The sequence below is a fragment of the Acipenser ruthenus genome, chromosome 9 (genome assembly GCF_902713425.1).
Source record: "Acipenser ruthenus chromosome 9, fAciRut3.2 maternal haplotype, whole genome shotgun sequence".
NCBI lineage: Eukaryota > Metazoa > Chordata > Actinopteri > Acipenseriformes > Acipenseridae > Acipenser > Acipenser ruthenus.
In genome coordinates, this window is record NC_081197.1 from 27,768,949 (window position 1) to 27,841,037 (window position 72,089).

Here is a 72,089-nt window from a genome sequence, read left to right on the forward strand (position 1 = left end):
GTCACATTCCTCAGGGAAGTAAATGGAGTTGATGATATACTGATAGAAGCTTCAAGTATATACATCACCCTTCTCCCATCTATCAATGTCACAGGCAACAGCTTGCACTGCTAAGTGATTCTGCAGTGTCCTTTCAAAGACTGCTTACTCCACCTTGTTATCAGATTAAAAGGCCAAAAAAAGGAAACCATTCACTGTTAAATAAATTGTGCATGTTTTTCTGTCGAATTGTCTTGTTTGTTTCCAAAGTAAAACCTCCCGTGTTAAACAACGCATGGTTTTGAGTTTTTCTTTTTAAAAAAAGAATGTGTTTGTAAAACTCATTCTGGGTGTTTGATGTTACTCTGAGAACATCAGCTCATTAAATAAGAACATTACTGTATTGTTTTTCTAGTACTGCAAGATAGTCTCTGGCAGAAAGAGGCACATGTTTTTTTTTACCTTGGCAGCAGGGTAACTTAATACTTCAAAGGTCTTTCAAGGAGGACAGCAGTCTAAATGACACTTATTTAAAACAGACTGAAGTAAACACTGCTGTAAATATCAGCCTACTTTTAAATAGTTCTGTTAAGTCACAGCTGATAATTGTTGCTGTTGTCACAACTAAATGTTTTTAAACATTCTCAGCTTAGTTGTGAAATAATTGTACTTACAGCACCACTAACATGTTTCAGGGTTTATGTTTCCCCCATAAGAGCTTATTAATTATTTGTAGCAGCTTGACTTCATATTCAGAGGCTGGTGGCCTGGTCAAGGACTATAATTACCGCTTCACTCTTTGTATCGTATTTATCTCCTCAGTTCTTAGTGCAATATTACCCATAGCAGCTCTTCTTTTTCCTGTACACAGGACCAAAAGTGCAGGCACATCATTTATTGATAAGACAAAAAGAATGTAATGAAATTATCAATGTTCTTGAATTAATTATGAACATGATTAAGAAAACTAAAATCTCAGGAGCCAAGTTCTCATTACCCATGCAGTCTTAGGGATTGCTTTCATTCAGTGAGGGGAAAAGGCTTTGAGCAGACCCACTTTTGCATTTCCCTTTCATTGTTTTATTACCTTGTTTAATGTGTTGACTTTTCTTGTTTAACCTCGCACTCATTTAACTATTTTCTTCACTATGCCTACCTAACATTATTTTGGGCACCCTATTCCCACAAAGAACACCCGTGTTAAGAGGCCTGTGGGAGAGGAGACTGTTTTACCCTTTTCCAGTTCAGCAGACGATGGTTGGCTGAATTCTATCATTCAAGGTAAGTGAAAGACTGTAGCAAAAAAAAAGCCTACTTTCTATTTATGTCTGCAGTTATGCTATTGTACCTGCTGTCTTTAGTTAGGCTCACAGAGATAATTGCATCATTACTGCCTGGTCTAAATGTGGAGTCATTTAACTTGGAGCTACCAGACAAGGTCCCCTAATCGCTTGAGACGGAAATGTAAAACTACTTAATTTTTATTTGTCTTTTGTCATCACTGGGAATAGTTTTTATACCTGGGCAGTACTTAAAATAAACTGGAGCGTGATTTAAAACTGTTTTATATTAGTACATATATTTGATAATATATATTTATATTTAATTATATTGTTTTTGTCATTAATTTTTCAAACCATAATGTAAAATGTGACATAATGTTATGGATAGAATTATTTGAGGTTGAGATGGAATTATATAAGATTCTTGCTTAAATACAGTCGGCACAAGTGGTGGCAAGTCTCACATTAGTGTCTGTACAGGCAATTTTGTTGTATTATGGGTTTACTATTGTACTTTTTACTTTGTACTATATATACATATATATTATTTACACCATTCATTGTTATTTGTTGTGGTAAAACATCAATGATTTTGCAGTTTTGTTTTAGTTCTGATCTGTTTTCTACTAGTATAAGAAGTCATAATGTTAATCAATAAAGAACCCTATCCTGAATACCAGACTATAATTGCCTTGAATCATGATCAGGAATTAGAGTTTGCAGTAATTAGTATGGTTTAAAGTAACCCAAGACACTTCAAAACAGATTAAACAAAGTTATACAATATCATAAAAAATAAGTTTGAAAAACACTATCAACATTCAAGTTGTTGTACATCTACAAGTAATATAGTATACAGTTAGTTAGCAATGTGCATTTTTCCTTGACACACACAATACAATGCAATTATTCTCTTATTACAGTTATAGCAACCTTAATGATTCTTATGTTCCCTACATGTTTTATTATAAGATAATCTTCTTAACTATTATTTGTATTACACTGCTGGCTGAATTAGTATTGGCCTCGAATTATATATATATATATATATAGTGATTAAACTAAGATATGTTGTATGCTTTCTGAATTAAATATAGTACCCCTCATTTTTATTGTGTTTGAGAACATAGAATATTGCACCAGAAGTTATGCATTGTAAAAAGATTAAACACTGAACACAATGTCAAATTATTTGGTTTAAATTTTTTAACATTTTGTACTACAATCTACACCCACAGAATATCACATTTCACAAAAATCTATAATTTTAACAATAATAGACACTTTCAATGAGTGACATTCAGCCTGAAGGTACAAGAATCCACTGTGCTTTGTGGTAAACAACATATATATAAATAAAAAATAAATAAATAAACTGTGTAAAATGACCTGTGATTATCCCCTGATAACTGGGCAAGTTATCTTATGCACGGACATTTAAAAATTATTTTCAATGCTCATTTTGCCACCTGAGGAAAGCTCATTAATATGTTTCCCTAGCTGAATGACTGCGGTTTCAAACACTGCAGCTGGGAAGTTTACTACTGTGAAGCTTAAAACCCTTTGGGCTTTGGACTAATGCCACTGTTGTGCTGTAGTGACGACTTACACAGTATGAGAACAAATATTTTCCACTTGCATTATAATAAGATTCTTAGCCAAATTATACACTAGCAATATTTCAGCTCTCATACAGTGCACACACATACAAGTTGAATAATAATAAAAATAAAACAATACTATTACTACTACTACTACTACTACTACTACTAATAATAATAATAATAATAATAATAATAATAATAATAATAATAATAATAATAATAGTTGACAGGCAATACTTGCAAATCTCACACTCATGTCTTCAGAAGCAATGTGTTGGCCCTGTTAGTTCCATTCAATGCTTTTGTATGAAATGAATACTCTGGCTAGTCTGGTTACTGGACTACGGAATAAGTTTGAGTTTATATGAAGAGGAGATGGTCACTGCTGCCAGCTTAGGCCAGAAGGAACATGTTAAATGCTTTTAAAAGCGAGTGTTAAGCAGTTATAAGAGATTCCAATTACTCCATCATCACTGAGCAGAACTATACACTCATGTTGCAGCTGCAAATGCCCTTGAGTCAGAATAGTGAGTGTGGCATGAAACACAGAAGGGGTTTCAGCTACACAATGATTTCCAGATGTATTTGATATGAAAGCTAATTAAGCCATTTCCGAATATGTATTTTCTTACCATTTCTTAGCAGATCCTTATTTGCATTCTAAAAGATGTCTTCTGCTGAGATCGTTATTTGGCATGCACTATAACTCTTCCAGTGCAGATTGCTTCTGAAAAGACTCCCCAAGGCTGATTGCACATTTGTCAATGTAAAATGCTTCACAATGTGCTTAGCCTTAAATAATAATGTGCATTACTATGTGTAAGTTACTTTTGATTCATGACTAACAAGGAAATTAAAGTCTAGCTATCATTTTTGATGAGTGTTATACAGTTAAATTCTACAATATCTGATTAGGCATGTACAATAGTTAAAAAAAATAAAAAAATAAAATAAAAAATAAGATATGTATTGTAAGGGGTTAATGAAAAATTGTGCTTCAGATTGATCCGAGTATTGAATCACACATAAAGCAGCCGTTACTGGATATTACCTCAGCTATCACACTGCTATGATAGCATAGATAAGAACTGCTTACCTCAGAGGATGCTCCTAAAGGAGAGATATGGTTTCCCATTCCTCAGGGATAGAAAAAAAAAACAACACGCTGCTGGCTCAGGATCTTTTACTAGCAGTGAGTAAATTTAAGCCTTATCAAGTTACAAGTCCAAACTGCACATGTACTTTACTTTTCTCATTAGATGCTGCTGCTAGGCAAATTCAGACTGGTAGTAATTAAAGTACGGCTGTTTTCCATAGATAAGAATTCAGATTTTTTTTTTTATGTTAGAATTTTACTTATGCATTTCTTCTGCATTTGCTGGTACAGAAATTAGTTAACTACTCCCAAAAATAAATAATTGAAAAAAAGTTTTTTTTGGTTGTTTAGAATACATTTAGTAACACTTATTAAAGTAGCTGTCCATAATATTCACTTAATACATTTTAAATGCTGAACAACAACTTAATAATATTGTTTATGTTATGTTAGAATATATTCCAAAATGTATCTCATGCATACTGGGCTGGCATAAAGTCACTTGGTTTGGTGTATGCCCACTAATTAATTATGAGCAGCTAAAAACCTGTGTGTTTAAGATTTCGCCTCATTCATTCAGTATTATATCACTCGTGATGTCAACACCATAGGTTTACCATGTCATATGGACTTTAACAGCGCCCCCTATGTGCATTTTTCTTCATTGCACTATTGGTTTCTCCGTGGTTTGTTCTTTACCAGTACAGTACTTTTGACTCAAACTCATTTATGTTATAATATGTCAATTAACCCACCAAACATAATTATCAATGGGAGTTTTTATAAAAATATAAAATACTGTACGATAACACTATTATATTATTAAGCAGCACTCTTACTTGCTTGTCATTAAATGACAGAGTTCTTCACTAGACTGCCCTCATGTAAAAGATCTGCAAGCCCCTGGGACAAGCAGCTTGAAAACTTGAGGCAGTGTACAGTAAGCTGTCAGCTCACACTGCTGTGACTGGTTTAGTAAAGAAGGTAGCAGCTGGGGCAGGCTGCATGCCAGCCATGACAGACCATATGGCCCCTTTAGTAGGGTAATTATTTCAACACAAATCTCTGATACCCCAGCCCACCGGGTATAGTTTCACTGCTTTAAATTGACTCTGTTACTTCGTTAGCAAGTTCCTATGACACAATAAAATCTCAGTGAGAATAGTAGTTATAAGAGAAGACAATCTCTTTGGGAAATACAGTATAACCTGTTAGTGAGAGACAGATGCAATAATAATCCTTTGTGGTTTTACTGCATAAACCGACTGTAGAATCAACTTCTTATAAAATGACCAGCTACTAGAATTCATATCTCTGCAGACAGTGTAAGCCATTTTGGTTGTAGCTGTTGTTAGTAACTGGGGGTCCTTGCAGGAAAAACCTTTGGTTTAGTTTTATCAGGACCTTGACTGTTTGACGTTATGCATGGGTTTTTCAATGTTAAGTGTGGCTATAGTGGCACGTTCTGGGCATTCACTTATTTTTAATTGTAAATAATCTCGCCACACCTAATGTGCAACATTGTGGGTTATTTTCCATACCAGTTAACTACAGAGTTGCTGGGAATCAAGTTCAGTGCCCAAGTAATAGATTCAGCAGTGCCCTGTGTATGTGTTCAAGTGGACTATCTTTTGTAATTTTAAAGTGTGTTTCTGGTATACTGTACTTCTTTAATGGACTGTATCTGCTCAGTTATATTTTACAACCCTGTATACTGTACAGCACTTCTGAGGTTTCAATGTGTCAACCTAGCAAGTCAAGTGTATAATTTCCATCCAGCATATGTTCAATTGATTTTGTATTGATTTCTTCAATAGTACAGTATTGGAGATACATGCATTCAATATAATGTAGATAATAATACAGACATTTTAAGGAAATGCTAACCATTGATTTCCGTGTATACAGTATAGTTTAATCAATTTTCTGGACAGAGCTTTCAAATGTCCCATCTAACTTTCAACACCAAAATTCCCTTCAAAATACTCAAAGTAGAAAATACAAAACAACATTGGGTCTAAAACCAGTTCAGCACAATGACTTAATTCTTCATTTTAAGAAAGGCCACAAAATGCCAAACATTTCCCAATTGTAAATTTCTTGGTTAAAAATATAACTTGCACACTCAAAACATTTCAAAGAAACAGTCTAATCAATGATTAAGATTATAGAACTCTTCTCTAATCTATGTAGTGACTTTGTTCACATATAATTTGATACATTCCGTTTTACTTTAATGGCAGCTGTGCAGAAATTGCTATGCTTTAAGTATGTAAATGAGTAATGAGTCAATAAAACATTGGTCACTGCAACAGCACAGCAATAACGAAGTGAAGTAATAATGCTTTTATTTCCATGCAACATCCCCTGGAGGAATGCTTTTGTCATTGCGTCATCATAGTTAAAGTACTGTTATAATAGCTGCACACGTCAGTCGGAGAGCCGGGAACCATCATCAGCACAAGGGACCTCACTTTATGACTGACCCTGCATTTCCTAAAAGCTAATATCAAGTGTAGGTTTTAACCTTAGTCTTTCTAACCCTTGGGTAGACAAGAAGAAAATCTCTCAATTGCTGATAGTCAAGTATCACAGAATGACAAAGGACTTGCACTTCTTTCATGTGTGTTTCTAAGCAATATTGAGTACCTTTTTGAGAGAAATGTTGATGATGATGATGATGATGATGATTAATGTAGGAATACTGTGCATGCTCCACCTATTTTATTTAGGTTTTGCCTTTTAACAAAATAGTCACGATCATTTATTAACGAACGATCATTTGTCTTAAGAACGTCCATTGTGTGTATCATGGTCTGCATATAGCAATATTCTTTGTGTAACGACCAATGTAGTAATCTGAAGTGCTTAATACTTCAGAAATAAAACAAAAACAAAAGCAAATATGTAGTTTCTTTAAAGTGGTGGTAGCTTACAAAGTAATTCTTTAATTCTTATGTATCACCCCCCCCCCCCCCCCCCCACCCCACTCGCTATATAGGTGATAAATATGCAGTTTATGAAAGAGCCACTTCAGCTACAAACGATTTAAACTATCTCTGTTAGGGTTGCATTTCAGTTTAGCTTAGTGAAGTTGGTTAGGGCTCTATTTTATTAACTGAGCAGTTATTATACTGTACCAACAGCAATTTAACTAATAAATAGAGATTCAAAATACAGTCAGAAATTAATATCTACTGTCAATGCATGAGATCAGAATTTAATGGGCGACTACAAAACTAGCATCCACAGTATTTGATTAAAAGACAAGAAATCTGTGTTATAAAATAGAAAGCTCTCTCTCTCTCTCTCTCTCTCGTTTCCTTTTTCATTCTCTTGAGGCTCTCAGCAATGTTTACTCGACAGTAGCTGGTGGAATTGTGACTGAAATGTGAGAATCACTTGTATGTTTCTCAGAATGAGAGTCAGTCCTGTGGGATGGAAACAGGAGCTTGAGTTTAAAGCACACGCCAGAACCAAGCTTTATCTGAGGATTCCGATTCAAATGTGTCTGGGACCAGTTCACAAGTCAAATTCACAGAATTAAATTACTGAAACATAAGTATACATTTACATATTCATTTATTTATGTATATTTTTAATGGTTATATGTTGTTGCTGGTACTGAATCAATATTTTCACAAGTTTTCTGTGACTTATGGACTGTAGTGTGCATAATATTAATACATTGGTTCATGTACTGTCAACAGTTAAGTCATCAGAAATAGAGAGAGAGCATGTGTTCTATTTGTAGAGTAGTTGCCCGTTTAGTCTTGACACGTTAAAGTCAGCTTTTTGTGCTTTTTCCATTTATTATTGTGAATTGGAAAATACAGCAAAAGTGTGTGTGTGTGTGCTTAATTAAGAAGATGCATGTACATCTAGCTCTGTCACACTCAGCTCTGCCTGCTGGCTGCTGCACCAGCAAGAACTGCTAAACTCTTGATAAGAATGGCACTGAGCAAGGTGCAGGCCCCTCAGTGATAACCTCCTGACTCCAACATTATAGGTCTTTCTGTTGGAATTGAGTTCTACATCTTGCTCAATTGGCTATTGTCACCAATGAGTAATGGATGCTCCCTCTATGTGTCCCTGGGTAAAAGATCCAGTCCATCAGGCCAACGGGAGGCACAGCTGTGGGCCACAGGAACAGGCAGATAAAGGAAAAGCTGTTAAAGGAACAGGTACCACCAGGAACTGGATGGAGAGCCCCCTGCACTTTTAAATGACAACTCTGCCTTAAACCCCTTCCCCTCATTTATATCAGTTAGAATGGCCATTAATCAAACTGGACCCATTGGTAATGTAAAAGGACAGATAAAGCCTGGAATACAAAAGAAAAAAATGTGATAAAATGACACCTTTGCTTCTTAACAATTTATACGTTTCTTTACACGGTATGTGGTACTGTGACAGAAATACAATGAGTTCTGGTGATAAATCTTCCTCCCGACCTGTGAGGGCGCTAAAGAACAGGAGGAGAAGTATCTGGAAGGGCTGGCCTGACAGTTCGTTTCTGGGACCGGGAAGTGGGTCAGCCTGGAAGGAAGCGAGACTCTGTTGTAAGACCGTATTGATTTGACAGGTAAACGAGGGGCAGCTGCAAGTAATAAGGCAGCTGCAACCGTTTACCTAGATATCATGCGGGATTACATATAGGGGCCAGGGTAACGCTGTTCTTTTCCTTCGTTTGGGTTAAGCCAAGGACCGAGAAGGACGAGATAGTAAAGTACTGTGTTACTCTGTAAAGAGTTGTGTGTGTGTGTGTTTGTGTTTGTTTATCGCTGTAAAATAACTGTCTGTGTTTTTGAAACCACCAGACAGCTAAAGCACATCCGGAGCTGTCGCCTTGGGCCAGCACAAGCCGGATCACCACCTCACGAACTGTCACCGAATAAAAAGTGTATTCACTGAACACCAGCACGACTGCACGCACCCGAGACGGGTGAACGTGTTTTTGTTTTCTTTATTCAGGACTGTAACCTGTGTTTTCATCCCCGCGCTCTACACATCGTTGTGTATTGCCGGGGCTTATTATTTACGGTCACTAGACCAGGAATCAAAATAAATAAAAGCATTTTTCACTGGATTACCGTTGTCTGCCTGTCACTCCTGCACTGCATCACCGCTACACCTGTTCCCCTTACTAACCACTTTGCCACAGGTACCTATAGGCAGGAATGCTAGTATTTTCTGATGGGGTCTGCAAATTGTATTTGACAGTGGTTGACTTGCAATTGCTTTTAATCTGAACTGGTCTGGTGTTCATGATGTGCCATAAAGCTCAGAAAACATATTCCTGCAGCCAGCACTGTACTGTCTAGGTATTTTAAATTATGTTTGAGTGTTTTTTACTTCAACAGCTGTGTGCTGTTGCAGCTTGGGAGCTTTCTTGCCCATATCACCGACTTAAATGAGTTATTTTTCTCAATGGTTTTACCTGGGTAAATAAACGCTTTGAATTGAATGACCTGGACCGAACAATACTGTTTAAATTACTTTAAATTTGTATAAGGTTTTACCACCTTCTCCATCTCATATTCATTATTCTAGAGGTGCTTGACAAGGCACCAGGATGCTAGTGTTTTGAAACTAAACAATAGTGTAATGTAATGTACAGTATTATGACTATGCTGCAAGTCCTCCTCTCAGGTCTCGTGGCAGTAAGCATATTCTTCCAGGGGATTTCTTGACAAACTTTTTAATAATTAATGACTAACCCTCTGTCTGGTTTCAAGAGGCAAACAGCCAGTGCTGATGCCCATCAATTAACAGACTACTGGGACACTCAGAAATGTGTTACTTACTGCATACCCAGCCATTGTACAATGTTAAAGCCCAGCATATGTTTTTTGTTTGTTTGTTTGTTTTTTCTTGAGTCTAACCAGTTGAAAACAAGCCAAGGTACCAGCAATACCACCATTAAGCAATGCATTTCAACAGGGGCAAGTGATTAATGGATCCCTTTACCGTTCCTTTTCCCTCCTGGCTCCCCTTCATTGGAATAAACTCCCACTCAATATAAAACATTCCCCTACACTACGCAGTTTTCGCTCCTCCCTTAAAACACATCTTTTCACCCTAGCCCATCCCACTGCGTGCCCTAGCCCCTAACCCCCAGTCAGGACCCTGCTTGCTTGCCGAACCCTGCCCTAGCCTCTGTTCTCACTGTAGCAACACTCTCTACTTCCTCACCCTTGCCCAAAAAACATACCTTCTTCCTTCAGCCATTTTCTCTTGATTGTACCGTTTAGATTAAAAATTGTTAAGCACCTTGGCTAAAGGCGCTATATAAATATAAATAAATAAATAAATAAATAAATAAATAAATAAATAAATGTGTAGGTGTCTGAATGCTCCTCTCTAAATCTGGAGACTTCAATCTTCAGTCCCTACCTCTATATTATGTTAAGAACACTAATGAGCTGTAAGAAAAAGGGTTTTAAAGGTTCTTACTAAGACTGCCAGGAACTTTCATATTTTACAATCAGGAAAAGGTGCTGTATAGAGTATTGTTATGAAATTGAATAAATGCAAATATAAGGTTTTTTGTTTTGTTTTGTTTTTTTCCGGAGGTTTAACAACTTTATTGTACAAACAAATGTCTCATATTTGTACAGGCCATCTTATAGTAAATGCATGGAAGAACAATGGCTGTCCATATTATACCATCCAACAATAATAATAATAATAATTATTATTAATAATTAGTCATTTAGCAGATGCTTTTATCCAAAGCAACATACAAAGACTGGGGGTAAACTATGCATCACAACTGCTTCTGCAGAGTCACTTACAATAGGACCTCGGTTTTACATCTCTTCCGAAGAATGGAGCACAAGAAGGTTAAGTTACTTGCTCAGTGTCACACACAGTGAGTCAGTGGCTGAGCTGGGATTGAACTGGGAACCCTCCTGGTAACAAGCCCCTTTCTTTAACCACTAGATCACCAAGCCAGTGGTTAAATATTACGCTGGATAGTTACAAAACAAAGTTTTGCCTTCTATTTTACAACATAACTATTACAACCTTCAATATACACATTATTTTATACTGTAAGCATTCATAACATAATTGCAGCATTTTAGCATTTTGTTGAATTGAGACCTTGTTGTTTACTATACATATGTTGCAAGAAAGCAGTACTTGAGGATCCATTTAAACTCTTCAGTCCCCTCCCTCTGCATTCCCCAAAGTGTCTCCCATCTGCTTTTGGGATTTCTCATTGCACTATGCAACGATTGCAGGATAAGCACACCATTTCCCTGTCAATACATTCCTATTAGCTTCCTGGATCCATACATCACCGTCTTGCTGGCCTGCAGTTTGCTTATCTTTGTAGCAGAAGCTGCCTTTGATTTATCTAACACCCAGGTTAATGAGACATGGAGCCCAGGGTGGCTCCAAGGGTAATGCACTCCTGTATAAAAATGCTTAGGAAGGATCAAGTGATAATCCATGGTAGACTAAAAGGCCCAGGATTTCAAGAAATGTTGTACTTCTTAATCGCTGAACTAAGACACTAATAGCTTCCCCTCAAGCTACTGCAGCCATTGGGAAGTTATAAATAGTAGCAACACAATGCAGAGAAAAAATAGATATGTCTTTTCATTTGCCAATATGGAAGGTGTAATTGTTTGTCTAATTCACATTGTAATTACATTAATGCTGCCGGGAATGCAAACTTTAATATTTCATTTGCAATAATAGTATTTTAATGGGGCACCGTGAAGTTTACATTTCCCAAACAGAAATAATATAGCCTTTGTGAAATTTGTGAGCCTGCTGATTAGATAAATCCTATTTACATGAGTTGTGGATAAACACAAAAGAGCTCTTGACCTTCATAAACTAGCTATTTTTTGTATTACGATCTTTTACAGTTCTAAAAAGAAAGCACTTAGAACTTCAGACTTATTCACATGACAATCCATAAGACAGCTTCAGAGTGGTCTTTGCAGCTTCCAACAGCTATTATTTTAAGGGGAAGGCTTTTTGCTCCAGCGGTTTCTAAGTGGGGAGAGTGTCAAGAATTATAGTTTTGTACAGGCCCATTAAGCACACTGGTTTCCCTAACTTCAGATGAATTGGAAAGCAGTTTGGTTGTTAATTGCCTGGGAACACAACCTACATAATAAGTCTTTATGGTCACTAACCTTTATTATTAAGACATGTGTATGTTTTAATGACACAGCAAGCTACCAACTGTTATTGAGATGCAGATGCTGATGATGCTTCATTTAACCCTCATGAAAAGTCTTCTTTGGAATGAAAATTGCTTATTGATTGCTTTGACAATTAACTAGACAAACCAAGAGGTTTTTGACTTGTGTTAAAAAGTATACAGCACTTAAAATACAATCCACTTTTTGTTTTATTAATAAAACAAAAGTTAAGGTGCTGGTATTGCCCGATAGAACATTGAATTTGACAGGGGGGTCTTGACAGAACAAGTTTAGTTAGCTGGCATTTAATTTCAATTGTGGAGAGTATTACTGTAATACCATGACAAGACATGATTTAGTATATTTTTTATTTTGCACATGGTTGTGCTTTTGATCATATTCAACTACTTCACCCCAATTCTCACACACAGCTATCTCTTGAATTGCTGTTAGTTCATTCATATATGTCCAAAGGTATCCAGTAGACTAAATCTCTATATTGTACTGTACATGCAACCCTGGGATAAGAGCAGGACACTTTGGCTCGTGCTTCATGCCAGAAATATGATGTTTCGTGCAATCTATAGGCTTTTTCAATAATGTATTTTCTTGCATACCAACCCACTGCTACTTATTAATGTTTTAAAGATAAATCTTCTGCTGGATCAAGCAATAGTAACACCATGAATTTGGAACACATATTGGACAGAGATTCTAATACTGGTACTGACATGGCTTCAAGGTACTGCAACAGATTACCATGGTCTTAATGGTTCTACCAATGATGACAACAGTAGCTTCCCTTGGGCTACCATTACCCCTTAGTGCTAAGCAATTGATTTATACAATGCCACTGCATTACCAATGAACATTATTTGGAGAGGGAACTACAACTAAAGGGTACCTACTTTAATTGCAATAAAAGAGTAAGTGTAAAACATTTTATTTTCCATTATACAAACAAATACTTTATATTGTATTGTTTGCCATCCCTTGTTATAGGTATCAGTAAAGTACAGAAAAGGTCCCAAAGAAATTCTGGAAATAGAAACTGACATATTACCACATCCATTTTAATTTGCATTACTTTGATTTCCATGTCAACTTCGTTCTTGGTATCTGACTTGAATGCTGTCAGTGTCAGAAAGGAGTGGCACAGCATGAAGAGAATCATCTCTGATGATGCTTCATTTTATGCCACAAAACTTTGCAATGCAACCTAGCATAAATGCACGTAATTTATATATATTATCCACTGAATTTCTAGAAGGGTTAATAAGAAGGTGCTACTACAATTTTATTTTTATGTGGTTTTATTTGAATGAATGTAGCTGGTGTGTCTGTGTTTCACAAAAAAAAAAATCCACTAGACTATTATATTATAGCATGCTGCCTACAGTTGTGCTGTGTACCAGTGCAAAAGAAAGGGCATTTTATAACCAAAAAACAAAAAAATGCAAACTAAAAGCCTGAGCTGAATTTAATTCACATGACAAACACATACGAAATCCAAAAGTTATACAAAGAGTGTATAAAAAAAATTCAATACAAAAAACCCCCCAAAAAAACAGGAGTAGCAATGTTAACTTTTGAAACGTATGTAGTTGTAATAAACGACCTTAAATAAGGAAGCAATAGGAATACTAGCTTCATACTATGGTAATGTCACCACATGTCTTCTTCTGATGATATCTTGTTAACCATGCAAGCATAGCAATACAGTGATTACACCCTGGGAGATCGATACAAAACAAAAAGCTTTCCCAAATTAGAAGAACAGTTGGGCGTTCCCTGACAAGTCATTTTGAATTGACAGATTATTGGGACTCAGGATGGATTAGCACTGCACCGTCTGAAAATATCTGTTCTCCCACCCTTGTGGTTGTTATGCCTTTGTAGCTATGTTTACTCAGCATAAGACCTTCGGTGTATTTAAATTAAAATCAGTCAGATGTATTCCTCAAGGTCCAATTTATAAAACACATGCATGGGTTATAAAATAATGTGCCAATGTGCTTTTCTCTTTGCTGGTTCTGAAAGTCCACCTTTGCGAAAGTTATATAAGTCCACAAATACAAAAATAATATAAATTAATAAATTGTATGATAGTCATGAAACCGGTCTAGAGTGACTGTCAACCCTACTGGGAGATACATCCTTCCTTAAAGATGTGGGACATCGAGGTTCTTGAGTTCATAGTTACAATAGCAGTCTAGAATAAACATGTTCTATTAGTTTGGCATAAAGATTGACCTCGATTGAATATATATATTGGATAGTCACGTCTTTTGTTGGTGATTTTAATACATGCATCACTATACTGTACTCGAATTTAAGATGCAGGCTATTTTTGAGAAGCAAAAAATGATTAAAAAAGCACATCTTAAATTTGAAGGAATACGGTGTGTGTGTGTGTGTGTGTTCTAATGTAATATAAAGTGGAGCAGATAAAGTAAATATAAAATATGCAGATAATATAAGGTTAAAGGAAAAACGGTACATATGAAAATTGTGGTCAGTGAAATAATGCAATATAAAGTACTTTTTACTAACATCAGTATTCTGTATTGTACCACTGGTCTATTATGGTAAAAGCAACAAACTTGGTATGTGCTGGCCAAGCAAATGCTGTAGTGATGGATTAATGCAGTTTATTCCAGTTTGGTACCAAATGTATTTTGTGTCCACTACTACTCGATAATAAATGGTACCATTAATTCTAAGAAAGGCTGTACAGACTACAGAATAATTTGCTGAGGTCAACTGTAAGGTTGCTGTTATGTTTATTAGATCTGAGCCATTACAGGCATATACAGTAGAAAAGGTCCTATGATTTGATTATTGCCTTGGAATTTGTATTTTGTTCCAAGCTGTAGGAGAAACAAGATCACTTCTTTTATTTAGACTGCATGAAAATTGAAACTCTGATAACATATGGTTGTGAGCATCACCCATATATCCCAAGGCCTGCTTTCCAGCTGGTTTCTGTGTAAAGCTGAAGAAAAAAGCATGTCGCTTCTCCCCTGTTAGTGCCCCTGGCAGGTGTATTTTAGGTGCTGACTGCTAAGTACCTTGTAATTAGCATGCCTCTGAGCAATCATAGTCATCTTACATCTGTAACTGTGGTAAGGGCATGGATAACGTCTTTCTCTACATTTTAACAATGTGCCAGGCTTGTACCCCAGTGCACAAGCTGCCTCAAGCATCAGCATTTGATGCACAAAATACAGAAACACAGAATCTCATTACCTTAGTTCCAGCAATTCCTGTACTCTGTAGAAATATCATCCACTGCTTTATATTTTTTGATTTAATAACATTCAGAGATAGAATACCATATGTGTTTAAAGGTTTAATAACATTTATTTTTGTGTGTGTTTTATTTTTATTATTATTATTATTATTATTATTATTATTATTTTTATTATTATTATTATTTATTTCTTAGCAGACGCCCTTTTCCAGGGCAACTTACAGTCGTAAACAAAAAATACATTTTTTAATCATACCATTCGCTATCAGAACAGCATTCTTCAAAGTCCATTACTTTTGGTTATCCAATTCTATTTTCTTGCCACCAAACCACTTTAAAAAAAAGGGTGTACAGACCATAGTGGTAAAGAAAAAATGCAGTTCCACCATACATTTGATGAAATCATCTCTTCCCATTTACCTCCTGTGTTACAGATAATAGGACGCCACTGGAACCTTACACAATCTGTACTGCCCCATATTTCTATAATACATCATAAAAGACTACTTTAGGCTGCTTACAAACTAAATGTCTGGATTGTTTATTTCTGGTATGATAATTATTGGATTTCCTTTCAGAGAATTTTTTTTTTTTTTTTTAAATCTCCCCTCTTTCACTCCTTATACTCTTGTTGGCTTGTTGATTTATAAATAAATCCGATTTGCATCTCGTATGTTTTTTTTTTCCAGCACTAGTTAAAAACCTGGCCATGTGCCCATTATATATATATATATATATATATATATATATATATATATATATATATATATATATATATATATTGTAATCGGCCGGCACTCACGGTCGTTCGTTTGCCCCTTTGAAAGCAGACCCAGGACACAAGAAATGGTACCAAATGTATCACATTGATTCATGCGTTCTTCACAAAGACAAATCTGCCCGATTCCAGCCTTGCTGAAGCACCCCCAGATGAGTCCAATTTTCAGCTTTGCCCAACACCTGGTCGTCTAATGGTTAGACGGAGACCTGGAGAGGCCTACAAAGCCACAGTGTCTCGCACCCACTGTGAAATGTGGTGGAGGATCGGTGATGATCTGGGGGTGCTTCAGCAAGGCTGGAATCGGGCAGCTTTGGCATGAAGCAAGCCAAGTACAAGGTTGTCCTGGAAGAAAACTTGCTTCCTTCTGCTCTGACAATGTTCCCCAACTCTGAGGATTGGTTTTTCCAGCAGGACAATGCTCCATGCCACACAGCCAGGTCAATCAAGGTGTGGAGGGAGGACCACCAGATCAAGACCCTGTCATGGCCAGCCCAATCTCCAGACCTGAACCCCATTGAAAACCTCTGAAATGTGATCAAGAGGAAGATGGATGGTCACAAGCCATCAAACAAAGCCGAGCTGCTTGAATTTTTGCGCCAGGAGTGACATAAAGTCACCCAACATCAATGTGAAAGACTGGTGGAGAGCATGCCAAGACGCATGAAAGCTGTGCTTGAAAATCAGGGTTATTCCACCAAATATTGATTTCTGAACTCTTCCTAAGTTAAAACATTAGTATTGTGTTGTTTAAAAATGAATATGAACTTATTTTCTTTGCATTATTCGAGGTCTGACAACACTGCATCTTTTTTATTATTTTGACCAGTTGTCATTTTCTGCAAATAAATGCTCTAAATGACAATATTTTTATTTGGAATTTGGGAGAAATGTTGTCAGTAGTTTATAGAATAAAACAAAAATGTTCATTTTACCCAAACACATACCTATAAATAGTAAAACCAGAGAAACTGATAATTTTGCAGTGGTCTCTTAATTTTTTCCAGAGCGGTATACAGTGCCTTGCGAAAGTATTTGGCCCCCTTGAACTTTGCGACCTTTTGCCACATTTCAGGCTTCAAACATAAAGATATGAAACTGTAATTTTTTGTGAAGAATCAACAACAAGTGGGACACAATCATGAAGTGGAACGAAATTTATTGGATATTTCAAACTTTTTTAACAAATAAAAAACTGAAAAATTGGGCGTGCAAAATTATTCAGCCCCTTTACTTTCAGTGCAGCAAACTCTCTCCAGAAGTTCAGTGAGGATCTCTGAATGATCCAATGTTGACCTAAATGACTAATGATGATAAATAGAATCCACCTGTGTGTAATCAAGTCTCCGTATAAATGCACCTGCACTGTGATAGTCTCAGAGGTCCGTTTAAAGCGCAGAGAGCATCATGAAGAACAAGGAACACACCAGGCAGGTCCGAGATACTGTTGTGGAGAAGTTTAAAGCCGGATTTGGATACAAAAAGATTTCCCAAGCTTTAAAGATCCCAAGGAGCACTGTACAAGCGATAATATTGAAATGGAAGGAGTATCAGACCACTGCAAATCTACCAAGACCTGGCCGTCCCTCTAAACTTTCAGCTCATACAAGGAGAAGACTGATCAGAGATGCAGCCAAGAGGCCCATGATCACTCTGGATGAACTTCAGAGATCTACAGCTGAGGTGGGAGACAATCAGTCGTATACTGCACAAATCTGGCCTTTATGGAAGAGTGGCAAGAAGAAAGCCATTTCTTAAAGATATCCATAAAAAGTGTCGTTTACAGTTTGCCACAAGCCACCTGGGAGACACACCAAACATATGGAAGAAGGTGCTCTGGTCATATGAAACCAAAATCGAACTTTTTGGCAACAATGCAAAACGTTATGTTTGGCGTAAAAGCAACACAGCTCATCACCCTGAACACACCATCCCCACTGTCAAACATGGTGGTGGCAGCATCATGGTTTGGGCCTGCTTTTCTTCAGCAGGGACAGGGAAGATGGTTAAAATTGATGGGAAGATGGATGGAGCCAAATACAGGACCATTCTGGAAGAAAACCTGATGGAGTCTGCAAAAGACCTGAGACTGGGACGGAGATTTGTCTTCCAACAAGACAATGATCCAAAACATAAAGCAAAATCTACAATGGAATGGTTCACAAATAAACATATCCAGGTGTTAGAATGGCCAAGTCAAAGTCCAGACCTGAATCCAATCGAGAATCTGTGGAAAGAACTGAAAACTGCTGTTCACAAATGCTCTCCATCCAACCTCACTGAGCTCGAGCTGTTTTGCAAGGAGGAATGGGCAAAGATTTCAGTCTCTCGATGTGCAAAACTGATAGAGACATACCCCAAGCGACTTACAGCTGTAATCGCAGCAAAAGGAGGCGCTACAAAGTATTAACTTAAGGGGGCTGAATAATTTTGCACGCCCAATTTTTCAGTTTTTTATTTGTTAAAAAAGTTTGAAATATCCAATAAATTTCGTTCAACTTCATGATTGTGTCCCACTTGTTGTTGATTCTTCACAAAAAATTACAGTTTCATATCTTTATGTTTGAAGCCTGAAATGTGGCAAAAGGTCGCAAAGTTCAAGGGGGCCGAATACTTTCGCAAGGCACTGTATATATAGGTACAAATAGATGCTTAACGCCTATGTAATGGCTGCTACGCAACAGGCATATATACATGATTAGTAAAGAGTTGAAGAGAAACCAAAATGTGAACAACTATTAGAAATCATCTTTTAACAACAGTACAGTCTCAACCATGCAAGTATAAGTCCATGCACCTATTTGTGTGATTAAACAGCAGTGTATATTCCCAAATTAAATTGAAATTTAAAAAAGATTTCTGTACATTTTCTGAGAAAATTGTATACAGATAATAATAACAATAGCAATAATAATAATAAGAATCAATTCTGTTCAACCCTTTAGACCCCAGAATAATTCTAGAACCCTTCTGTAGATTCCACTGAATTTTGGCAACAAAATTGAGATTTCGCCTGTTTTATTCAAATAAACATAACTCAAAAACCAAGAAAAATCTGTAATTACATATAATCTATAATTAAGTTATTTTAATTTTAAACAGGTCAAATCATTCTTTTAAATAACACCAAACTTGACAGTTTTTGCAAAGTAAAACAAATGTAACTGGTTATATTAAAATGGAAGACAAAACTGTTCAAAACTATTTACAAAAATACAGCCATATACTATACATGGGTTGTTGTATTCATATTTTGAAATAATACTGTTTTTGAATTAAGCAAATCAACTGAAATATTAAAGTTGATTTTCTGGAAAGATTGTGGTTTTAAAACGACAATAATAACATTGTAAAATGTGTAACTGCAATAGTAACACTGTAAAATTATTTAAGAAAGATTGAAAAGTATAACTGGATGAACATTTAGTAATGTTCATGTGTATTACACCATTCCATGAAATTCCTGAAAGCAAGGTCCCATTTTGTAAAACAAAAAGCAGCTTATTATGCGTCTTTTTTATTATTGAAATTGAATGTACACCAAACAAACAGAAATATACATACAAAACACAGAGCTCACACATAAAAAAACATTTTTCTATAAAACAAAACAACATACCATTCACGGGGCATGAGCTGGGGTGAAGGATAAGGCAGAAGAAGCAGCAAGGAGCAGTTAGTAGGATAGAAAGTGGTCACTGACTGAGGGCGACGATGCCGATACACATACCAGGGGCAGAGGACCCAGCAACTGAAACACGATAGAAAAGAGGTCGCTGACTGAGGGCGACGATGCCGACACATCCCAAAAGCAGAGGACCCAGCATACCTAAAACACATACGAGGTTTATGACTTGGAGAGCCGCCCATCGAGAGGAAGTCGGTCCCAGAGGCCGGGACACGAGAGGAAATGAGAGAGAGAGGTACCCAGCATCTCAGACTTCTGTAAAGGACGCTCGTAAAACCCCTGATTGGCCGAGACGTCACGCTGCCTGGGACCTGAAATAAGGACAAAGCATAGAGGTTAGTATGGGACTCGGCACGAGTGGCTGAAAGAGAGGCAGAATAGAACAGAGCCTTGAGTGAGGTAAGATAAGCGCAGGAGCTGCGACAGGACAGAGTTTGGCCGGGGGTCCGCTCTGACTCACATGGTGAGAACCCCCCTGAAGGTAAGGGAGGCGGGTGCCTAGCCCTGAGGTCGGGGAAGTGAGACTCACTTGCCCCCCAGAGACGACCGATGCAAAGGCATGTATGAAGGTGGAGGAGGGGAGGAGGAGGAAAACGAAACACTAGACAGAAAAGGTGCAGGTGAATCAGGGCTTAAATAGAAAATAGATACTAATTAACAGGAAATTAGAAAATTAGAAGATTAGAAGATTAGAAGCCCCCCCAGCTCACTAACATTAGCAGGCTAACATTAAGGCTAACATTAAAAATATACAACAAAAACACATGCTTATTATATGTACTACAACAAATACAAGCATACCAAGGCTCCAACAAGTCAGTAGAAAACAACTGCACCATACACAATAATGAAAAAAGGTAAAGCTTGCATGTAACACAGCGTTATTTACAACCTACATAACCAGGGCCGGATTAACAAATTCTGGGCCCCTGGGCACGAAGGCATCATGGGCCCCTCCCACCCCTCCTCCTATCAACTCAACCTCAGCTAGCTATATATGTAAAACTATGTTGGTTACAAATTTCAATTGATTGTTCAGTAGGCTACAGCAGCCAATGAAAAATGAACAGCACACCATCTATAAATGTAATTAATCATACATACCAGCAGCGAGCATAATAGCATGTAATAATAAATAAACATGCCTCTTACCTTAGAAGATCGGCCTCTTTCTTGATTTCTTCCTTGAGAATTCAGTCACCACGTTCAGCTCAATAGCCATCAATGAAAGCGCACTAAGGCGTTTCTGACACATACTTGTTCTGAGTTCATTTTTTATTCTTGCCATTTGCGAAAACTATCGTTCACCCTCACAATTAGTTACAGGTAGAGTCAAGAAAAGTCTGAAGGCAACAAACACGTTTGGAAAGGTTGATTGTAGGCCATTTCTCAACACAATCTGCAGCAGTTTTGAGGGTGATTTACCCTGCTCACCTCTTACAAAGAATTTAAATTGAATGAGCTTGTCTGCAAAGCTCTGATCTAAATCAGTTGGGTAAGCAGAGGAAAGTGTATTGGCCCGCTTACAAATATCACTGGTGTCAGACTCCTTGCCATCAAACAGAACTCCAAAGCAATCATTCAGAGGCCTGTATGCATCCAGTCGTTGATTGAGACACCTGAGTAACTGATCAATCATCACGTTGAAAGTCTCAACTTGAAATTTGTGGCTCCCCTCAATTGTGACTTCATGCTCCCTGGTTTCATCTGCAAATGCTTTCCGTTTCCTTATCCGATGAAGGTTGTGCTGATAGGTCTGGCACACACCTCTAACACCCATGGCAGTCTTTTCAAAGTCTGAAAACTGATCCCAAAGTGATGCCACAAATGACAGCAAAGACTCCAGTAGTCGCACAGCAGTCTTTAAATCAATGTCGCTTTTCTGCAACAGCTCACTTGTCATCTTGAACCTGTGTAGGACGGCATCCCAGAAATGGGCCATGAAGGCTGTTTCCAAGCGTTCCATTTTGCCACACAACAAAGCTGCCTCACGTCGTGTATCAAGAGTTTTATGCATGTCACCTGACAAACTCCCCAAAGCATCCCTTATTGAGCTGTAGTTCTTCCAAAGTGCTGATGTTGAGTCAGCGCGACAGCTCCATCGTGTGCTTGATAGGGATTTCAGAGTCATATTTACTTTGATGTCAGCATTGTGAAAAACTTTATTCCACCGGTGAGTTGACGCAGCGCAAAAACTGTACATGGACTGCAGTATCCCAAAAAAATTACTAGCCTCTTGGCAGCTGTTCTCAATGGTATTGACACCAACCAAATTCAAAGAATGTGTAGCGCACGGTATGTAATGAATTAGTGGGTTTTGTTTGTTTAAATGGGCCTGAAGACCATTGTATTGGCCGGACATGTTACTGGCGTTGTCATATGATTGGCCGTGACAATTAGACAGATCCAAGTCCAGGTCACTGATCATTGCAAGTACACTGTCAGCCAGGCTCACCCCAGTATGGCATTCAATAGGCTCGAATCCAATAAATCGTTCGACAACTTTCCCCTCATTATTGACGAACCTGAAAATAAAAGTAAGCTGGTCCACATGAGATAGGTCCGGTGTTGAATCCACGATCATTGAAAAATATCTGGCATGCTGTAGCTCGGCTGCAATGACCCGCTTAGTTTTCTCCCCCATTAGCACAGTGAATTCCTCGCATATTGTATAAGACAAATAGGATGTACTGCCTCTACCCTTCTGACCATATTTCTGAATGTGATCAGCCAAAAAGGGATCAAACTGAGAAATCAGCTCTAAAATTCCCATGTAGTTTCCATTGTGCGCTGACCCTAGAAGCTTATTGTCGCCACGGAATGGGAGGCCTCTCTCACTTAAAAACTTGAGCACGGCAACAATGCGCCTCAGCACCTCTATCCAATACTTGCTCTCTCCCTCCAGTTGCCGCACAAGGGATGCATCAACAGTATCAATTGCATTACATCGCTGTGATAACGCAAGCATATTAGTGTAAGCTGTAAGCTCTTCTCGTGTTCAGTTATACGATCAGAGTGCTTCCAGTCGCTGAATCTTATTATAAACGCATTTGTTTTTGTGGACAAAACCTTGCAGGCAAAGCAGAACACATGTCCAGTACTAGGTGAGTAAATTAGCCAATCTCTTGAAACTATTTCTCTGTTCTGTAAGTGGCAAGAAAATAAATAATTTGTTAGGGAACGTGTCCTACCCCCAGCAACGTCCCGTGTTGACGCTGGATATTTGGCCGCTCAGTTTTGGAAGGCAGACACCCCGCTTTCAATTAACGCTGTCCGGAGTCGCTCGTCTATCGTGCCCCACAAAGATGGGTCATTCATATTTCCATGGGTTGTGCTTGAGCTGGTGGCACTAACCTCTGGGACCGTGTCGCATGTAGCACTGCTGGCTCCAGGTGGTGGCGAGAGACTCTCCGGCGGCTCGGGCTCGCAAGCGGGACTGGTGTTCTCACAATCAGCCTCATTGCTAGTAACATTAGCAGACGAGCTAGCACTAGCAACAGGTGCCTCCTCTGACGAGCAACTAGCAACCTCCTTTTTAAAAAAGCTGTCGATAGAAGGCACACTTTGTAAAAGAGCTGCTCCTCTCGCTTCTTTCTCCTTTTTTTGCTTTCGTTTAACGTACCCACTAGGAGTGCGTCGATCCATGCTTTTTCTGGTTTTGCTCTTCGTTGTCTAGCTACATTTTTTTTCTTAATTTTGTCAGCCTTTACATTAAACCCACCCTCCCTTACCATTGTACCAATCGTAAAGGGTATGTCTTCTGGTAGAAAATATTCACACGATTTAATTGGTCAATTTGTCGTGCTTAAACAGTGAGTGTGTAAACATTGGACAGTTGACTTGCTCATTTTAATTTATTTCAGTGGCATAAATGCACGTAACATGACATGTCGTCGGGGGCCCCCTGGTGGCCGGAGGCCCCTGGGCAACTGCCCCAGTTGCCCGTTCGGTAATCTGGCCATGAACATAATCCACTACTTTTGGTAAATCCAGCCACAATCAAATCAAACAGATTTTCAGATATTCAATAACCAATACTAACTGCCTTGCTTTTTTTACGTTGTTTTTAGTGTATGATTCAATTTCTTATAAACAGTGCATTGTACAGTTTGGTATACCAGCGATATTTCACTTTTTTTGAAACTCTTGTAGCTGATCTAAATCCATGTCTGAGGCAGGCAAGAATGCTTCAGGATTGCTTTCATCAGAATGAATTTCTGAAACCATCTCAGCAACAATCACCAAAGAAAAAAAAAAATTTCGTCTCTGAGGAGCATCAAACTTTGTTTTGGTATACTTCAAGACATAGATAGCTTCAAAGGTTCAAATGTGAACATATGTCATTTCTACTTCCAGGTCATAAGTGAATCCCTTATGTGTAAAGGAAAGAGTGACTTGAATATGTTGAAGTGATAGTGATTATTGCAGCACCTGAAAAAAAAAAACACGGGCGCTGTCGGGCATTCTAGCAATTTACAGGACGGTTGTTTCCGATTTGTATCATTTCCCCCATGTAATGAAAGTACAACCAAAGTGAATTTAAACCAACGTTAACAGTAAGATAATAAAGTAAATCGATTTCAGTTTTCAGTAGAATTTTAACCCTGATTTCTAATCATTTCCATAATATTTCTCATATTGTCTATATTGTTTATCATTTGCCACCGTCACATTATGATAGGCTTTGTTGAAAGTAATTTTTTTAAATCTTTTTATAATTGACCTACAGCTATGGCAAAAAGTTTTGCATCACCTAGAATTTTAGGATTAAGACATACTAAATATACAGTATATACAGTATATATATATATATATATATATATATATATATATATATATATATATATACATACAGTGCCTTGCATAAGTATTCACCCCCTTTGCTGTGACACCATTAAGCTCTGGTGCAACCAATTGCCTTCAGAAGTCACATAATTAGTTGAATGGAGTCCACCTGTGTGCAATTAAAGTGTCACATGATCTCAGATTAAATACACCTGTTTCTGGAAGGCCCCAGAGTTTGTTAAAGAGCATATCTAATCAAACAGCATCATGAAGACCAAGGAGCTATCAAAACAAGTCCAGGATAAAGTTCTGGAGAAGCACAAATCAGGGTTGGGTTATAAAAAAATATCCCAAACTTTGAACATCCCCCAGAACACCATTAAATCCTTTATTAAAAAATGGAAAGAATATGGCACAACCGCGACTCTGCCTAGAGAAAGCCGTCCACCAAAACCCAGTGACCAGGTAAGGAGGGCATTAGTCAGAGAAGCAACCAAGAGGCCAATGGTAACTCTGAAGGAGCTGGAGAGATCCACAGCTGAGATGGGAGAAACCGTCCATGGGACAACTATAACCCGGACGCTCCACAAAGCTGGGCTTTATGGAAGAGTGGCGACAAGAAAGCCATTGCTGAAAAAAACCCATATCAAATCCCATTTGGATTTTGCCAAAAGGCATGTGGGAGACACAGCAAACATGTGGAAAACGATTCTCTGGTCTGATGAGACCAAAATTGAACTTTTTGGCCTTAGCGCAAAACGCTATGTGTTGCGCAAAGCCAACACTGCTCATCACCCTGAGAACACCATCCCCACGGTGAAGCATGGTGGTGGCAGCATCATGTTATGGGGATGCTTTTCATCGGCAGGGTCTGGGAAACTGGTCAGGATTGAGGGCAAGATGGATGGAGCCAAATACAGGGAAATTCTAGAGGAAAACCTGTTTCAGTCTGCAAGAGACCTGGGACTGGGGCAGAGGTTCACCTTCCAGCAGGACAATGACTCTAAACACACAGCCAAAGCTACACTGGAGTGGTTTAAAAACAAGAACCTGAATGTCTTAGAATGGCCCAGTCAAAGCCCAGACCTCAATCCGATTGAGAATCTGTGCAAGACTTGAAAATTGCTGTTCACCAACGGTCCCCATCCAACTTGACAAAGCTTGAGCAATTTTGCCAAGAAGAATGGGTAAAAATTGCAGGATCCAGATGTGCAAAACTGGAAAAGACTTACCCAAAAAGACTCACAGCTGTAATTGCTGCCAAAGATGCTTCTACCAAGTATTGACTCAGGGGGGTGAATACTTATGCAACCAAGAAATGTCTTTTTTTTTTGTTTAATTAACTTTTGTGTCACAATAAAAAATAAAAAAAATGCACCTTCAAAGTGATAAGTATGTTGTGTAAATCAAATGGTAAAAATCCCAATTAAATCCAATTTAATTCCAGGTTGTAACACTACAAAATGTGGAAAAGTCCAAGGGGGTTGAATACTTATGCAAGACACTGTATATATGTATATATATATATATAAATTGTGTTTGTATATATATATATATATATATATATATATATATATATATATATATATATATATATATATATATACACAAACACAATTTAGATATTTTATTTAACATCATGTAATAAAAAAATAATATTGCAAAAGTCTACCGGAAGCCATAATAAAAGTACAGTTTCATGTTGGATTTCGAAATGTCACATTTTTTATTTCTTTTCAGTTTTTCTTTAGGTATATGGAAAACTACAATGCGGTATGTAATTCAATATATTAACGTAACATTATTCTGCAGGTTTCCACCGACTTTATGAAGCAAAATTAGTTAATTCAATAGGATGATACAAAACTTTTGGCCACAGCTGTATTATTATTGTAAATTACAATAAATATAGGAGAGTGCAGAGGAACCATTACTCGTTGAGGTGCATGGATTGTACTGGAAGTGGGAGGAGCTAAAACCAGAACTTAAAAAAAAAAACTTAAAAAACTTATAAAATCACATTTATGGCACTCATTGATCAAATTGGACTGTAACCTGATTTGAAAGTGATCGTTTTAAAGTCACAATCTGTATTTTTACCCAAAGAAGTGGACAGTGATGTTGTGACTCAAAAAATGAGTATGAGTAAAAAGCTTAGTACTCTTGTATCACTTGCTCTCAGACAAAAAATCCATACTCTTTACTGATACATGTGTGTACTCAATACTCGGCACACTCCTAATTAAACAATTATATATTTTTATTTACCATAACATAGCTTCAAACACTAAACCATATATTCTGTGGTATCATTAGGTCAATTAGACTTTTCAGAATCTTTTCAGCTAGTGTCATCAGCAGTAAAGATTTACCTTAACTTACTGAGTTAGTGAGTTCCAAAGACTATGAATCATAGTGTTCCTTATATAAATATTTAATTTTGTGACCTACACCATCACAAGCTGAATGACAGCCAAATGCTATTAACAAATAGTTTAACATGGATGGATGCTAGAACAGATGGAGCAAGAATATAACGATCACCACCTTTTTTGAACTACCTTAAACACAGCAGTAAATGTCAACTTTTATGTTGTATTATTATCATAATTCAACAAACTTGTTATTATAACGTAATTTGAACTACCTCCTACCGTAGATCATCAACCGTCAATATCATGAAAGTATATAGATTGTTTGCTATGTAGTGTTTTAACCTTAGCTGTATAAATCAAACCTAATGCAGGCAACCACTAGTTTGAAGGTGAGTGCTCTTACTGCCAGAGGGTCAAGCTAATTGTGTAGAAAAATGCCTGCATTTAACTCTGCCCTTTTCATTCTTTATTTAGTCGAAACGATCCATTCTTACCACTTTCTCCTTTTTTGGCCCATTCCTTTCAGGATTGTCTTTAATTCCCTACATCTTGAGCCCATGGGAAGCTGTGCACTTTAAGAACACTTGGCATTCTTCAATATATAGTTCATACGTTAAAAATCAATGATGACAATGCATGTATGGCCTTAAGGCCCTACTTTTTGGGTTTCTTTGTAGAGAGTGGGTGTTTGGAGACCACCTTTATGCTACTGAGCAGTACACATGAAAGACCTGTTAACACCTTTCATTCAAACAGTCTATAGCAATTCAATGCTGGGTTGTGAAATGCTAGGCAGTCTTGCTGATATTGGAAGACTGAGCATTTATGTAGCTCATAGTTTCTATATCTGTTGACTTAGATACTTTTTGAAACACTGATGTTCCATAATCCATTGTTTTTTTAACAAGGAAAAGTACACCTTTATTGTAGAGTTCTAAATATTGCATTGGACCTAATAAAATGTATTCACAATGAAAGCCAGGTTTACCTTTTATATCTAGGCACAGGGCAGTTACTCTTCAAGAAGAGGTAATAGCAAGCCAGTTAACCTTTGCTCACTGACTTAAAAAGTCTGTTCAGCCAATCAGTGGTTTAAGTTGTGCTGACCGAGCATAACATGATTTTAGATGCCGACTTTCCAAGGCCCATTGTTACACTCCACTGTCAGCCTTCTGAACCATGTGGCATCACTGGTCAAGTAGGGCTGATGCGTTTTGAGGAAAGATTACTCATGTTTGGTTTCCTACAATGTTCTACCAATGTTTGGAATCGGTATTACCAAAGACATCATCAGTGGGTTTTTTTAAGCATTTAACAACATGTTTCATGTTTCTTGGTGGGCACTGTAAAAAAACAAAAAAAAACAAACAAAAAAAAACAACATAAAAACATGATTTCAACAAGAAGAAATGTTTATTATGGGTTACAGGAATCTAACAAGGCTGCCTCACTATTGCAGCAGAAGTTATTATTTTTGACAATAAGTGAAAAACATTAAAATATTACCTTTATTTGTAAAATTATATTATAATGGAAGAGTACCCTTTCTCTAAGGTCATTTCTTAAACATCATCTGTAATGGTTAAATTCAAGGGGTTCCTCTTAATGCACCAAATACAGAACAAAGACTCTACAGTCATTTTAGCAGGGGCAGAGACAATAGCGTCTAGGGATCTGCTGCAGTTCGGACTTGAAACTGAACATTGATCACAAACTAGTGCATGTAACCCACAGCACTGTCTGTGTATGTATGGAAGGGATACACAGGTGACCAGGGTGATATTATTGAAAATGTATTGAGGTTCATGTGCAAGTTTTATACTTTAAGGTTAGTATCCTGGATTTAGCAGTTGTCATATTTATATGACTCTGATTGCAAAAATAGTTTATGCAGCAGTTGAGTTTTTGATTTTAGAATAATACTGTTGGTGTTCAAAAAAAATATATATGTAAAAAAAAAAAAAACTTAAGACACTGAATTCATTAGGATATTCTCCTGAATAAAACGATATGCAGCATAGCACATTTTATTGTAGGATACCATTATAAACCTTCATGTTTTCAGTTACAAGGTTAAAATATATTTAAATAGTATTTTAAAAAAAATACACTGAGTGTACTAAACATTAGGAACACCTGCTCTTTCCATGAAATAGACTGACGAGGTGAATCCAGGTGAAAGCTATGATCCCTTATTGATGTAATCTGTTAAATCCACTTCAATTAGTGTAGATGAAGGGGAGACAGGTTAAAGAAGGATTTTTAAGCCTTGACACAATTGAGACATGGATTGTGTATGTGTGCCATTCAGAGGGTAAATGGGCAAGACAAAAGATTTAAGTGCCTTTGAACGGGGTATGGTAGTAGGTGCCAGGCGCGCCGGTTTGAGTGTGTCAAGAACTGCAACGCTGCTGGGTTTTTCACACTCAACAGTTTCCCGTGTGTATCAAGGATGGTCCACCACCCAAAGGACATCCAGCCAATGGCAGGCCAGTGGTCAAAAACAGCTCATTGATGAAAGAGGCCAAAGGAGGCTGACACGAATTGTGCAGAGCAGCAGACGGCCTACAGTTAGTCAACTGACAGTCCAGTATAACATTGGTGCTGAAAGACCCATAAAAGAATGCACAACTCGTCGTACCTTGACACGAATGGGGTATGGCAGCTGACGACCTAACAGAGTTCCACTTCTTTCAGCAAAACACAAGAAACTGCGGTTGCAGTGGGCTAAGGAACGAAAACACTGGACACTGGAGGATCGGAAAAACATTGCCTGGTCTGATGAATCCCGGTTCCTGCTGTTTCACGCTGATGGGAGGACTAGGGTATGGAGAAAACCACATGAGTACATGCATCCATCATGCCGCGTGTCAACATTGCAGGCTGGTGGTGGTGGTGTGATGGTGTGGGGTGTGTTTTCATGGCACACATTGGGCCCCTTGATAAAAGTGGAGCAATGTTTGAATGCCACAGGATATCTGAACATCATTGCCAATCAGGTGCATCTCTTCATGGCAGCAGTGTATCCATCTTCAGCAGGATAATGCCCCATGCCACAAGGCTAGGATTGTCCAGGAATGGTTCCACGAACATGACAGTGAATTCAGCTTACTGCAGTGGCCTGCCCAGTCACCAGATCCAATTGAGCATCTGTGGGATGAGATGGAACGAGCTATTCAGATTAGAGATCCACTACCACTCAACCTGACACAACTGTGGGAAGCAATGGAGTCAACATGGGCCAGCATCCCTGGGGAACGCTTTCAACACCTTTTAGAGTCCATGCCCCGACGAACTGAGGCTGTTCTGAGGGCAAAAGGGGGTGCAACAATATTAGGAAGGTGTTCCTAATGTTTTGTACAGTCAGTGTGTTATATATATATATATAGTAAAAGAACTGCACCCACTCTGGTTCATTGCCCCTTTAAAACACTGACCCAGACACAGAAATAGAGGTTTTGAAAGCACTGACGCGCTATTTTTTAATAAACAAAATAAACAAAAACAAACACCTAGCCCTATTTGAGCAATAACTGAAACACCACACAGGAACCTAAACTATAAACAGGACGGCTAAGCCGTTTACCTGTAACAAAACAAAACACACAGTTTTTCCACAAACAAACCTTCACTCACTTGGTACGCCTGCACACACTCGCACGTGGGCTATACACACAGCAGCCCAGCACAGACTGGCTGCCTTTCTTTCATACCCTGCACCTGGCTCTAATTTATTAACAAAGGTCACCATGGTAAAGTATAGATTAGTAATGGCCATCAGGGCACCAATAATAATGACTGATCCAAAAATAAATGATGATATTGATACCCCAAACATGTTTTTAAGGGCTGTTTCATTGACAATGATTTGTGATATATATTATTGATGCTGAACCGCTGTGACCTACCATTTATTATATGGTGGCTAGCATGCACCTAATGGCTCTTCTGGTTAAGATAGTGAGCTACATTACAATGCAGAAATTCTTATAGAAATGCATTCTAATTTAGTTTTGGACATGTTTTAGTCAACGCTTAAAAGCATTAAACATATTGAGTATGTAATGTGATCATCTGGTTGAATACAATCTCATAGTTTCAACTCATTTCATCCAATTGAAATTGAGAATTCTGAACCAGGATATAGTGTTTTAATAGGTAGGACTGTATAAGCAGTCTCATCTTTGTATCAGCAGTCTTATAAGAATGGAAGCATAAATACTGCAAAGCACAGTACATTGTGCAGTTAGGAGCCATTAATTAGTAAGAACTAGAGATGGGCACCAATATCGATATTTTGATATGATATCAACATCGTTCGATATCGATTAGAATTTCCATGTCTCAATATCGTGGGATTAAAAAAAAATCACATACGCTCACAGAGACATACTTTTTATTGATAATACTGCTGAAAATACACAATATAATCAAGTTTATTTTATATTAATATACAACAAACCCTATACATACCAATCATTGTCAGTCTAGCAGGCAAACACCACAGTACCGAAACACACTAAAGTATATATGTATACACACTTACAAACAATTTCAGACAATTATGACCATGATTTATTATGAAACAACCGTTAAACATAAATAATTCAATTGAGTATAACACATTAGTGCTTAAACAGTTTTGTGATAATAAAAAACTAAATTGTTTATTATTGTGTATTAGATGTATTAGTAGAAGCGTTAGACATAATACGTATGGTAATGCAATGAATAATAACAAAAACAGAACGTTAGGTTACTTACCGTAACCCTGGTTCCCTAAAAGAGAAGACGACCACCAACAACATTATGCATGGGATATTATTATTATTATTATTATTATTATTATTATTATTATTATTATTATTATTATTTATTTCTTTGCAGACACCCTTATCCAGGGCGACTTACAGTCGTAAACAAAAAATACATTTCAAGAATCTCAGTACAAGTATTAATACAATTAAGAGCAAGATAAAATACAATAACTTTGGTTCTAGCAAGTACAAGTATATGACAAAATACGATTCAATATGCCTGCCCATTGGGTAGGTATCGCTGAGCTCTCTATACCAGAGCTGCCGATAGGCCCCTTCCTGGGATGACGCACTGCTCACCGAGGGATTAAAACCGTCATCCTGAGGAAGCCATTTCTCTTTTTCCATCAAACCCGTGAGGGCGACCGATGCGACCTTGCGGTTGGTGGTCGTCTTTTCTTTCAGGGAACCAGGGTTACGGTAAGTAACCTAATGTTCCCTTTCAATTCAAAGACGACCACCAATGACATTATGTATACCAGAGCTGTCGCGAGGTAGGAGGAACAGCAGCATATGAGGGATGCATCAGAACCGCATAACCCAAGGGTTAAAGGGTTAGCGGTGTGAGCTTACACCCTCAAGGATCCTCATGCCTAACGAAGGCAGGGCAGGAACTAACACATTAAGGCGGTAGAACCTGGAGAAAGTATGCGGCGTAGCCCAGCTAGCTGCAGTACAAATATCAGACAGCAAGGCCACTCTGAAGAGGGCCCAAGATGTAGCAAACCCTCTAGTGGAGTGTGCGGCTACCCTCCCAGGTGGGGCAAGCCAGCACCATCATACGCAGTCGATACTGTGTCCACAATCCAATGTGACAGATGCTGCTTGAGAGGGGCTGTCCTAGGGTCCGTATACCGTGACAGACAAACAGCTGGTCAGTGTGACGCAGAGCTCTTGTCTTATCCACATAACACCTCAATGTCCGCACCGGGCAGAGGAAATTCAATCTCCTATCCTCCTCTGAAGCAAACGGAGGTGGATGGAAAGACTCCAATTCCACTGATTGATTCATGTGGAAGGCTGTGATCACCTTGGGGAGGAAAGCAGGGTTTGTACGCAGTGACACCCTGCTGCCATTGTCCCAAATACGCATACAGGACCTTTGCACCGACAGCACCTGCAGCTCACTGACCCGCTTTGCGGAGGTGATAGCCAAGAGGAAGGCTGTCTTCAAAGACATATGTTTCAACTCTGTGGAGTGTATGGGCTCAAACAGGGCGTAACCACCGAGTACCCTTCAAAAAACCTGTTGCTAGTATAAAAGCGCCCGGGACACTGAGTCAATGGGGACATGGCATGCAGATATGGCTGCTAGGTACACGTTCAATGTAGAGGTGGATCAATCCACCTCTAACAGATCTTGCAGAAACTGCAAAATAGTTGCTATAGGGCAATAATTGGAGTCATGACCTCTGGCCATGCACCAATTTTGAAAATACTTTTATGGCGTGTAACGCCCCTGTGGAGGAGGCCCTAGCATTCTGTAGTGTACTGACAACTGTGTCTGAGAGACCTAAGGCGGATAGACGGTCCCGTTCAGGGGCCAGACCCACATTTGGAGTCTGCCAAGTCCTGGGTGATCTAGGGGCCACCAGGAGAACTGTCGCCTTGTCTCTCCTGACCTTCTTGAAGAAGGCATGGAGCAGTGGTATTGGAGGGAAAGCGTACAAAACACATTGGGCCACTCGTGGGCTGCTCTCAGCTCCCTCGCATTTACGTGCAGGGATGTCCAGCGATCCAACCAGGGTCCGCGAACTCCTCTGCCTGTCCAGACCTCCCCCCAACCAGAGTTGGATATATCTGTCATCACCAATTGACGGTTGTGTATCACTCCCATCCTTACGCCTTTGCTCAGGTGAGAGGCTTGCCTCCAACAGCGTAGAGCTTCCCAGCATAGGCGAGACACGGTCAGCCGACGGTGTCTGTCATGCTTGCGGTGCAGCCAAAAGGCACTGAGCCACACTTGGATCGGGCGCATGTGGAGTAACCCTAGTAACAATCACTGTGTGGGCCACTGCTGCTTCCTGTGACTGGGACAAATCAACCAGTCATCCAGGTAGTTCATCACCCTGATCCCTTGCAGCCGCAAGGGAGCTAGGATGACATCCATGCACTTTGAAAACGTGCAGGGGGGCTAAGGAGAGGCCGAATGGCAACACGGAAAACTCAAAGACGCTGCCCTGGAAGGCGAAGCAGAGATACTTCCTGTGTGCTGGATGAATAGGGACGTGGAATACGCATCCTTTCGGTCCAATGTGATAAACCATTCGCCCGGCCAGACAGACTGGCGAGTACGGCGGTGCCAGCATCTCGTTCTCTCCCGTACCAGAGTACAGGAGGGGAGCATAGCATACACCGGGGTGGATACACAGGCTTGAGTGGTTGTGGTAGGCAATCAGGAGAGCAGTACAGGGGAGCGCACGGTGATAACATGGTTCTGGACCACGTGCAGTCACACAACGTGGCAGCGCATAGCGTATGCCAGGGTGGAGCACAGGCTCAAGGAGCTGCGGCGTGTTAGGCAGGAATAAAAATGTACTGCTTTTATTTTATTTTTTAACTGCAAAGGCAGTAATAAGAAAAAAATAGAGGCTTACACACACAGCAATTCAGCTATGGGAGAAACACATTCACCACGCCAGGCAGGTGACCAAGCGTGCCAATTATGCGGGCTGAAACCAGCCGGCTGATTCAACTCAACAGCGGAGGAATCACGCTGCTACTACTTTTTCTTTTTAAACTGCAAGGCAGTAAAGAAAAAACACATATAAACACACACACACACACACACACACACAGCAGCAAAGTTGTGAGGGTAAAATAGTAGTCACCACGGCAAAGCGTGTAACTGCTTTTTTTTTTTTTAACTGCAAGGCAGTACAGAATAAAACACATACACCACACACAACAGTAAGTTGTGAGGGTAAAATAGCAGTCACCATGGCAAAGCTTGTAACTGCTTTTTTTTTTTTTTACCAGCGAACCGAGTAGGTGGGCTGAAACAAGCCGACGGATGCCACTCAACAGAGGTGGAAGAATCACGCTTGTATTATTTTTATTTATTTATTTCTAAATTGCAAGGCAGTAAAGAAACAGATATACACATACACTACAGCAAGCTGTGAGGGTAAAAATAACAGTCACCACGGCAATGCAGGTAACTGATTTTGTTTTGTTTTTACCAGCCCACCGAGTATGTGGGCTGAAACAAGCCGATGTATGTGACTCAACAGCGGGGCGCAGAGCTGGGTCCCGGTGGAGGAGTCGCGCTTGTATTTAGTGAAATAAAACCACACATACACGCACACAACAGCAAAGCTATGAGGGTAAATACAACAGACGCCACAGCAACGCAGGTCAACCGAAATTTTTAAGCACACCGAGAGGGCGGGCCGAGACATTCCGGCAGAGTCAACTCTACAGTGGGGCGCATCAGAGCCTGGGTCCGGTGGAGGATCACGCATCTCTTTGTTCTTTTTTCTTTTTTTTAAACTGCAATAGCAGAGGAAAACACAAAACAGCGAGCACTGTAAGGTTAGAAAGCAGACAGCAATCGCAAAGCGATGTAGGCTGTTGAAAAGAAAAAGAGTAAACACAGCGCAGTTGTGCAGCGTTTATAGCTGAATTCACAGAAGCTGGGTTTCTGATTCCAGGGAAGTGGCAAGCCAGCTTCCAGCAATGGAATTGCAGGGGAACTCCAGAAAATTCGAGAGAGAGCTATTTCACACAGTCTCGATCACATCAACTGGACAGGTGTGTATAGCCTGCACTACGTGCAGTCACACAACCAGGGCAGCGCATAGCCTGCATCAGAGTGGAGCACTGTCTACAGGCAGAGGGCATCGAGGCACCTTGTGCACCGAGCACCCAAGGGTGCTATGCGCACCGAGGTACTAGACACCTGCCTACCGAGCACCGTGTGCACAGGAGTACCGTAAGCACTACGTACACTGTGTACCGTGCAGCACCGTGCGTTCGTGCACTGACGCTGTCTCAATCAGCATCGATCACCATGTGCACCATGCGTACCCAGCACCGTGCGCACCAAGTACTGTAGCACTACTTGCACCGTGTACCGTGCAGCACCATGCATTCGTGCACTAGCGCTGTAGCAGTGGGCACCAAGCACCGTGTGCACCGTGCCCACCAAGTACCGTAGCACTATGTGCACCGTGTACCGTGCAGCACCATGCGTTCGTGCACTAGCACTGTAGCAGTGGGCACCAAGCACCGTGTGCACCGTGCATACCGAGCACCGAGTACTGAGAGCACTATGTGCACTGTGTACCGTGCGGCGCTGTGTCCGTGCACTGACGCTGTAGCGCTGGGCACCGTGTGCCGTGTGCAATGAGTACCGTGCACACCGAGATACCGAAGTACAAAGGTTTTTGTGTGCACCGAGGTACCGAAGCACCAGTGGGCAGCTATGCAACGGTGCCTACCCTAACAGCGTGGTCACACACCTGGTCATCATGCACCAGGGAGACAAACGGGCTGAAGCCACGGCGGGCGAGTTGAAGGCAGACAGTAAAAACACAATAGAACAGAAAGGGGAAAACACTCTGTTGTTTGTTTACAAAGCCCGACTCACTGAGGTGGGCAGCCTACACACCCGGAGAGGTCTACTGCGGGATGTAGCAACAGAGCCCATTGGAGGAATACACGGCTGGATGGCTGAGTAACAACCACTCTGCAGCTATCCACAGCACGACCCTGAACAGGGCCATGCGATCTGACAAGAGACAGGGGACGCGCAGCGGCAGCCAACATCAGGCCCACTCCAGCTGCCAAACGGTGGCTGGGGGAATCACTCGACAGCGGGGATGTGACATGGCCTAGCCCCGCGGAGGAACTGTATTCTCCCAAGAAAGAAACAGACACTCAATCACGGGGTGACTGCACAGGCAGTCGCTCACACACGACAGACAGTAAAAAGCAGAGCAGCCTACAACGCAAGTAAGGAGGCTGCTGAAAGACAGAAAGAAGAGACTTGAAATAGAGAGTCGATGATTCCAGGAAAGTGGCAAGCCGGCTTTCAGCACGAATGCAAGGGAAATACAACACGACTCAAAGCTCTTTTCTATCAACATGCTCAACTAGACATAGAGACCTTACCATCTTGAGAAGGAAAAAGAGAAATGGCTTCCTCAGGATGACGGTTTTAATCCTTCGGTGGGCGGGACCGAGTGTGTCATCCCAGGAAGGGGCCTATTGGCAGCTCTGGTATAGAGAGCTCAGCGACACCTACCCAATGGGCAGGTATATCCCATACATAATGTCGTTGGTGGTTGTCTTCGAATTGAAAGGGAACTGGAACTATGAACTTTACACCCTACTTCTAAACTATGCAGCTTCTCATTCTTCTTCAAGGATCTAAAACAGCAGGCCCTTGTGCTGATTTCTGCTGTCACCTTGTCTTGATTTGACACTGCAAATTATTGCATTAGTTTGGAGAATACTTTTACAAACTGACTATGCGCTAATGTAATTATAATAACACACAAACAGTATATGCAAACTGAAACAGTTTATTAGAGCAATGCTGAAACTAATTACATGTTTTTTTAAAAAGATAGGTACAATTTAAATAAATAAATCGATTTAAATGTAATAACTCCCCTTCATAGTCACAGTGGTATTATTTTACATTATTTTGAGATATGCGCATGCTTCAGTGATTCATTAATTACGCTATTATTAATGTATTTTTAAAATGTGAACTTTCAGTATTATAAATGAGATGTACTTTTAAAACATCAGAAAACATATTACAATTGTGTTATTATATTTCTGTGCTTTGGAAGACTTCGATATTATCAAGGTCGATATCGAAATACATGCACTATATCGATATACAATTTTCATATCGATGCCCACCCCTAGTAATAACTGTAATTGGACATAGTAAAATTCTCTAAAATTCTGCCTACCTTTTCTAGACAAAAATGCCACTGAATTGCAGTAGTACGTGCTAATAATGATCTGTTATTGCCTGCTGTTTTAGTTTACTGCAGCCAGATATTTTGGTTGTTTCATTTTTCACATGCAGACCTTGTATGTTTGTTTCTGGCCTATTTATTCTTGACCAAGTTACATCTGTTAATGCATTTTCATTAAAATATCAGTACATTTTTATTCTAAATAAATGACTATGGGAATAGGAGCCTACCGCATTCTTTGAGTCACAAGTGCATTACTTGGCAGTGTGTTCTTTGTAACACAATTACACATTCTGCATATAAAACAAAGAGAAACACACATAATCCTGCTATATTTTACAAATGTGATCATATTCCAGGGCTGTATAATGGTGACAGGTCCTGAATTACAATGCACATTTTCTCATACAAAGGTCTGTGTTGTCTGCTTTTTAATGAGAGGTGCTGATGTGAAATGACCCTTGCTTTCCTAAACACACAGCAATCTAATTTGGTCCAGTGTACCAATTACAGGCCTCTGTGGAGCACTTTGCTACAAAACAATCAAGTCACAATAGGATTAGGACAAGTCGCAGTGAGGCCACAGGGGAAGACAAATGCTGGCATAACAGCAGGTTTATTTCTTTAAATTGCATGTAAACAACACCACGAGCCACGTTATTCACGAGATCACAAGATCAAAGGCTGAAAGCAATGTTTTATGTAAACCGTTTGTGTTTTTTGTATTATTATTATTATTATTATTTATTTCTTAGCAGACGCCCTTATCCAGGGCGACTTACAATCGCAAGCAAATACAAATACATTCAAGTGTTACAATATAAGTCATACAATAAGAACAAGAAATACAATAATTCTCAAGTGTGACAAACCACAATTCAATAATACAGCAGATAATAGTGAAAGTTACATCAGGATATGATTAAGTAGTGATAGTTACATCAGGATATGATTAAGTACAAAATACTACAGATTAAACACTTGGCAGATTACAATATTCTGAGGTACAGGATTAAATGCAGTAAAATAGGGGGCAGATAAGAGCAAAATAAAGCATATTTAAATGAAGGGTGATAGTGTCCCAGGATACAACAGAGGAGTTCTACAGGTGCTGTTTGAAGAGGTGAGTCTTAAGGAGGCGCCGGAATGTGGTCAGGGACTGGGCAGTCCTGACATCTGTAGGAAGGTCGTTCCACCACTGCGGAGCAAGGGTGGAGAAGGAGCGGGCTCGGGAGGCAGGGGAGCGTAGCGGAGGTAGAGCCAGTCTTCTAGTGCAGGCGGAGCGGAGAGGTCGAGTGGGGGTGTAGGGAGAGATGAGGGTCTGGAGGTAGCTGGGTGCAGTCTGATCAAGGCATCTGTAGGCTAGTACAAGAGTCTTGAACTGGATGCGAGCGGTGATCGGGAGCCAGTGGAGCGAGCGGAGTAGTGGAGTAGCGTGGGCGAAGCGAGGTAGAGAGAACACCAGGCGAGCAGCAGAGTTCTGGATGAGCTGGAGCGGACGGGTGGCGGACGCAGGGAGGCCAGCCAGGAGGGAGTTGCAGTAGTCTAGGCGGGAGAATACCAGGGCCTGGACCAGGAGCTGGGTAGCATAGTTGGTGAGGAAGGGTCGGATTCTTCGGATGTTGCTCAGGAAGAATCTGCAAGTGCGTGCCAGAGTGGAGATGTGCTGGGAATAAGAGAGGCAGGGGTCCAGGGTGACTCCAAGGTTCTTAGCTGAGGAAGAGGGAGAGAGTGTGGTAGATTCCAGAGGAACAGAGATAGAGAGATCAGAGGAGGGGGAGGAGGAGGGAAAGAAAAGGAGGTCAGATTTAGAGAGGTTGAGTTTGAGGTGATGCAAGTGCATCCAGGAGGAAATAGCAGACAGACAGGTAAAGATACGGGAGGAGATGGTGGAGTCAGAGGTGGGGAAGGAGAGGAAAATCTGAGCATCATCAGCATAGAAATGGTATGAGAAACCATAGGATGCGATGAGGGGGCCCAGGGAGCGGGTGTAGAGAGAGAACAGGAGAGGACCCAAGACTGACCCTTGGGGGACTCCAGTTAAGAGAGGGTGAGGTGTGGAGGTTGCTCCACGCCAGGTTACCTGGTAAGTGCGGTTGGAGAGGTAGGAGGAGAACCAGGCCAGAGCAGTGCCAGAGATCCCCAGGTCAGCAAGAGATGATAGTAGAATAGAGTGATCAACAGTGTCAAAGGCAGCAGAGAGGTCGAGGAGAATTAGGACAGAGGAGAGAGAGGCAGCTCGGGCACACTTAAGTGAGTTGGTGACAGACAGAAGGGCGGTTTCAGTGGAGTGAGCAGAGCGGAAGCCAGATTGGAGAGGGTCAAGCAGAGAGTGGTTGGACAGGAAAGCAGAGAGCTGGCGGTGTACAGTCCGCTCGAGGGTTTTGGAGAGGAAGGGTAGGAGGGAGACAGGACGGTAGCTCTGGAGGGAGGTGGGGTCGAGGGTAGGTTTTTTGAGGAGGGGAGTGATAGAGGCTTTTTTGAAGGCTCTTTCCTTTTTTGTAAGGAAAGAGCGTGCAGGCGTAGCAGAGTCTGAAAAAGATGCACACGTACAATTTTCTTTTTATAATATCACTTTTTTTAGGATATCTTGAAACAAAACTCCCTCTCTACAGCAGTTAATTCATTGGCACTCAAATTGGCTACATTTTTTTAATGTTTACACCCGGCTATGAATATGAGTATCTGCACTTTTTTGATGGGAATTTCACCTCTGCATATAGCATACATTAACAATACAATTTCAGGAAAAGGTTGTACAGTAGTTCTAGGCAGATAATAAAAGCAATGATACATGTAGTGTTTTCTCTGAATTAAATGGAACACAAAGAGCTGAATTCTAAAAGTTCTTTACTCTGAAACATCATTAGCAATTTATTTTTTCCAGAAAGGCAAATCCTTTTGTATTTGTTTTATATTTGTAATTGGTGTTTTTTTTTCCTTTCTGAAAATAGATGCGCTAATGCAGATTCTGAGTAAATAGCTTTGGCGCAAAGTATTGTAATGCATTGGAAATGCGAGTACAAAAAGTCATTAATATTCTAACACAGCATTTAATTTAGCAATGAAGTATCTTTTAAGTAAACTGTTTTCTTTTTAATAATTTACATTAAGTAAATCTTATCATTATAATGTTGCTATTGGAGAAAGAAGAAACTTTTTTTTTTCTTCACCAGTTAGATTTTTTTTTTTTTTTTTTTTTTGCTGCAACTTGTATTCTTAAATGAGCCACTGAAGGCCTCTGAGTTCCTTTGGAGACAGAGAAAAGCTGCTGTCTCAATTCCCTTATTAGCTGTAGGACTTAAAAATGATATGTGCAATTAAAAAGACAAAATGCTGATATTACTCATAGGCAGCCCTTCCTAGATTAGTGAAGTGCAAAAGTATGCTGACACTTTACAACAAAGATAGCCAGCAGGGCAGAAGATTAATAGAAACTTATACATGTGCAGACTGCATAGATAATGGAAGGAAATGCACACTTCAACCGTAGTGATAAATAATGATTCAAATCACACTGGGGGCACTTTTAGAATGGGATACAATCCTCTTCCCTACTCCACCATCTATAGAAAATGTTGGTCAGTATAGTTCATACTCGGTTTCATGTCATAGCATTATTGTAGAATCCATATTTGACTGTAAATTCTAGTCCATGCTATTTGTACATTCCAGTTGGTGTTATTTATAACATGGATATCAAATGACACAAAGTACTCTGTGACTTTTTACACATTGTGGTCGGAGAAGGTGTGTTGTTTCTGTTTTTTAACATAGTGCATTTCAGGCACTCCGAGTGGAGTGCAGGATGCGCCCTATAGCCTGGAGGTCGCAAACCGTATTATTGCCGACGGTAGACGGGGGCTCCCAGGTGGCGGTGCACAATTGGCCGAGCGCCGCCTGGGGTGGGGTGGGGTGGGGTGGGGTGGGGGAGGGGGCTTAGGTCGGCCAGGGTGTCCTCTGCTCACCATGCACCAGCGACCCCTGTAGTCTCGCCATGCGCCTGCGGGCTTGCCTGTAAGCTGCCCAGAGCTGCATTGTCCTCCGACGCTGTAGCTCTGAGGTGACTACACGGTGAGTCTGCAGTGTGAAAAAAAACGGTCGGCTGACGGCACATGTTTCAGAGGACAGCGTGTGTTCGTCTTCGCCGCTCCCGAGTCAGCACGGGAGTGGTAGTGGTGAGCAGAGCCTAAAAATAATTGGATATGCCGAATTGGGAAAAAATAATAAAATAATTGTTGATTACTAAATTTAAAACAAAAAAAAAAACATAGTGCATTTTGAGTTTTTTGTTGCACTAGTATTGTATTGCACAACACAGAAAATAGACAGGGTTTCTATTCTTTCATAAACACAATTTGCATGGAGGCAAAATAGCTTTTAAAATATGCAGATGTGAAAAATGAAAACATTAAAATCAGTCTCAGACAACAAGCACCTTTTCATGTTGATGCCTGCTTTCACTGAAATTAATACATTTAACCTTTGACTACTATTTGTCTTTCTTGTGTTCAGTTGAAACAGTAAGAACTCATAATTGTGTTGAGAGAAATATCCTGATTGACTAAAACCCTGGATAAGGGTGTCTGCTAAGAAGTAACTAATGATAATAATAATAATACAACCAGTGTGGACCTTTTATTAAACGGACATTAGATTAGGCAAGACTTTGCATAAATACAAATATTTTTTGTTATTTCCAATCTGAAGCTGAACAGCAATAAAACATATGTTTTAAACGGCTTGCTAAATAAAGTCAGTAAAAAATAACCCAGGACAGGGTGTGTCGACAATTAGCACGGTCATGTGATCTTGTTCATCCAATCACAACACTTAATTTATCCAATCCATTTTATAAGAAAGAAATAATCAATTTACAGATAGAACTAAACCAGTGGTCCTCAAAGTAATTTGGGCAAGGGCATACACTGATCTTACTTGGCTGTTTATGGGCACGCTGACTTTTATCATTAGTATGCAAGCCGTGCTATAAGCTATATGCACGGTCATGTGATGCTGTTTAACCAATCAGAGGTTGTTATTTTTCCATATTAACCCGGCATATTAACACCCCGCCTCTGCTCACGAATGATTGGACAGCTGTCAGATCTTTCACTTTCCCATTGGCTACTCAATTTTCATGCAGAATACTGTGAACGGCCTCTGCTTGCTTATGATTGGACAGCTGCTTAGTTCACCCAGCCCGAGACAGACACTGCCGGCTGACGGTGTCTCGGAAGGAGTAACAATGGGTGTAATATACCGGAGAAAGGTGCTAACCATGGACGTCTCCAACCATGGTTGGAAGGCGGTTTGGAACGGCAGGGGGACCCGTGGGGTTTGAACTGGCAGGTGGCAGTCCGCCCACATCAATGCGCTGGAACTGAGGGCAGTGCACTTGGCCCTGCACCACTTTCAATCTGTGCTGCAGGGCAGGCATGTACTAGTGCGCACGGACAACACCACTGTCGTGGCATATGTCAATCGCCAGGGGGGGCTACGGTCCCTGGGTTGCACCAAGCGGTGTTCCAGTTGCTCACCTGGGCACAACCGCTTTTTCTGTCCCTCAGGCAGTCCACCTGCCGGGGGTTTCACACCAGGCAGCAGACCTGCTGTCGAGCGGGGCTCCTCGGCATGCCGAGTGCGCCTGCATCCCCAGGTGGTAGCCATGATTTGGCACAGGTTCGGCAGCGTGACAGTCAACCTGTTTGCCTCAGAGGAGTCCACACATTGCCCTCTGTGATTCTCGATTCAGAAAGGCAGGGGCCCTCTAGGAATCGATGCCCTAGGTCACAGCTGGCCTCAGGGTTTGCTGTATGCCTTCCTCCCTCTAGCGCTGATCCCATCCTTCTTGGAGAAGGTACGGAACGAGGGCACGAGGGTCCTCCTGGTTGCGCCACACTGGCCCAGGAGGATATGGTTTGCCGCTCTGAGCCAGCTCATTCAGGGACAGCTGTGGTGGATCCTGCTATGCAGGGACCTTCTCACTCAGGCTCAGGGCCATCTGTGGCACCCAGACCCCGGGTCAGTCCAACTGTGGGTCTGGCCCCTGAACAAAAGCGTCTGAGTGCCCTCAGACTCTCAGACTCTGTTATAGCCACACTACAGAATGCTATTGCCTCTTCAATGAGGTCTCAGTATTCTTATAAATTGAGGATTTTCCGGGAGTGGTGCTTGGTGAGAGACCATGACCCCACCTCCTGCCCCATGTCGGTTGTTTTGCAGTTTCTACAGGACCTCCTGGAGGAGGGTAAATCCCCCTCGACGTTGAAGGTGTACCTGGCTGCCATATCTGTGTGCCACGTCAAAATAGAGTCTGTGTCTCCCGGAGCTCATTTTTTGGCAGTGCAGTTTTTAAAAGGGGCTAGGCAGCTCCACCCTCCCCTTAAACCGATGGTTCCTTCCTGTCATCTGGACTTGGTTCTAAAGGTTCTTACAAAGGCTCCCTTCGAGCCTCTGCATTCAGTGGACCCTAAATACTTTTCTTTTAAGACAGCCTTTCTCCTGGCCGTCACGTCAGCCAAACAGTCAGTGAGTTACAGGGCCCTTTCCATAGAGGGTTCCTGTTTGCGCTTTGTCAGCAGCGGTGATAATGTTACTTTACGCACTAACCCGGCTTTTCTGCCTAAGGTTGTTTCTCAGTTTCACTTGAACCAGTCAGTGGAATTGGAGGCGTTCCACCCACCCCCCTTCTCCTCTGAAGCAGATAAGAGACTTAATACACTCTGCCCTGTCAGGGTGCTGAGGTGTTACATTGATAGCTCTCAATCATGGCCACAGACAACCCAGTTATTGGTGTGTTATGGGTAGCGCACTCAAGGTCAGGCACTTTCCAAGCAGCGTTTGTCACATTGGATAGTGGATATGATCTGGCTGGCTTATGAGCTGGCTAACCTACCCTCTCCAAGTCATGTTACAGCTCACTCCACTACAGGGACTATGACGTCTTGGGCAGTGTTTCATGGAATAATGGACAAAAATTCAAAGGGCATAATAATAGGAGCATGCTATAGACCGCCAAATTCCGATGCCGAGCAAAATAATCTGTTATACAAAATCATTAGAAATGTGTGTAGCAAAGGAGAAGCCATACTAATGGAGGATTTCAACTTCTCCCATATAAAATGGGAAAACCCAGTGTGGAGCACAACAGACGAAAAGAAATGGTGGAAATGACAAATGACTGCTTCCTAACGCAATTTGTCAAGGCACCAACTAGAGGGGAGGCATGCCTTGATTTAGTCTTTTCAAATAACGAAGACAGATTAACTAAAAAAAGGTCAGAGAACAATTGGCAAACTCAGACCACAACATGGTCTCATTTGAAGTAATTTTTAAAACCCAAAAACTAATGACTAAAGCAAAGGTTTACAATTTTAGAAAAGCAAACTATGAAGGTATGAAAAAGAGACTTAACAGAAGTAGATTGGAATAAAATAGAGAAAACATCCACAGAAAAAGGATGGCTGTTTTTTAAAAATTTAGTACTAGAGGTGCAAAACAATGACATCCCAAATGTAGACAAATCTAAATCTAAAACAAAATGACCAAAATGGTTTAATAGATATTCAGTGAAAAAGGCACTTTACAGAGCGTTTAGACCAAAAACAAAGTACACAGAAAGAGTATTTGGAACTGCAAACGCAAGTCAAAAAGGAAATTAGAAAGGCCGAGAGAGAGATAGAAATGAACATTGCTAAGGGGGCTAAAACCAATTCCAAAATGTTTTTCTAATAGTATAACAGCAAGAAAACATTCAAAGAGGAGGTTAAATGTCTAAGAGATACAAATGGCAAAATCATAGACGAAGAAAAAAATAGCAAATATATTAAAATGATTACTTTTCACAGGTTTTTACAAAGGAGGATACGGACAACAAGCCCTGCATGTCGACCTGTTCTAATCCAGTTTTAAATAACTTTAGCATAACAGAGGCAGAAGTGTTAAAGGGACTAGGAGCTCTTAAAATAAACAAATCCCCTGGGCTGGATGAGATCCTCCCAATAGTGCTCAAAGAAATGAAAGACGTTATTTACAAACCGCTAACCAAGATCATGCAACAGTCTCTTGACACAGGGGTTGTACCGACAGACTGGAAAATTGCAAACGTAATACCGATCCACAAAAAGGGAGACAAAACCGAACCAGGTAACTACAGACCAATAAGCCTGACTTCTATTACATGTAAACTTATAGAAACTATAATAAGATCCAAAATGGAAAATTACCTATATGGAGACAGTCAGCATGGTTTTAGGAAAGGGAGATCGTGTCTAACTAACCGGCTTGATTTTTTTGAGGATGCAACATCGACAATGAATAATTGCAAAGCATACGACATGGTTTATTTAGATTTCCAGAAAGCTTTTGACAAAGTCCCGCATAAAAGATTAATTCTCGGGAGGCTGGGAGGCGACGGCAACAGCAGCGGACCCTAGGGAGGTGACGGCAACAGCAGCGAACCCTCAGGAGGCGACGGCAGCAGCAGCGGACCCTCGGGAGGCGAACTCGGGAGGGGAGCCCCTGGCCATGGAGGCGGCAGCGGGAGCTCCACTTCTCCCTCGTACCCTGTAACTGGCAGCTCTCCAGGTGATGCAGAGCCACAGGCAGCTCCAGGTGATGCGGAGCCACAGGCAGCCCCAGGCGATGCGGAGCCACAGGCAGTCCCAGGCGATGTGGAGCCACAGGCAGCCCCAGGCGATTCGGAGCCACAGGCAACCCCAGGCGATGCATGGCAGGCATCCTTGGGTGGTGCGAGGCAAGCATCCTTGGGTGGTGCGAGGCAAGCATCCTTGGGTGGTTCGAGGCAGGCATCCTTGGGCGGTGTGAGGCGGGCATCCTTGGGCGGTGCGAGGCGGGCATCTTTGGGCGGTGCGAGGCAGGCATCCTTGGGCAGTGCGAGGCAGGCATCCTTGGGCAGAGCTAGGCAGGACAGGAGCAGTCCTTCCGATGAGGGTGGAGGTGGAAACAGCAGGTATTCACCCTCTGCTGTTGGAGGTGGGAGCGGCAAGCAGTCCTCCCACGGCGGCTGAGGCGGAACCAGCAAGCATTCACCCTCTGCTGGTGGAGCTGGGAGCGGCAAGCAGTCCTCCCACGGCGGCTGAGGCGGAACCAGCAGGCATTCACCCTCTGCTGGTGGAGGTGGCGGAGGCAGAGGCAACACCTGCTGCTCTGCTCCTGGTGGTGGAGGAGGCGGTGGCAGAGCCAGAGCCAGCTCCTGCTGCTCTGCTCCTGCTGGTGGAAGCGGTGAAGGTGGCGGAGACAGAGGCAGCAGGTATTCTTCCTCTGCTGCTGGAGGTCTGGGCGCTGGATGCACGGGCTCCCCCCCTCTGGGCGCTGGATGCACGGGCTCCCCCCCTCTGGGTGCTAGATGCATGGGCTCCTCCCCTCTGGGCGTTGGATGCACGGGCTCCCCCCCTCTGGGCGCTGGATGCACGGGCTCCTCCCCTCTGGGCGCTGGGTGCTCGCGCTCCCCCTTCTGGGCGCTGGGTGCTCGCGCTCCCCCCTTCTGGGCGCTGGGTGCTCGCGCTCCCCCTCTTCGTATTGCGTGGGACATATGGCCAACGTGTGCCCATATGCCCCATAGCCAGGGCACAACTCCGCCACGAGGTTCGCAATATAAACCTCCCAGCCATCATCATCCTCCTGTTGTTGCTGTGGTTGCTGTTGCTGTTGCAGCTTACCTCTCCCCCTTCACTTCCTGCTCCTTCTCCCTGCCTTCCTCTCCTGTGCCGGTTCCTCCTCCTCGTCCTGGAAGGGGCAGATTGCTACAGTGTGCCCATACACACCGCAAGCAAGGCACCAGCCTTGGTCCTCCAGAACGCCGAGGAGGTCCTCCAGTTCCCTGCAGCGGTTTCTCCAGCCTTCCATTTTTATTTTTATATATATACAGTATATATATATTTTTTTCCCCCAAAACACAAAAAACACTTTTTGAAAAAACAAAACAAAAGGGCACGTTGGCCAAACAAATAAACAAACAAATAAGCGTGCTGGTTTTAGCACCAGCACGATACTTAGCAGTTGTTTTTTAAATGTGTTTTCTCTCTCCGCTCCCCGTACTCTCCTCTGTACACTCTCCCCCGAGCACGGACAGCTGCAGGTTCTTATATTCTGGCCGAGGGGTTAACTAGCTGTTAATTATCTTATTACCCCTCGGCCACAGTCTGCACGAGTTTAGTAAGGATGCGTGACTGACAGCTAGTTAAATAAATCAGTAGATGATCAGCCACGCATCCTCACGAGATTTTTAAAATATAAAAACAATAACAAATACGCGGCGCTTTTATCTGCGCCGCAAACAATAATACAAATAATAATAAACAGTGCACATATAAATATAGGGGCGGGACACTCCGCCACACGTGGTCACACCAGGCCTATCAGACAGCTTTTTAAATATGTGCTCAGGTCATGTGACACAAGGGTCATTTCCCAACTCTTAATGGTTGAGATTTCTTTTTCAGGGAACCAGTATTATGGTAAGTAACCTAACATTTATGTCCAACCCAGCTAACTTATGATTGGGCTACCGCAAAGAAAATGCAGATATTCAATTGGTTGGTCATATCACAGAAAGCCTTCAGGAAAAAAAAAAATATGTCGAGTACGTACAAGTGCTGCATAAGCGAGCATCACTGTCAACAGACTGTTGTGACGCTTTTGTTGGAAAACGTGTTTAAAGCTTTATTTATTTTCCCACGCTACGACCCGCCAGAAATGTGTTCACTACCCATAATTTAAGAACAGCTGCCGTGGGCACGATGGCTTGGCTTTGCGGGCACGAATTTGCCCGCGGGCATCACTTTGAGGACCACTGAACTAAACAAACTAAATAGAACTAATCTTTAGTTATTATACAACACGTGTGGCAATTATCCCAGAGTTAGTAACAATTACAATTGTAGGAAAAATATATGCATGAAAAGGATTGTAGATCTGTGCAATACTGTATGATAAAACCATGCAGTCTGAGAAAAAAGAAAGATGCTGGGCCAGTCTTGCTCAGTAGTATATGATATTTGCAAAATGTTGACAGTAATCTAAATGCTGTAGTGGGTCTTTTTTAGGAACACTATTTTTATCTGAAACTAAAAGCTCTAACACAATGTGTGATTATAACATGCACAAGTATAGGTCAGGGCCAGATTTAAATAAAAATGTTGCCATTTTTTTTTTTGTGTAGAACTATGGTAATCTCAACAGCACCAACTAAAAATCACTGTGAGAGATATAGACGCCCTTTCATAGTAAGGTATTTTATTTGGGCTTTCTTGGTTATCTAATCCTAAATCTAAAGCTAATATCAGTTCCCTGTACTCAAATGATAGAATTAACCACCTTCAGTGTAGTTCTTCTTGCATGTGGATCAGCTCAGAACTGAAGGTGCTACACCACAAAGAGATTGAAGCAAAATATTTGTTTTACAGTACCCAGAATGAAGCAGCTATCTAGGATGTGCAGATCAGTCTTTGTTGTTGTCTCTTATTTTAACCGAAGAGCCTCACAACAAAAGAGCCGGGAGTCTAGCTGTGGGAGTCTAGAGGTAACCAGAGTCTGAGGCAAGATAGGTAATTGATTCTGCTCCTAGTAATTTTAAATTAGCTATATTTAAGTAACATTATAAAGTTGGTGTTTCAATTAGGTGAGGAAGTGTGTGATTAGTACCAGGGAGTGTGGTGAATTTGAATAGAGGTTGATTTGCAATTTGATTGGTCTCCACTGTAGTGTAGTGGTGTGATCCCATTGAAGTTTGTGAAAGTATTGTATTGCTGTAATACTGTCTGTAGCACGGTTACCAGTTCCCTTGCAAAGTGAGGTTGGAGCCTATTTAAGCTGAGTGAATCTACTAGTGGTCAGTCTACAGGTACCAGGGTCTGTGAGGCAGGCTATTTTGTGCGCCAGCCAACCGAAGAGCCTCACAACAAAAGAGCCGGGAGTCTAGCTGTGGGAGTCCAGCAAGGGGAGGCCTGCGCCGAGACGCTGTTGGAATATATCCGAACCTAGCAGTGCTCTGGAAGACGCCATCTACTAGTCAGGTCTGTACCCTCCACCCCACAGCTTCCACTGTGCCTATTTGTCTCGCCTGTCCTGCTTTGACTGGCTCTCACATCCCTGTTCTGTAGACTCTGCTACCTCCACCTTCTTCTCCTCCACCTCCTCCCTCGACTCCCTCTGTCCCCTCACCTCCCCACCTGCTCGGCCCTCCCCTCCCCAACCCTGGCTCTCCTCTGTGCTCCGCTCAGCAAGAACCACACTGCGATCTGCTGAAAAGAAATGGAAGAGAACCAAACTCCTTGCTGCCCTAGACCTCTACCGCTCTCTCCTCTCCTCCTTCTCCTCTACTCTCTCATCTGCTAAATGTTCTTATTTCCAATCTATAATCCAAGCCTCCACTAACAACCCACGCAAACTATTCTCTACCTTCTCCTCCCTCCTTAACCCTCCCCCCTCCTACTCCCTCCTCTATCTCCTCTGAGGACTTTGCCTCTTCTAAAATCTCAGATATCCGCAAACTCTTTAACACTTCTCCCTCCCTCCCACACCCTCCCGCTCCAACCCCTACACCCACTGCATCCCCTACTAACTCACCCTCCTTCTCCACCTTCTCTCCCGTCTCAGACTCTGACCTCTCCTCCCTGCTCCAGGGTCACAAACCCACCACGTATGCCCTGGACCACCTCCCCACTCACCTCTTTCAAGCTGCTGCTCCTGCTCTACTTCCCTTCATCTCCTCCCTTCTCAACACCTCTCTCCTTTCTGGTCTCTTTCCCTCTGCCTTCAAGCAAGCCTCTATCACTCCCGTCCTCAAAAAACCTACCCTCGACCCCACCTCCCTCCAAAGCTACCGTCCTGTCTCCCTCCTACCCTTCCTCTCCAAAACCCTCGAGCGGGCTGTACACCGCCAGCTCTCTGCTTTCCTGTCCAAGCACTCTCTGCTCGACCCTCTCCAATCTGGCTTCCGCTCTGCTCACTCCACTGAAACCACCCTCCTGTCTGTCACCAACTCACTAAACTCTGCCCGAGCTGCCTCTCTCTCCTCTGTCCTAATTCTCCTTGACCTCTCTGCTGCCTTTGACACTGTTGATCACCCTATTCTACTATCCTCTCTCGCTGGCCTGGGAATCTCTGGCACTGCTCTGGCCTGGTTCTCCTCCTACCTCTCCAACCGCACTTACCAGGTAACCTCGCCCTCTCTCAACAGGAGTCCCCCAAGGGTCAGTCTTGGGTCCTCTCCTGTTCTCTCTTTACACCCGCTCCCTGGGCCCCCTCATTGCATCCTATGGTTTCTAATAAAATTTCTATGCTGATAATGCTCAGATTTTTCTCTCCTTCCCCACCTCAGACTCCACTATCCCCTCCCATATCTCTACCTGTCTGTCTGCTATCTCCTCCTGGATGCACACACATCACCTCAAACTCAACCTCTCTAAATCTGACCTCCTTTTCTTTCCCTCCTCCTCCTCCCCCTCCTCTGATCTCTCTATCTCCGTTCCTCTGGAATCTACCACACTCTCTCCCTCCTCCTCCTCAACTAAGAACCTCGGAGTCACCCTGGACCCCTGCCTCTCTTTTTACCAGCACATCTCCACTCTGGCATGCATTTGCCGATTCTTCCTGAGCAACATACGAAGAATCTGACCCTTCCTCACCAACTACGCCACCCAGCTCCTGGTCCAGGCCCTGGTACTCTCGCACCTAGACTACTGCAACTCCCTCCTGGCCGGCCTCTCTGTGTCCGCCACCCATCCGCTCCAGCTCATCCAGAACTCCGCTGCTCGCCTGGTGTTCTCTCTGCCTCGCTTCTCCCACGCAATTCCACTGCTCCGCTCACTCCACTGGCTCCCGATCACCGCCCGCATTCAGTTCAAGACTCTTGTATTAGACTACAGATGCCTTGACCAGACTGCACCCAGCTACCTCCAGACCCTCATCTCTCCCTACACCCCCACTCGACCTCTCCGCTCCGCCTGCACAAGAAGACTTGCTGTACCTCCTCTACGCTCCCCTGCCTCCTGAGCCCGCTCCTCCTCCACCCTTGCCCGTAGTGGTGGAATGACCTTCCTACAGATGTCAGCACTGCCCAGTCCCTGACCACCTTCCGGTGCCTCCTCAAGACCAACCTCTTCAGACAGCACCTGTAGAACTCCTCTTTTCCCTCTGCACACTTATCACTCTTCCTTAAATGCGCTTCACTTGCTCTTATCTGCTCCCTATTTTACTGCATTTAATCCTGTACTTTAAAGTACTGTAATCTGTCAAGTGTCATTTAATCTGTATTTTTTTATATTTAATTATATCCTGATTGAACTATCACTGACACTGTTATCTGCTCCGTTATTGAATCGTATTTTGTCATATACTTGTACTTGCTAGAAATAAAGTCATTGTATTTTATCTTGCTCTTAATTGTATTAATACTTGTACTGTGATTCTTGAAATGTATTTTTGTTTACGACTGTAAGTCGCCCTGGATAAGGGCGTCTGCTAAGAAATAAATAATAATAAATAAATAATAATAATAATAATAATAATAATAATGCACATTTTTATTGCCTGCATGCAGTACCTTACACTTTTCTCTATTAAATGTCATTTGCCATGTGTCTGCCCAGTTCTGAATGCTGTCTAGATCATTTTGAATGACCTTTGCTGCTGCAACAGTGTTTGTCACACCTCTTATTTTTGTGTCGTCTGCAAATTTAACAAGTTTGCTTACTATACCAGAATCTAAATCATTAATGTAGATTAGGAATAGCAGTGGACCTAATACCTACCCGTCTACCTGTCCTACCTGTCTTTCTGCTATTTCCTCCTGGATGCACTCGCATCACCTCAAACTCAACCTCTCTAAATCTGACCTCCTTTTCTTTCCCTCCTCCTCCTCCCCCTCCTCTGATCTCTCTATCTCTTTTCCTCTGGAATCTACCACACTCTCTCCCTCTTCCTCCGCTAAGAACCTCTGAGTCACCCTGGACCCCTGCCTCTCTTTTTACCAGCACATCTCCACTCTGGCACGCATTTGCCGATTCTTCCTGAGCAACATACGAAGAATCTGACCCTTCCTCACCAACTACGCCACCCAGCTCCTGGTCCAGGCCTTGGTACTCTCCCGCCTAGACTACTGCAACTCCCTTCTGGCTGGCCTCCCTGCGTCTGCCACCCGTCCGCTCCAGCTCATCCAGAACTCCGCTGCTCGCCTGGCGTTCTCTCTGCCTCGCTTCTCCCATGCAACTCCACTACTCCACTCACTCCACTGGCTCCCGATCACCGCTCGCATCCAGTTCAAGACTCTTGTACTAGCCTACAGATGCCTTGACCAGACTGCACCCAGCTACCTCCAGACCCTCATCTCTCCCTACACCCCCACTCGACCTCTCCGCTCCGCCTGCACAAGAAGACTGGCTCTACCTCCTCTATGCTCCCCTGCCTCCAGAGTCCGCTCCTTCTCCACCCTCGCCCCGCAGTGGTGGAATGACCTTCTTACAGATGTCAGGACTGCCCAGTCCCTGACCACATTCTGGCGCCTCCTTAAGACTCACCTCTTCAGAAAGCACCTTTAGAACTCCTCTGTTTTTCCCCTGGGACACATATCACCCTTCCTTAAATGTGCTTTATTTGCTCTTATCTGCCCCCTATTTTACTGCATTTAATTCTGTACTTCAGAGTACTATAATCTGCCAAGTGTTTAATCTGTAGTATTTTGTATTTAATTATATCCTGTTGTAACTATCACTGACACTTATCTGCTGTATTATTGAATTGTATTTTGTCACACTTGTACTTGCTTGAACCAAAGTCATTGTATTCTTCATTGTATTTATCTTGCTCTTAATTGTATTATTACTTGCACTGTGATTCTTGAAATGTATTTGTTTACGACTGTAAGTCACCCTGGATAAGGGCGTCTGCTAATAAATAAATAACAATAATAATAATAATAATAATAATAATAATAATAATAATAATAATAATAATAATACTGATCCCTGTGGTACTCCACTGGTTACCTCACTCCATTTTGAGGTTTCTCCTCTAATCAGTACTTTCTGTTTTCTACATGTTAACCACTCCCTAATCCATGTGCATGCATTTCCTTGAATCCCTACTGCGTTCAGTTTGAGAATCTTTTATGCGGAACTTTGTCAAAAGCTTTCTGGAAATCAAAATAAACCATGTCATATGCTTTGCAATTATCCATTGTTGATATTGCATTCTCAAATCAAGCAGGTTGAATAATATAAAGAATTGCGGGATCAACTTACGTAGCTTATGCTCCAGTACAAATTCTGCACCCTTTTTACGAGATAAAAAAGGTATTTAGACTTGTACACTGCGCATTCTGAAGTGGTATACTATTTTGTAAAGCCTTCCTATTGCCCCCTCCCCACTTCTCACATTTCCCTCCCTCGTCTGCTGCTTTGTAACTGAAATGAGCCTGACAAGGGATTGATTTATATGTAGTGCTGTGCTGCCAATCTAACATGCTAATAAAAGAGAAAACCTACTTCCAAACACTGCCAATGTTGGCTGATGTTGCCAATTTAATCTTTAAACAGATTTTAAGCTCAGCTTCAGTATTCAACAGGCCAAATCAGCTTGCAAAAAACGAAGATGGATGAGTATACAGTATGTTTTGTTTAGACTGCTAATACAAGTCAGAAATGTGTGTCATTCTGCAGCAATGTAACACAGCATTACAACAGTTAGAAACACTATTTCAATACAAGAGGTGAATTCATCAGGTGAAGGACTGCCATTGTTTGTGGTCCCCTGAGATTTCCACGCTCCAGCTAAACGACCCCTGCAGACTATTTTAATTTCTGGCTTTATCACCTCTGTCACAAAAAAGAATTGCTGTTTACGTGTCTCTTACATCTATTTTTTAAAGTGTAAAATACCATGCAGGCCTAGTATACACCTCCTCTTAGAGCAACAGCAGGAGCTAACCAGCCTTTCACCCCATATTGATTTAACCTGTAACCCCTATGCTTTGTGACTTTTACTTTCCCCTGTATTTCACCTGCCTGTGAAGGAATAAAAGATAGCCTTCGTTTCCCACCTGCCGTGGCATCCATCATGTTCAGTAATAACTGGATCATATTTTATATTAGTGCCCAGATTTAATACAGACCTTTTAATCTTAGAAATTAAACAGACAAATTTGAAAACAAAACCAATTTGAAAGGCCATCAGTTCTGTTGTTTGAAATCAGATTACTTCATATAATGAGAGGTAGCCTGGGGCTGGGGGATATATAGATTTTCCATAAGTAGCTTCCTTTTTGTGTTATAGTTTTAATTTACATGGAATAGTACCTTCTGGTGCATGTTAATTACTTGAAATCCTAATCTCAGTGTGATGTAAGTGGCATGTTGGCTCAGCTGGTTAAGGTCAGTGCCAAGTACACAGAAGTGAAAACACAGTGTGTACAAGTGATGCGATTGACTACAGAAATTAAGACATTGGACAAAGCGTATGTCTAAGCACAACTTGATACAGGGGGTATACCTTACAAGGGGGATTTTTGCATTTCAGTAAGATAAATAGGCTATATTTTGTAGATCATCTACCTTTAATCCAGTTTATACTTTTAGATTATTTTAAATAATATAGGATGACAACTTGGGAGACATCTTGATTTTAGTACAAAGGTGCATAGAAACACACATTGTCTGAGAAAAAATTTGAATTCAATAACCATTCCCCTAATGGCAATTAATTTACAATGTTGGATTTACTAAGTGTAATCTTAGCAGATAATTTGGTAGGAAAATGGATTTTAAAGCCATCACAGGACTCTATATGTAAAGTTTATAGTAGCTATTTGCAGTTGCCCAGTTAATACTTATTGGCTTTTTTATTCTCTTGTTCTTTTACTTTAGCTAATCAGTTTGTAGCAATTTTGTTTTCTAAAGGGGGCTTTCTTCCCCAGGCGTACTTTCTACGTGCAGTGCGACAGAATCTGTGACTCAACCCAAGTTTGGATATATAAAATAAAACAGAAATCTGAGAAGACAGCCTATGGTTCTAAATTATTACTCTTTTTAATTCATTATATACATAATTGTTTAAAAAGAAGTGTCCAAAAACAAATTGTCTGAAAACGTTTCACATGTACAAAAACAGCCACATTAGCATAAAGGATCCAGCCACATCAAGAAGCAGTATCTACAAAAGGGGCCACGTTACATACAAAAAAAGCGTCAGCCCTGTAAAGATGTAATGATTTAAAAGTGGATAAGTCAAGCAAGAAACAATTCGGGCAATTTTGGCCCCACTTTTTTATTTTTTATTCATGTTGATAGTAGTTCCTACTTCTATAAAAATGTTGGGGCAAATGTTGTACACATGAATCATTTTTTGTACAGATATAATAATAATAATAATAATAATAATAATAATAATAATAATAATAATAATAATAATAAACATTCTTCCATTGTGCACTCTACTCTGTCAGATACCAATCCTTGTAGGCTTATCTGTTTCTCTACATTCCATGATGACACACATGCTTTCTTCCCCTTGAAGCAGTATCGATTGTAAGTCGCCCTGGATAAGGGCGTCTGCTAAGAAATAAATAATAATAATAATAATAATATCACACTTCCTGTACCTCTGTGATTGAAAAAGACAATCTCACGCTTTTATTTGCAGTATAGTATTGTTTTCATCTGCAATATGTGCTGCAGTGCCAGGAAGCAATACAAAAAATACACACAAAGGCAAAAAGGGAATCTATTTTTGGTGTATTCGTTATACTTGTAACTTTTTACAAGAAACACCTACTTCATTATAAGATGCTCAGATATATTGTGGAAAGTGTTGAATTTAAACCAAGGGAAGTAATGTTAAAACTTTACAATGCATTAGTAAGACCTCATCTAGAATATTGTGTTCAGTTCTGGTCACCTCATTACAAAAAGGGTATTGCTGCTCTAGAAAGAGTGCAAAGAAGAGCGACCAGAATTATCCCGGGTTTAAAAGGCATGTCGTATGCAGACAGGCTAAAAGAATTGAATCTATTCAGTCTTGAACAAAGAAGACTACACGGTGATCTGATTCGAGCATTCAAAATTCTAAAAGGTATTGACAATGTCGACCCAGGGGACTTTTTCAACCTGAAAAAAGAAAGGACCAGGGGTCACAAATGGAGATTAGATAAAGGGGCATTCAGAACAGAAAATAGGAGGCACTTTTTTACACAGAGAATTGTGAGAGTCTGGAACCAATTCCCCAGTAATGTTGTTGAAGCTGACACCCTGGGATCCTTCAAGAAGCTGGTTGATGAGATTCTGGGATCAGTAAGCTACTAACAACCAAACGAGCAAGATTGGCTGAATGGCCTCCTCTCATTTGTGAACTTTCTTATGTTCTTATAATCTTTTTGGTTATTTCATTTTGGGGGAAGACTTGTGCCTTTTCTAAAAGGGAAAAGCCATTAAATGAAGGCAGTTAATTAATACAAGGATTCAAACTGAATGAAGTTTCTTTAAATATTCATTATTACTGAATATATTTTCCATTGAAATGACACTACACTGCATTTGATAAATTCGCTTTTTCATAGGTTGACAGCACTTTACACATTAACATTCATTAGGATCCTTGTTGGTTGCCTATATAGTTTCATATTAACTTAATGGCATAATTGGCATGAGTCCTGAAGGCTATCTCCTCAGTTTCATTCCAGTGATCTGAAGAACAAGGCAGCTTCCTAGCATTGTTGTAAAATTAAAGTATCTTTCTCAAGGGAGTATGTATGTTTGGAAACAAACATGGGATGTATAGGCTATTTAGAAGTATGTTTATATTTCAATATATGTTTTTGAACTCATAATGTTAATACTATATTGTAATACTTTCTCTTTAGACGTTTACTTGTAATTTCAGAATAAAGTTCATACTGGACATTTAATAAGGTGGTCCCAATAGCGTGTTTTTGATCAGTAAATAATTTTACAGTACGGTACATGAAATGTGATTGAAGTGATATATTTGTATTTTACCACAACATACCATTTTTTTCTATAACATGCACAGTTTTACAGATTTAAGGAGAATCTCTGCATGTTACATACAGGTTGCTATATTCTAAATATTACTGGAGTATTTGTTTTTTTATTTTGCTGGTTTGCACTCAGTCCTAGTGGCATAGGCTTAAACGTATCATAAACATGTCTGGATTTTTTTTTTAAACTACCCGAGTAAGCGGCCTGAAACTAGCGATTGCATTTTCTGATTCTCAGTACTATTCCCGGTCTCCAAAAGCAGCAGCAGTTTCTGGAATTTCCAGCAGGAGTCAGACCCGCTGGTGATGTAAGTGCTCTTTATTTAGCACTTTGCCTCAGTCAGACCTACTATAATGCAAGGGTATTTGATTTCTCTGTGCACTGTGCCAACAGGAATAGGAAGCCCTCTCACATTACCCAGCAGCTGAAGGGACAGATCTATTTACTTCAAGGAGTTAATTGATTATGCTGAGTTCACCTGATGCCAGGTCAGTGTGCAGCCCTTTTATTGATAAAATGATAGCCCCTGCTGAAGCCCTTAACCTTTTTTAACAGTCTTGTATTATTGCACAGTGTTGCCGTATTTCTATACAGTTAGCATATAATTAGTGTGCATTCAGAGTATACAACAATGAATCACTGCTTAAATTCAGGGATTTTCTAAAACATTTAAAAACGATAAAGCAATTAAATAAAAGAAAAAAGTAGCATCTGAATCATTGTACATGGTAATTTAGATTAATTTGAAAAAAAAATACTCAAAGATATGTTTGATTATCCTTGATAGGTCATTCCCCATATCCGGGTGATCATTGCATTTATTGTGTGTTTTAAAGGACATTCTAGCAAACAGTTGACCTTGCTAGAGGTTATTAGTGAAAGTTCAGCTGTCTGCTATGCCAATAAATGTTTAAAGGTAAATGTATTCCAATGTCAGCCCCTAGTTTGTCTTAAAGTTTATCATGTATTCGATATTTCTGAACACCAATATCCAGGATTAATATGATAAAAATGATATCCAATGCATGTATTCTCTGTTTTGCATTCTGTTTATATGTGTCTTTAATTTACAGTCACCCTGCCGCAAGCAAATATTTGCTATTAATTAGGCAGCTGGAAACCAGAACTGGGAAAGAAGATGAGAATTGAAGACATACAAGCCGCTTCTTCCTTTACCTCTTCCCTCACCATTAATTACATCTACGGAGGCTCAGTTTCAAATCTGGTGTTTGTTTCATTTTTTTTTACTTTTACACTGAACTGTTGTTACATTATTTACAGTAGTTATCAATGCTTCATTTCTAAAATATTATTTTTAATTAGACAATGCAGGTGCTGCTGGGTTTTCATGAGGCATGATTTATGCTATTTGCTAGTAACACATTTTTTTGTTAGTAAATATTGTTTTTACCTTTCAGTAAATGTGATAAATGGTGTACTGTGTTTTCTTTTATTTATTTTTTTAGTAATGTAGTAGCTAAATGATATACAGTATATACTGTTTGTGTACAAGTGGCCATCATACTGCAATTAAAGTAATCTATAGCTACCGCTATGTTTTATGTGTTCCTTATTCCTTAAATATATTAGGATGTAGGGGCCCTATCCCATGCAAAGGCCTCTAGATGCAAAGATGTACTGTATAGACAGAGAAGGCCTATATGTCTTTGTGGCAAAGTGGTTAACGGTGTGCAGGTGCAGGTGATCAATAAACAGACAGACAATTATAATCCAGGTGCAATGTTGTTTAATGGTGTATTTTGTAATCCAAATGCCTGATGGCTAAACACCAGTAAATAAAAACAATGTCAATGAGAAGCAATACAACGGCTTGTATTGCTTATCTGTAATCCGCGGGTTGGCCTCGAAAATAATAACAGTCCTGTTTTAATTCACCACATGTAACACATACACAAACACAGTATTTACAGTACTTTAGTGGAAACAAAGTGCAGTGTTGTCCAGGTTTGTGCTGGCCTTTAGTGAGTACTGTGTTTAGCGGTCTAAATAATCACAAACAGTATTATTCCGACACTACAATAAACAAACAAAACACTCACGATTTTCTCCACACAAAACACAGGTCCTTCCAGGTTGTTCTCTAACCAAAACGAAGGAACAGATAACATCGCTTCGTCCCCTACTTATACCGTCGCACATGACCCCTTGGTAAACGATTGCAGCTGCTCCTCCAATCCGCGGCTGCCACATCATTTCCCTTCCGGGTCGATGAGTTAATGCACCGAAGCTCCATCCCTTTTCTAAATGACTGACTTCCTTTTAACCCTAGAAATGAAGTGTCAGGCCAAACAGTCCCGTTACTTAGCGCCCTCACAGGTCGGGAGGGAGATTTACCACCAAGAATCATTGTCTTTCTGTCACAGTCTTGCAGGTTGTTGCAATCTACTTTTAAAAAGTAGAAGTAAGAAACAATTGTGGATACAAAAAAAAAACAACATGACTATCAGTTTTTCCTCCAGCTTTAAAAAGCAACATTAGTGAAATGTCAGCTTGTGTTAAGATCAGCAATAGCTTTTTCTGTGTACTTTTTTTCCATGTTTCTGCACAAAAGGATAGTGGAAGACAGAGCTCTTGAGATTGATCTGCCATCATGATATTAACTTACATCGCCAAGGCCATGGTGTGGGTTATCAGGGTTTGAGTGGGCAAAAATGGTGTTTATTCACTGAACCTTGAGATGGAGTTTAGAAAATGGTTCCCTTGCTTTCAGGCCCAAGAATTTATTTTGGTTTTTGGGAGGCGCTCTTATTTTAGGGTTTGCAGTGATAAGAGCAGCTTTCCGAGGAGCTGAATGTCTGAGTGTTATAAAACCAGGCCAGTCAAGCTAAAGAGGATGTGTGCACTAACCTGTTTGTATTGAATAGTCCCCATAAATAATTTAAAGCAATGACTGCTAGCTATTATTACAAAAATAGCGGATTGCATTTGGACACATGCCTCTAGCTTGTAAGTCAATAGAAACACTTCACCTAGTGGGCAGACCACAGTGTAGACCATCCTGCCATGTGTGTGCAATTTAAAACCCTCAAAACAAGAACAAGTGTTTACAAAGCTGAGGAAAAAGGGGAAGGATTTGGTTCTGTCAGAACCAAATTTTGTTTTCTCTCACCTGACATCTACAGTAGGTTATCTTCTTCTGTATTTTTTAAGGTTAGGTTTTTAGATTGAGGGCATCTCTGAGACAATTCTATATGTTTAGAAGCGTATTGTTGTCATGTCAATAACATATAATAGCGTGATATGGTTTACAGAGCTAATAGTAGTTTGATGATGTCACTGTCAGTGACCTGGGAGAAATTGAGCTCCATATTGACAGCATTTCTAAAATGCCACAAACACAATTCAAGTTAAACTTTGGCATGCTATATATCATTTTGTTCAGATCAGGGTTTTAAAAACAAAAACTTTTTTTTTTCTATTTTACACTAACATTGCTTTTTTATTTTGCATTTGTACACATTTTATTAATTGTTTATTTAGTTTAAAAGATCAATCTAATGAAGTAGCATTCAGTGATTTTTTTTTTTAATGTGGACAATATAATTTCATTTAATTAGACAGTGTTCTTTGTAGCATCCAAAAAAAATATGCATCAGTATGGCTAACCCATTAGTGTCATTAAAACCGTTTTCTTTTTCCCTGAAAAAAATAAATATTAATTTAGCAAAACTAGTAACAAACAATTCTGATAGGATATGCTTTATTTTAATATTACTTTAGTTTTAACTGTAAATATCTATCTTACTAACATGTTAACAATAACAAATGCATTCCATTATTTGGTTATTCATTTAATATAGTATAGATTTTTTAAAATTTTCAGGCCAAAAAAACAAACAAAAATGAAACAACAAAGTATGTTTCCACAATCAAAAGCATTGAAAAGCATTTCTGTCTTTTATATGCACATTCAGGCAGGCTGCCTTTCAATTTCCGTGTAGTTGAGGAAGATTTCGCAGATTTCTAAGTATGAACCGCTTGATTAATGACATGCGTATTTACAGGCAACACCTAAATTAGGCACAACAAGGAAAGGAATTTGTTAAATGATGCATGTGGGCATTCTTTTAGTAAATATTTGCAGTACACATTTTGACTCATTAAATAACCATGGTACAAGTTTGTCTCATTAAATATGCATACTATAGACATGTATAAAATATTTGATCCAATTAACAGCAATAATTATTCCCAAAGCTATACTACACTATTTGCATACAGTGTGCAGTACACACCAGTATATACTAAAAAGGTTTTCTAATATAATGGATTATTATTATTTTTAATCTGAAGTATTTCACTTTCCATGAGTATTCTTCACAAAGCAATGTTAATTGTTGTGTCATACAGCTGAGGTGTACTTCTGGACAGTTTCCGGATCTTTTTTACTCACGTCATTTTTTTGTTTGTGAAATGGAAACTGGAAAGTTTCCAAGGCCATCATACTTTCAACCTGAAGAATGGGATAGTGCACCAGTACGATATATTGATCTTTATGTACTGATCATCGGTTCTGCCTATGTTGGTAAGGTACTGGGGCCAACTTACTGATTGAGCCGTAGTCAGAAAGAAATAAGTCATAGATTTCTGATTCTGATTGAGTCAGACTCAAGGTTATAATTCTTATAATAATATAATATAATAGCTTTATTTTTATATAGCTCCTTTCATAGTGGACCACCATCACAAAGCGCTTTACAGAGGTAGGCTGTGAACGGTGCATTATATGCAGAGTCACTTACAATAGAACATTGATTTAACATCTCATCTGCAGGATGGAGCACAAGGAGGTTAAGTGACTTGCTCAGGGTCACACAGTGAGTCAGTCAGTGTTAGAGGTGGGATTTGAACCAGTGACTTTCTGGTTTTTAACCACTGGACCACACTGCCTCCTATCATTTTACAAAGACATTAATAAATAAATATATCTTTATTAAAACATTAATAAATAAATACATCTTAGCTAATTTCAGCATAAACACAACCCGCTAAGTACAATCCTGTTCTTTAATTCACTTTTTACAGCTTTGCTCTTTTTAGGCTACCTCACTGCCAAGTTAGCAGTATGCACTCTATGGAAGCGTCCTAGTGCCAGTATATATATATATATATATATATATATATATATATATATATATATATATATAAAAAGGTATTTCCTACGTAGGACTTTATATCTTCTATGTATATCTTCTATGTTTTTTTTTTTTTAATTGGCACTAGGACGCTTCCGTAGCACTCAGCCTATATCTAATGTATTGGGGAATATATTATATTATATTATATTATATATATATATATATATATATATATATATATATATATATATATATATATATATATATATATATATATATATATATTGCCATTTCAGGCTGGGGTATTTAAACTTCAAACCACACAGACATGCTCGCCTCTAGTTAGGCCGTGTGTAGCTCCAGAATTGGATCAAGATTAGGGATCAGTGGAGCCTGATTAGTACAACACCTTCCAGTGGCGGCATTTGCAAAGCTTGATTCTGTGGCCCCTATTCCCTATTCTTACCAGTATACTACGCTACGACACCATGACTTTAAAACAGGGCAACAACCTATATTAAATGTATTGCAGTTTTTGTTGTGCAATGGCAACGCCTTCCCCCTCCCTCGATATAATGATTCATAGCTGTTAGTTTTTAATACTTTTCATGTATTTTTGTGCGATGGACCCGTTGTTATGGGCTACAAGAATTGGAGGTAATTCTCCACACAGCCACAGTTTGGCGACAGCAGTTTTAAAAAATATATTTATTTCCCTAGTATTTTCTTTAGAGAAAAATTAATCCAAGGAAGTACTGTATTTAATACTGATGTTTTGTAGAAAATGTGTAAGCCGGGCTGCTTTATTTATATGGGTTTATTTGTTTCTCGTCACTTTAACTGCACACTGATGTTCTGTCCAAGTATTGCCCAACCTGGTGTATGTTTATAGCATTATACTGTATACTTTCTAATGGCGCCATGTGTATTTAACGTACAAGACGACTCGCAACAGCACTGGGACTGCTGCAACCTTTCCCCTACTGGCACTGTGCCAGCCTGATCTGGAACTGTAGCTGGCAGTGCGCCAGCCGTTTGGGTCTTTGGGGGGTTTCAGTTGGTCCTCTTTATATAAATATCTGTGAGCGCTGTAGCGCTCGTGGGTAGTTGGTTGCTGTTTGGTGCGTTACTGTGCTGTTGTTGCTGTTCGTGGTTCTGAACCCGCTGTGCTTTTAAATAAAATAGCTTGTTGTTGGCATCCTCTTGCAATCCCCTGACTCACTACAGTATGTTTCAGAACTGACTTCAGTCTTAGCACCTCCTTTCACCTGTTTTATTCCGTTTCATTCAGTGTGACATTGATTCTCTGATATCTTACATTATTTACTGTCATGTTCACAACAAATTGCGACACTATAAGAGAAGAAAATGCAGGCATATCTGGGTTAATATTGTGGTTCATGTCGTAGAAAGAATTTAACTGAGTGCATCCTTTCGATATGTTTGATTGGTCTCGCAGCAGTATGGCTGAAACTAAACTGTATGGCCTTGCTCTCATATGTCCACAGAGACAAGGAGGTGTCCCAGGAGGAATCAGGCCATAGGCAAACTCTATATTTAAATTAGAGCCTTCTAAATCAGTGTTTTTAATCATGGCATCATACAGTCCTAGCAGTCCTATCAGTCTTAGCACTAGTATCAGTAATCTTACCAGTCCCAGCAGTAGCAGCATCAGTCTTACCATTCCCAACAGTAGCAGAACCAGTCCCAGCAGTGCCAGAACCAGTCTTACCAGTACCAGCAGTGTCAGCACCAGTCTTACCAGTCCAGCAGTGTCAGCACCACTTACCAGTCCAGCAGTGTCAGCACCAGTCTTACCAGTACCAGCAGTGTCAGCACCACTTACCTGTCCAGTAGTGTCAGCACCAGTCTTACCAGTACCAGCAGTGTCAGAACCAGTCTTACCAGTACCAGCAGTGTCAGCACCACTTACCAGTCCAGCAGTGTCAGCACCAGTCTTACCAGTACCAGCAGTGTCAGCACCAGTCTTACCAGTCCAGCAGTGTCAGCACCAGTCTTCCCAGTCCCAACAGTGACAACACCAGTCTTACCAATTCCATCTGTAGCATCAGTGTCACCAGTCTCAGTATTAAACCAAACGCATGTCTCTCAATGAAGGTATAAACCCATCTACTTATCATATTTATAAGTTCTATTCAGCTCGTCCTTTTAATAGCACATATTTCTGACAGTGTGAATAGGGTCATTTTAGGTTGGTGTGTTTTTTGTTTTAAAAAATATGGGTCATGAAAATTCAAACATCATCCAATATTGCTTTGCGGTTTGCAATAATAGTCTCCACGCTTTATAAGATGATAACTTTCACCTTTATAACATGAACAGGATATGCAGTTTTTTTAATAAAAATAAAAAGATTTTTGCCTCAGTAAAAATCTATTCCTAGCTACGCCCCTGCTTACCATTCTTCTTTTATTCCAGTTGTGTGATAAATATTTCAAATCCTGTTGGCAGTCACATAACACATTAGACTCAAATTACACTATGTAACACAATTTTTGTTCCTGGGTAGTAAGTGTTATTTCCTAATTGCTTATGCCTCAAAAGTATAGAAAATGGCTATTATTCCCCACAAACTTTGCTTTTGTGACCAGGACAATGATATTTTGAAATTTACCTATTTCCAATGAGAAAACGGACGAATTTGTGTCTTTTCGTTCACATAAAGTCAGAAAAAAACAACATATGAATCCAAATTAACATGTATTTATACTAAAGTAATACAAAAATGACTATAAAAGATTTAGAAGTGAGTAGTTTTTCAAGATTTACGATTGTACTGTAAATCACTTTCACGAATTAGCCCCCAAATGTAGTCTCCCATCATGTTCTCGTTATACTGTCCTTCATTGACAGCTCATCCAGGAGCCTCAAAGCCGTGCTGCTCCATAATGGTAACAAGTACCCGTCTCTTCCCCTGGCTCACTCGGTGCACCTCAAAGAGGATTACCTTGCTGGATGCCTTGAAGTATGATGAGTACGGCTGGGACCCCCGGAAGGTGCTGATGCCACCATTGCACATCAAATTGGGCCTTATGAAACAATTTGTCAGAGCTCTAGATAAGGAGTCGGCAGCCTTCAAGTACCTTCAAGACTTCTTCCCTAAGCTGTCTGAGGCAAAGGTCAAAGCCGGTGTCTTCGTCGGACCACAGATAAAGAAGATCCTGGAGTGCAATGAATTCCCCAAGAAGCTCACTAGTAAGGAGAAAGCGGCTTGGAACAGCTTTGTCGCAGTGGTTCGGGGCTTCCTGGGCAATCACAAGGCCAAAAACTATGTGGAGCTGGTTGAGACTCTGGTGAAGAACTACGGCACAATGGGCTGTAGGATGTCCCTCAAAGTCCATATCCTTGATGCTCATCTTGATAAATTCAAGGAGAACATGGGAGCGTACTCGGAGGAGCAAGGCGAGCACTTCCACCAGGATATACTGGACTTTGAACGCCACTACCAAGGACAGTATAACGAGAACATGATGGGAGACTACATTTGGGGTCTGATTCGTGAAAGTGAAAGTGTAAATCTCGAAAAACTACTCACTTCTAAATCTTTTGTAGTCATTTTTGTATTACTTTAGTATAAATACATGTTAATTTGGATTCATATGTTGTTTTTTTCTGACTTTATGTGAACGAAAAGACACAAATTCGCCCGTTTTCTCATTGGAAATAGGTAAATTTCAAAATATCATTGTCCTGGTCACAAAAGCAAAGTTTGTGGGGAATAATAGCCATTTTCTATACTTTTGAGGCATAAACAATTAGGAAATAACACTTACTACCCAGGAACCAAAAAAAAAATAAAAAATTGTTACACAGTGTTTTAATTGGATACCACCAGTAATGTGAAACAAAAATGTTCCTATCTCAATGTGTTTCCTTATTTGACTGACCTTTATCAATCCTTTCCCTTCCAACACACAGCAGTGTGGGTTCTAAGCATCAATTTGCAAGCTGGATTTTTATTGTGTATTATAGCTGGCAATACCCAGTCCCTTCCCAGCAAGGTAAATTGAACACAGTTGCAAATTCTGAACCCCATTTACAAGCTTTTGTCTTTTCATGCAAGGCTGTCTGAGTACTAACTGTAGGTGTATGTTTATGTCATAACTCTTTTATTAAATGTTTTCAAAGATACTGTAAATATTTGCAAGCCTTTTATTATGCGCTTTTCGCGTATGAAAAAAAAGACAAACATTTTTGGCACGACCATCAAATTCCTCCAATAAGACATACTTTGTATATTGCAACAGGTCGCCAACATTTCTGGACAAAATAGGTTTTATGGGTGTGACCCGCCAAATATTTTGGTCGCAAATATTTATGGCTTTACTATAAACACTTAACTAAAAGACTTTGAAAAGAAACTACTGGTTGCCAGGAATTGTGTACTGACCGCTCACATCCAGTAATGACGTCATTTCAGATGCACCCCGAACTCTACTTGTGACTCTGAGGATGTCATATTATTACACACCCAAAAACCTCTGATAGGATGGATAGTAGTTTCCTTTAGAGAGAAAGTATATACTGTAGAGTACAAAAAATACCTCATTGCAAAACATCAGTGCATCAAGCAAAAATTAATATAACACCACATTCCTATCCTGCAATACTGCACAAAAAGGGTTTTTATCAACTAAATCAAGCCATTATTGTATATTTATTTTTAAATACAAATACGTGAATAGTTATGAGTGATATTATAGATATAGAACTGGATTACAAAAATTGATTAATTGACATTATTTTAAGGAAAACAAATTAGGGTCTGTTTTACACAACTATAAAATGCTATAGTGATTTAGTGGAGGAAAAAATGCTTTGGTGCCACTGTTAACCTACAGTATTTCAATGTTAAATTATTTAAGACATTTGAAGACTTGTGTGCATAGCATGTGTGTTTGTTGTAATTCCGAATAGGAGCAAGTATTTAAAAAATGAAAGGGCAGTATGCAATTTCAAGCATATAAAAAATACATATATTTGAAGTTGATCTATTTCTTGGAATGTCACCCTAATACTTCAGTAATGCATATTCTGTTTCCCAAGAGTACACTAAAGCTGTGTGTGTCATAGTAACACATGTTTAATTAAGGGAAATAAAACTTTTCAATCTTGCAATCTTGAAAGAATAACAGCATGTGTAGCATCTTACTCTTGACTTGTAAAGTAAAATTGTTCTTATTATTAAATGAGGAGCAAGTATTTAAAAAATGAAAGGGCAGTATGCATTTTCAAGCATATAAAAAATACATATATTTGAAGTTGATCTATTTCTTGGAATTGCTTAGAACTTCCTTTATAACACATGTATCGATGCACTTTTGACTGGTAATAATCCTTAAACTAAAGTGTTACCATTTATTGTCTTTGTACAAGTTAGAAACTTGACCTGTAGTGTTCTGAAATCGTCTACCACTCCTGACCCACGTGTTGAGCTTGGATTGATGGCATTTTGCACCCCAATTCTCCCCAATTTTTTTTTTTTTTTTTAATCGTCAAATGTTATCTAAAACTAATGTAGTTTTACTCTGAAGTAATGTTGTTGTTTTTTACGCTGATGTACAGGTAAGTAAGCTGGGCTGAGTTGAGTGGGGGACGGAGGGGGGTGATGCTGAGACCCCAGAATCACCGTCGAGCCCTTGAGGTATCGTGGGCTATTTGACAAAACACCAAGGACAGAAGGTACCCACTTGAAGACCCCAGAGATGTACCATACTTCGCTCAATCCAGACGGTTGTCATGCTGATGCGCTGGGGAGACCGCACTGTGGTTGATCCCCGGAGCCAGCATCGCAGCCGTTGTGTGTGCTGATGTGCCAGGGAGGCAAATAAGCTGATCCCTGGAGCCAGCATTACACTTCAGCCATCAACCAGACAGAAGGATCATCATATGGAAGGAAATGCAAATGGATAGAGACAGAGATGGATCACATTAGTTTACTGTAAAGTTACGTCTTAGTTGGTGCTTATCTTGGCGAAAGCCGAGTTCAAATCAGCATGAACTTTTAACATCGACTCTCGTGTAATTGAAATCATTATATAACAATGTGAAATTATTTTTGTTACAGACATGTTTTTTATATATATCATTTTTTTGTAACAGTTTTTCCTTATGTTTACACCTATTTTCAAATGCCCAATTTGAACGTTGCTGCCCCGCTGCAACCCCCTTACCTTTCAGGTGGACTCAAGATCAACGGACTAACTGTCAAGACAATTGTATCTTTTCACCCGCCGTATCTAAGCAACCGACGTTACGCTGGGCCCAGTCAGCGAAGTGTTTTATTCCTTACATGTATCAGGATGTACGTTTCGTACATATGATCAAATTATATAGCAAATTATTCAAACAGTTTAAAAATGGGGTTAAATAGTTTCATTAGTAAACATAAGGGGGTTTAAATAAGTATTTTAATCATTTAAAACAGGGCTCTTTTTGCACCAGGGTTTAGGGTTAGTTTAAAACCACGCATCTAACAGTACTAGTGTCTATTGAGTGCATTTACCTTAATAAACCTTTATGCATTTATGTATGTTCCTGATTGTTTGTGTCCCCTTGGACACACATGATAATGAGGAGCTGCATATCATGAGACATTGCTGAGAAGAAAAAAAACATATACTGTATGTGCATAATAAATGTTGTGTTGTGTTGTGTTGTGGTCATAATAAATGATACAGTGGGTGAATAGCTTATGCCACTTCAAATGTAGAAGTATGATTTAAAGAAATACAAAATAATAACTGAATATCTCAAAAATACTTGTCTGCACATATAAAAATAGAGTATCTCACTGAATATACTTTGAGTGTACATCTTTATCTAACTGATTACATTTTTTTTTTAGTACATGGAACTATAATATCTGCCATGTGCATTGCCATTAAAATGAATAAAACACCTACATTTAAAAACTAACGCTCTTACTAGAATTAAGGCTACTTAGAGAGTTTATTAAATCAGCATGCTTAACTGAGTGGCTTTTAATCAAAACCCTTGGATGATGCTGTGCTCTCTGTGAAAGAGATCATTTGCTCTTTGCTGTATTGTAACAGCTCAAAAACAAGATTGAATGATTTAATGAAACCTATCTACTTCAGATTGGTTACTAACCTCCTATAAAATAATATTACACATTTAGGATTCATTGCACAGATGTGTTAACACGCAGATGTGTGGGGTTTATTAAATTAGTGAGTAAGTATGTGGATTCCGGAATTATGGTTCATTCTGGTATTGTTAGGCAAATGGTGCACAGCACTATTGAGACAACTGCATGTAAAGCTTTGGTGTAAATCTGTAAGGTACAGCTGGTTCATTGCTTCAAACAAATGTACAGCAACTGCCAACAACTTCTGAGAGATTCTCCACAGTTAATCTAGGTGATTAAACGGTGTTATTGGTCCTTATTACCAGGTCTTCAATTGCTTTATTATCTACAGTGGCCTTGCCATTCTCTAGTAACTCGGTATGCTAAAATATAGATGCTGTAGTGAGGGTGACTGCTCTAGTGAGGGTGACTGCTCTAGTGAGGGTGACTGCTCTAGTGAGGGTGACTGCTCTAGTGAGGGTGACTGCTCTAGTGAGGGTGACTGCTCTAGTGAGGGTGACTGCTCTAGTGAGGGTGACTGCTCTAGGTCTTTCCCCTAATCTTTTCCCTAACTTTGCTAGTTACAAACCCATGGGGTTTTGGCTTGATAACACTTTGTCCAATTGAGTCTGACTTAGCATGCACTTAAATTACAGAAAATTACACTACTCTGTAATTAAAACTTGATGAATTGGCTGACTGAAAATGCCTTACAAATAAATTGTGTTTATGTGAAATGTAATCAGTTTTATTAACATCCAGTAAGGCGGTAAATTATAATCATCCAACTGTAAAAAGCATCACATACAGTAAGACCTCACTCTACATATACCAGTAACAGTCCAGATAGACATGTCATCTGCTGTCAGTTTGTCAATATGTCTGATAATCACATATATGTGGAACATTTGTATTGGTGTTTGCCAGTAGTTTTCAGAAAGCCTTCAATTTGTTTTGTAAAGAAAATACTACCGAAACAACCCATACCAAATATGAATCTTGTTTATGCTATCATAATGTATTTGAGGTTTTGTGAATTTCTTGTCCATATTAATTTTAGATTAAAAACAGAAGCATTCAAATGTATTATTTTTGTATTGTTTTAATCTTTTTAAGTTGATTAATTCCTTAGTACTGTAAATGTAGTTATTTAGCATTAATTTAAACTAATGTTCATGTACTGCTTCCCCAGCATTCATTTTGAATGTCAAAATAATCTCTTAGGCATCTATTTATTTTTTTATTTCTTGGCAGATGCCCTTATCCAGGGCGACTTACAATTGTTACAAGATATCACATTATTTTTACATACAATTACCCATTTATACAGTTGGGTTTTTACTGGAGCAATCTAGGTAAAGTACCTTGCTCAAGGGTACAATAGCAGTGTCCCTGACTGGGGATTGAACCCACGACCCTCTGGTGAAGAGTCCAGAGCCCTAACCACTACTCCACACTGAGTCCAGAGCCCTAACTACTACTCCACACTCCACACTGCTGCATCTACTTTGAATCATACATGAAAATGAAAGTAATCCTGAATAAATGGCAATTTGATTTGGTCAGTATTGTGACGTGCACGGGGGGGCGCTATGCAAATTAGTTGCATAGCGCACAGGATCATGGGTAACTGTTAACTGGAATAAAAGGGGTAATTAAACATTGAGAGGGGGGGCTGTTATAAATGTGGGGAGGGATTGGGGGTGGTGTATGATTGTGCAAACATAGGGGACACGGTGGTGGTGGTTTGGGGGGGGGGGGGTGAGGGCCTGTGGCCACCGTGAGAGGGGGGACGCTTCTCTGTAGTGACCCCCTCTGCTTTACGGTGTTTAGCGATTCAGGTGGAGAGTGCGCTGGGGAAAGTCTGGCGAAACTGGCTTCTAATCTGGAGCGGGAAGCGCGGCGCACCTACGCAGATTCACCAGCGCGAGAACAAGAAGAACAAGCGTGCTTCCAGTTTGTGGAGGCAGTCGGCCCTGGGGAACTGCGCAAACACCTGCGGCTGTCCAAGCCGCGCTCCCTGCAAGAGGCCTTCCAACTAGCACAGGAATGGGAAGACATCTCCAAAGAGGAAGATAAGCATTGGATCCGACCTGCTGTTA

At 40.3% G+C, this 72,089-nt stretch overlaps 1 long non-coding RNA gene across 1 annotated transcript; it reads left to right on the top strand.

Moving 5' to 3' along the window:
- The first annotated feature begins 893 nt into the window (after window positions 1-893).
- On the top strand, window positions 894-59,289 carry LOC131737904 (uncharacterized). The gene is made up of 3 exons (XR_009329467.1): window positions 894-1,260; window positions 58,171-58,265; window positions 58,851-59,289. It is a non-coding gene; the product is annotated as an uncharacterized LOC131737904 (long non-coding RNA).
- The last annotated feature ends 12,800 nt before the right edge of the window (window positions 59,290-72,089 follow it).